Below are 72089 nucleotides of genomic sequence, written 5' to 3' on the forward strand. Positions count from 1 at the left end.
GTGCTTTTTTTAGCTTTTCCCACCCTGACAATATGCTTTCATATAAAAAATGTTATAAATTGTTATAAATGCACAGTAAGTTGTTTCTGTGGTGTTAAACATTAAAACATAGGTTGATTAGTACCCCCAAAAAAATTGTTGTCATGAAGATTTAATGAAATTATTTGATTTTTACCCCTCATCTCATTGCGGCATACCATGTATATGGCAGATAACATAGCCTGATATAAACACTGCATAAACTAACAAAAATCTCATTTATTATCTCAAATGAAAGTTTTATACCTTAAATTTTATTGACTGATAGTAAATAAAACAGTTAGATGGCCAAAACTGCACTTTTGATCAGTTTATAGTCACATTACTGACACCAGGTGTAAAAAAGGGGGGTCAATATTCCTTGATTCTTCAATACCTTTGATTTTTTACTAAACTCATTGTAAAAATTGTGGAAAGTCTTTAAAGCAGTAGAACAAACAAGGAACAATCAACAAAAACTGATCTTGACATTGAAAGTTTATGTACCTCTAGTCCAAAATGAGATTTTCAAGTATTTTCTATCAAAGGCTTACATTACAGTCAGTTTAAATTGAGCTGTGAAATTTGTAATATGAGTCGCATTATGCTCAGAAAGGATTTTTTTTACTACAAATTGACTGAGGATTAAGAAAAAACAAAACAAAAGATTTCTGATCAACTTTTTTTGCTCTTTAGGTGTCAGACCACCAATTACTCCGTCTAATTTAGAACGTATGTAAAAGTAGACCTACTCTGACACAAAATAGTGCTTTTGATGTCCTTGTTTACTTAAACTAACAAACAAATTTGCAGAAATGAAACTTTTGGTGAAAGATAAATATATCTAGATCATTTTGAGCCAAAATTTACTTGTCTATGAGTTTGCATTAAAAATTGAGGATTAATGCGCTCCATAGTATGCTAATTTTAGATTTCCAGAAAACCAGGTTTTTGTTTTGGAGTACTTCTATTTAAAGGTCAGTTATTTTGTTAGAAGGCTTTAAAGGTATGCTTAAAATTGGCATGTAGAAAGCTGAAACATGTACAATTCAGGATATACCTGGTTTCTATGAAGTTAAACTTAAGGTAAAAATTTGAGAAAGCTGTGAAAATTGCAAAATTTGGTTGAACAGATAAGGATTTATAATTGGTGGTCTGACACCTAAAGCCAAGGATATATTAATTCGGAATATCATAGTGTTTTCCTCTTCACAGTGAAACGAAACACGTTTCCTGCGTTCAAAGTAGAACGTACCATCTTGGTGTTTCCTGCGTTCAAAGTAGAACGTACCATCTTGGTGTTTCCTGCGTTCAAAGTAGAACGTACCATCTTGGTGTTTCCTGCGTTCAAAGTAGAACGTACCATCTTGGTGTTTCCTGCGTTCAAAGTAGAACGTACCATCTTGGTGTTTCCTGCGTTCATAGTGAAACATTCCGTCACTGTGTTCCCTGTGTTTAAAGTGGAACGTATACTGTCGTGACGTTTCCTGTGTTCAAAGTAAAACGTACCTGTGTTATGTTTCTTGCATTCAGAACTAGAGTGGAGCGAACTTCGGAGCGTCAGGATGTTCCCTGCGTTCAAAGTGGAATGTACAGTCACGATATTTTCTGCATTCAGAGTGACGTACCGTATTTCCTGCGTTTATTGCAAAAATACGGCGTTTCTTGCGTTCAAAAGGGGACTAACCGTGTTTCAGTTTGAATGCAGAATGGAACGTGCGTACCGTTATTCCTCTTTCAAGGTAGAGTAATACATTTTTCTGTATTTGATGCGAATTTCTAGATATGCTTTTATAAGAAAAGTTAAAATTCAGAAGTTGGGAACATTTGAAATCGGACAATTATATATTACATACATGTACATGCGGAGCTTTATAAAATATACGGTTTAAAAAAAATTGTCAAAAAACATCTTTCAAACAATAATAAGTTTTTTTTTTCTTTAAATTTATACGTTCAAAATACCAAATAGATAACTCGTAGAGGACATGATTCCAATATTTGATTCTGAAATCGTGCCTTTTTGCGCATACGCTACAAAAATAATAAGCTCTCAAACGATACTTGAAGTTTTTTGCTCGGACATTTTCAAAGCTAGTTTTGAAGTGTTAACTTTTAAAACTAAGAGGAAATTTGTTCATTTTAAAATATGAAATAAATATTTTCGTTACCTTTTAAATGTAAACATGTGCAGCAAGTGACAATCAACCATAGCATAAACATATCTTTCATTGTTAAAAACATCCTTGCATAAAATCAGTGCATTTGATACTATCCAAAACCCTCGATTGTATTCTTAAAAGTTAGAACAATTATACGATATAGGAAGCTTGTAAGCCGTCACATGAAGGTGTTAAAATTGACATGTAAGGATGTATATACCTGTAAAAATCACACCTTACGTTTAAGGTTACATTACTTGTTAAAAACACAATCTTGTGATGGGACCTAGGATATTGACGGATTTCTATTTTACGCAGTAATGTTAAGGAACATTATATGTTTGTTCTTGTATTAATATACCTACTGTACTATTTATATAAATAAAAACAGTATCTGTCAATGAAACAGAATCTCAACAAAACATTTACAGCTAATTTCCTAATGCATGTAAGGCAAAACTTTGGTTGGATTGCTTGCAATGTTTGTATAATTGTTAATTCAAGCTTTATAAACAAGATTGACATATTTAAACAATATATATAGGCATAGTTTAACCTGTTTATATAATATTGAATTTAATTGGGATTATCTTAATGATTGTACAATATAAAAACAAAGCAAGCAAGCTAACTAAAGTCTTGCTCCACATGCTGTAGAGAATTAGCTGTAACGCTTCATAATTTTATATTTTTTGTTGATTTACACTATTTTTGTGTTAATTTACGGTTAAACATTATGGGTATGAAAAACAAAAACCAAGAATGTGTCCAAAGTACACAGATACCCCACTCGCACTGTCATTTTCTATGTTTAGTGGACTGTGCGGGAAATGGGACAAAATTACTAATTTGGCGTTAAAATTAGAAAGATCATACTATCATAGGAAACAGTTAGCTAGGTTTCATGTTGATTGGACCTCAACTTCATCAAAAACTACCTCGACCAAAAACTTCAACCTAAAGCGGGACGAACGGACGAACAAACGAACAGACGGACGCACAGACCAGAAAACATAATGCCCATAAATTTGGCATACCAATCTCAGTACTGTAACTGTATTGTGTACATTACCCACATAATTGTGTTACAATAAATGCTCTAATTAATCCTGTGATTGGACGTAGTTAGGGGACTTGGGGAAGATATTGACCGATTTCTATTTTATACAGTAATTTAAGGGAACATACTATGCATTTCTTCTGATCTAATGTATTTGAAATAATAACAAATAAAAGGAGACAAGATGAATGGCAAGTAATAAAATTGGATGGTTTATTTTTCGGTATTTTTCGGCCATTTTTGTCCATTATTTTCCTATCTTTTTATTTATTTTATTTAAGAACCTTATTTTCTTTTTTTCTTATGCCCATTCTCTTTTTTGTAGGCCCATCTATATGTTTCGGTTAAATTACATGATATTACATTGCATGTTGAATTAATAGCCTTTGTTCCACTTCTCGATCGACGAAGTATTAGATTGGATCAGGATGCCAGGCTAGTGGAATAAACAACGTTCTGAACATGATAGGAAGCAGAGTGTACGACCTACAGTAGGACTGCAAAATTGCAATATTGTTTATAAAAGCTGAGAGTCTCAGATAAAAGTAAGGAGACAAGTTTTGAAAATTAACGAATCAACTATCTACCAAAGTTCAAATGGAGTGAATGTTATCAAGGCAATCAGGATGAACAGAAAAAATAGGATACCAGAAAATCTGACAAACCTACAACGTAATTGCTCAAAGATGAGGTGTGTTGGTATTTTTAATTAGTTATAATACAGGACTTTCAAGTCACCAATAATGTCAAAGATGGTTAAAATGTGTCCACTAGTTTCAGACCAGTGAAGATTGACAATTGATTTGTGTTTAACGTCAGTCCGCCAATATTATATGTTTATCAGGACAAGATCACGTTTATAATATATTTTATGAACCCTGCTCTGTCGAAATTTGACATAATAAGCCAGATTTTTATAATGCTAGTTTATAAGGTAGCAATCCACAGGACACACTATAATTTTAACCCTGAACCAACCAGTCTTTGCTACTAGTATTTCCCCTAAATGTTGTGTCATTGGCAGACAAGCAACAAATACCAATTATAATGCAACAACGTTTGTAAAGTTCCTTTTGATTAATAGATAACGTCACTAATTGTTATGGCATCAATTGACAGTTGATGCCATGGAACTTACGCACAAGCAGAGACGATATATGACAGATTTTAAATACAAGTTTTAACGTTGTTTTTAGTCAGTTTCATTAGAATGGAGATAACAATATTGTATTCTAAGCTCCAACGGCATCAATTGGTGATTTGATGGTCGCAAATACCCGTTTACTGTCTCCCCATACGCGTCGCCAGTAAACTTAATTTGCGACCATCAAATAACCAATTGATGCCATCAGAGCTTAAAATACAATACAGTTATCTCCTAATAAACAAGTCTTCAGTTTGGTCTGAGTGGGGATCTTACAGACCAGCCTCTATACACAAGATAAGCACATAACAACATTCAAGACCATGCTGGGTGTTCATCAGATAACAAGATTAAAATATGGTTATCCTATCAGGTTTCAATGTGACTACCTACCACCAATACAGCCATCTTAACCAACTGCTCAATCAACTTTACAGCAAAATGCATTAAGTGTGTAGGTAAAGGTAATATCTTTGGATAGCTTCCTTGTTAGCTGAACCATGAAGGCAATATTAAGTTAGGTATACTACCCTCCTAAGACAATGTAGTTTAGTCTTACAACATTGTTTTTGAAAATTGGCCCATCATTACTAGCATTACCTCGAAAAATGCATTCTTAAATTTGTCTTAGAGGAGAATTGAGATTGGTTGAAAAAAACATACTACATACATGAAAACTAGTAAAAAATTCCCATAAATGAAGATTTTAAGTTGACTAATTTTATTGTTTTTGTCTATTATTTCAAATAGATATAAGATGTGGTATGACTAAGTCACAATTTGTAAAAGTAAACCATTATATGTCAGTTATGGTCTTCAACATGGAACCCAATAGCTATTAAAGGGGAATAATCCAATAGACAACTTTCGAGTTTGATGTATTTCTATTAAAAACTGCTTTTAGTGAACATCATTTGTGCGTTAAACGGCGTCATCATTTCCGTTCCAATGTTGAGCGTGTGGTTGGAAAACTTTAATGCTATATTGCACGAATTATTAGGCAAATTGAATTGTTATAATTGTCTTCAAGCACTGCTGTAATAAGGGGATTGTGATAAAGTACATACAGAACTAATATTTCTAGTTTATCCTGAACTATGACTACCACTTACTAGACGCTTGATGAACGTTTATAGTGCAAGAATACAGGCGATCCCCTCTATCTGGTAAATGATGTCATGAAGGAGCGAAAAATTGACAAGTTTTTTTCGGTGACAGACAAACTTGAAAGTGGTCTATTTTATTGGTTGCTTTTTTCACCTTTGTTGGTTTTGTACTGCTGATCCTTTTGCTGTTGATAGTTTCTCGGATAAACTGATATCCCCTTTCCCCTCCCGCCCAACATCACCCTTATTTAAGCTTGTTTTGGACTTGATTCAACTCACTTAAAAATGAAAGGAATTCAAAGCAGAATAATGTTCAGTTTCTGTATATATATATATGATAACAAGAATGTGTCCACAGTACACGAATGTCCAACTCACACTATCATTTTTAATGTTCAGTAGGACTTTAAAATAGGAGAAAAACTCTTATTTGGTTTAAAATTAGAAATCACATAAAAGAGAACATGCGTACTAAGTTTCAAGTTGTTAGGACTTCAACTTCATCAAAAACTACCTTGACCAAAAACTTTAACCTGAAGCGGGACAGACAAACCGACGGACAAATGAACATACGGTACGATGAGCAGACACACAGACCAGAAAACATAATGCCCATAAATGGGCATAATACATGGGGCATAAAAAACAAACCCAAACAAATTGTATTTAAAGTTTCATTCCAATTTTAATCAACAACACAATTTCAATGGTGGCTCCATTGTTATCACAATAACCAAATGTAAATATTGATGTAATAGTACGAGACAATATCAAATAGAGTAGGGTCAAGATAGTCCTTATCAGCCCTTAAATACAATAGATTTAATGTCAGTATTAATAATTCATTTTTAATGAAAAATATGTGACAAATACAAAATTGATCAGCTCTGACACATGTGTTTAATCAGGATAAAATAACAAATAAAATTGTTGTTTTTTCTACTTTTAAAGCGGTATTTACTTTTGAAAACAAAAAATGAAGAGTGCAAATATGTTTAGTTCATCTAAATTTGTTAATTCTATATAAGTAAAGATATTTCAAATTCAAGTTTAAGGGGTTAACTGCAAACCTTCCTTCCCCTACTCCTTTCCATTGGTATGATACAATATTTTGAGACAATATCAAAATTTAACATGGTTCCATTACACTGATTTCTTAATATGGAATATGACTTTGTGAATCGAATTGTTGTCAAAATGATAATTTTTATCACTGGCAACAATATTTTCTTGTGTGATGCAATTTTTTACCAGGATAAGCTCATTATAACCAGATATTCCAGGAAAATCAGAAATTTGCGTGTTAGATTAAAAATTTTATATTTCCTAAAATACCTCCATTTTGAATGGTTGAAAAGGTATTTAAAAAAGAATATGATAATTGCATGAATAACGATATGGATGAAAGCACAACTACTAAATTTTAAAAACTTTGAATATTTTATATATTTCACAAAGGAATATATAGGGGCAGAAAATATAAAAATCCAGAAATTTGACAAACTCTTGAAAACTTTCATACATGTTACAATAATGAAATAATGTACTACAAATCATTATTTAAATATTAAATAAATAACTAAGAAAACAAAAGATCATACTATGATCATTGATTCTACTGACAAAATCAGAAAAATGATGATGAAAATATTAAGTTATCTCCCTTATTGAGTAAATCAGGGGAGACAATTTACACTTCAGAAAAATGATGATGAAAATATAAGGATATAAAGAACCAAATGGTGGCCCCGTTGCCGGCAATGCTTTTTTTAGCAATTATCTCCTAATAAGGCGTTTTCATTAAACTAATTATGGGAAATCTGTTGTTGTCTAATTGAAGCTCTATATCTATTTGTGATTTTACCGCACTCAAATATATATGGTCCCATGGCTTTTCTTGGTGAATTTTGGGGTTTTTCACGATACCTGACGATTTCGCAGAAAATTTTCCCTAATTTTGAGCAACATAAAAAAATTATTTTCGGCATTTCATACTATACATTTTAGGACAAATTTGTGCTTGCATGAAACTTCATTCATAATGCTTTCCAGAAGAAAAAATTATAAAAGATATAACAACCAATCACAGAGAGCCATCTATTTTTATCTCTATGTCATGTTCCCTTCATAAAATGGCTGCGCCCATGTAATTTTATTTGGTACATTGTAACCTATACGGTAATAAACAATTTTTGAAATTTGATTTTTTTTGCCGCATTAGTTACTTGAACATGGCTTGACTTCATTCTACTATGCAAAATATTTCATTGTTAACTGTATAATACACAGGAATTAATTTCTGGAGCCTACCCCTGTTTAAAAATTGGTAAAAAATTACACTGATTTTTATAGACATTACGGTACTGTTTGTTGCAGGTGTAATATTTTGCCTCTTTGTTAGTATTGCCTTTTCGAAGTAATCATGTGCTTCTGATATTGATCAACAGAAAATTTAATTTGAGTGACACTGTACTGAAAAACAAATAAAAAATTCGGACCAGTTCAATATGAAATAAATTCACTATTTTGAAACGGACTATAGCTTTATAAATCGGATACATGTGCACATTTTAGCTTCTTTTCGTGAAAAACATCTTCTGGTGGTCTATATTAGCTATACAAGTAGTATGGTAAATGTTTTGAATGATGCGAAATCGTTAAGCGTATGCAAATACCCTTGGAGCCGTTTTTACCAAAAAAAAGGGAGGGTTAAATCCGAAGATTTCTGTGTCATGTGATGTGACAAGATCAAACAAGTATCGCCAAAAGTTAGGCCTATGTATGGCTATCAAGCCTGTAAGACAAATTTTGGATAAAAACAGAAAAGACACACCAAGGCGATGAAATCCTGTACCTACCCGTATTTTGAAAGCAAATAAGAAACAGACTATAGCATGAAAACGGAATTATTCACACAAATCACAACACTAGTAAAGCGTTTTTGATGTCTAAATCTTTCTGTAAATACAATTTTTGACATATTTTGAGACCATTATAGGATATAAAGAACCAAATGGTGGCCCCGTTGCCGGCAATGCTTTTTTTAGCAATTATCTCCTAATAAGGCGTTTTCATTAAACTAATTATGGGAAATCTGTTGTTGTCTAATTGAAGCTCTATATCTATTTGTGATTTTACCGCACTCAAATATATATGGTCCCATGGCTTTTCTTGGTGAATTTTGGGGTTTTTCACGATACCTGACGATTTCGCAGAAAATTTTCCCTAATTTTGAGCAACATAAAAAAATTATTTTCGGCATTTCATACTATACATTTTAGGACAAATTTGTGCTTGCATGAAACTTCATTCATAATGCTTTCCAGAAGAAAAAATTATAAAAGATATAACAACCAATCACAGAGAGCCATCTATTTTTATCTCTATGTCATGTTCCCTTCATAAAATGGCTGCGCCCATGTAATTTTATTTGGTACATTGTAACCATAAGTAATTTTCCTTGTTTAAGTAAAGTTACCTCCCTTACTGATTAAATCAGGGGAGATAATTTACACTTGGTATCTGTTCCCCTTGTTTAAGTAAAGTTATCTGCCTTATAAAGTAAATCAGGGGAGATAATTTACACTTAGCGTCTGTTCCTTGTGTTCATGTTTGTAAGATAAACAGCAGTGTGAAATGTAAGTCAAAATAATCATGATGTCTTTGAAGGTTATTTTTAATTTTTGAATTGACGAGATATAATGCATAAAAGAAAAAAAAATATAATAGCAATTCATCGCGTCAAAGCAAAAATTTAAAAATAACAATCCAAGACGTCATAATTATTTGGACTAAGATTTGAAGACGTCATAATTATTTTGACTATATGAAATCTGTGTATCTAGGAATATTGCAAAAAGTTCAATTGATATTTTCAACACACAACATAAATGACTTTTTTTGTGGTGATCCTTAAGATGAATGACTCCCTCTCTAATCAAGCTAATATCGGACTGTAAGTTCAGAAATTAATTTCGATGTTTTTATTATTGTGAAAAAATACGACAGGGTTATAATCGCAATAATTTAAACTCGCATATTGAATTTTTTTATATGAATTAACAGGATTTTTCTCAATATCACAAATATTTAAATGGCATTTAAGTCCAAAACGACAAAATCACAATAATAAATACACGGAATAATTTATGAATTTACAGTATATTAAAGCATCAACAGAATGGGTATATAACCTTATCATTGACCTCATGTTCATATTCTCTAAACAAAATTAAATTGTTACCAATATTCAATAACTATTTAATGACAAAAATACATTTAAATCTATTTATCATATTAACGACAACATATTTAATTTTTAGACTACATGTACCAGTGAGTCTTTTTGTAGCATCAAATACACAATATCTAACAATTAATAACCAAAATATTGCACAAATGGAACTTAAAAAAAAAATAACATTTATGTAACTGGCCACATTTAAACAAATAAACAAATGCTTGTTTATGAAGATTCAGTCCACTACAATCTCTCAATATTTTACAATTATTGTCATTTAAACACTACGATAAACCTGTGAAAATCCATATCATGGGTTAACAAATCACAAAAACCCTGTTTTGCCTTATGAAGATTACTCAAAATAAAAATCTGTGTAATAAATTATATACTGCAGCTGTTTTACTTGAGCAGTAAAATTGCATTGACAGTATATTCATTTGTGATATATACAGTCACTGACCATATTATTTCACTTCTAGAACATTAAGAATAGGGATATAATTATAGATTATCGTTGATCAACGAGATTGTTTTTCTCGCTTGAGCTGGTAGGGCGTAAGAAAGAAAGCAATAATAATCTGTTTGTTGCTATTTTACCTATGACAACGATGCCAATTTCATGTCAATTTCATTAGCAACACCACATACCTCCTTAGTTTCTAGCTATAATTTTCCATCTCATGTGTGTAGCATGATACGAAAAATTATCACAAAAAAAAAATTAATTGAAAAAAGCACAAAACAGCGATAATATGATCACATTACTAAATAACAAAGGTACATTTACTGAGGGAATATCAATCTAATGAGGTCTTCACTCTTTTAGGAAAGTTTATTTATTAAATTATCATGTGTTTTCTGCATCGCAAAACGATCTTTGAAACTCTATTTCCTATTAAGGTATTAATCTTAAGGATGTACTTAGGTGAGGTTAGGTGAAAGTTAATAAATTCAGAAGTTAAAATTGATATTATAACCTGGTAGAGCATCAATTAAGGAAAAAACTAAGCTTAAAATATTGATGTCATGGACCTCCTTTTCGAGACATTTGAGATTTAAAATATGGCAGGAAAAGGCTGACTCTGACTTTTACCTTATATTTGCATTGGTACTATTAGGTCTCAAAACAAAAGAAAGAAAATTAAGAATCTTCTTAAACTTTGGTAAATGACCTTTTATGAGCTTTTAAGTCTTATATGCAAAAATAAATGGGTGTTATGGGGCAAAATATTTTACATTTTATTGTATGGAAAAACACCAAGGAGTCCGAACATCTGACACAAATTCCCAAACCTCACCTAAGTACATCCTTAACATACAAATCAAATGAAGAAAAGTTATAAATAAACAATAAGTTAACACTGCTTTCTCAGATCTGTTTATAATGCTTACTATAGTTCATGTAGTTATGATATTTTTACAATATGAAATTATAAGACGAAAAAAAAAAATAAGGGAAAAAAACTCTGCATTGCAGTACCAAAGCATCAAAATTGGTTCTCAAATTGCCTTCTGAGTACCCTGCAACTTTAATGGAACAGTCCGCAGTCATTGCACTCACCTTGTAAAAAAATACAAGAATATCTTTACACAAATCTGAAATAAATATTACCAAATAAATGTAACTTGGATTTCTTCCTTTCAACGGTATTCTCTGGATTAAATATTCTAAATGCCCTCTGGAATTCTGATAGCTTTACTCATAAAACAGCATAGAGGAATCTGGCATTTTTGTGTTGTTTTAAATGTTATAAAAATGTACAATTATAAATTCAAAATCCAGCCCCCAGCAAAAATGAAAGAATTATCTAGCTTTAACAGAATTTAAAGAAAATTATCACAAAAGCACCTTTGAATCATCTTGACGATTCATTTCAATCCTTTGGTTCAATTTTGGGTTCATGTAATGGTTTTTCAAACCTCTGTATAATTATGTACAAGCACAGGCAAACATAATCTTCCCTGAAGATACAATAACGAACAATATAACTGAACAATATAACAACAATAAACTCTGATGCCAAAAACACAACACAATATTGGCATATCTTTTTAAAACAAAATGTACATCTTTTTAGAAAATACAACATATTTAATACTGTGAATTCATTATTACGGTATTCATTGGATACCAATTTTCATGGATAAAGGTAAACCACAAATTTTAATGTTCAACGAATTGCAAAATTGACATATGATTAATTTAAGGTGGTACCCAACACTTTAACTAAAATTAATTTGGCTCGTTTAATTTTCATAAAATTTTGTCAAAGTATTTACTTTAACCCTTTGACAAAAATATGAAAATTTCAAAAAATTTGAACCAACCGTTTTATCAGAAAAATTACACTGGTTATATAGCAGTTTGACAAACACTTATTTTGATCATTGAAAAGTTTAATATTCCCTTCACAACACAATGTAATTAAAACATTTAGCTGATTTTACAGAGTTATCTCCCTCTAGTGTTAGGTACCACCTTAAAGCTAAAACTTTTGGAAAATCACGGATTCAAATATCCATGATCATGCATGTTTTCCCCAATCCAGGAAAATTGGTACTCTTGAAAAAAAAATGTAACAATAACCTTCCACATGTTACAAGACACTCACGAGTCAACTTTATACTAAAAGGTGAATGACTTTTCAAAAGTCAGCATTCATGTTCTCTCTCAAAAAATGATTTTAATATTTAATATTAATACAATGTTGATATATGTGGATGACATTTAAAATATTACATGAACAAGGATTTAAAGCATTTAGGCCAAATTAAAAATATGTTTGCTTCCTATTTCACTACCTATCCTATACATTAAGTTAGAAATAGCCCACCTTAAAGTTTGTTTTGGTCCTTTTTTAAATAAGAACTGTTAATTATGTCAACATTTCTTTCCCATAGTCTCAATGTGAAAAATTGTTAAAAAAAATAAAAATCTATACATACCTACCTAACTTACATTTTTTTAAAGATGTAATAGGAAACACACTTATTATTTTATTTTACCATAGAAGCGGGGGGATAGGACCTTTATCGGGACTCGAGTATCGGGTGTTTTTTAGCTTGGGATTTCAGGATTGACCCTTTCGGGATCCGGGATATCTATTTTTCGAATTTCGGGTCCTCAGGATTCCGTGTTTTTAAGCCCAGGATTTCGGGATTTCTTGTTCTTAGGCCTGGGATTTCGGGATCAGGACCCCTCCTATCCCCCAGAAGTATATCAGTATTGTCTTTCAAATCAATCTTTGGTTTATAGACATAAACATCATAGTGCATACTGCATAGCTGAATGTAGAGTAGCATATTTTTAATTTGAAAGGTTGTTCCTACTACTTTCGGAACCATTCTGGATTTTTCCTAAACAATCTGTCAAATATTTTTATCATCAGAAAGCAACATGTGTTCAAATATCAATATTTCAAAAAGAAGCTTTATAATTCATATACCCAAATTAAAATTTCAGGGGAAAAAATTAGACCAGGGATAAGTATGATTTCCTTTGGTCATGTAAATAGAACAGGTACCAACTTAGTTTCACAATGTTGGGGAGATGAAAAGAGGGTGCGTAATAGACATTATAACTGCGTACTATACACTGCCTAATACAGTAGTATATTTACTGTAATATCAGGATTTCTTTTGGAGGGATCAAACATGTTCATATAAGTATTTACAACTCCCTTTATCATTACTATACATAATTTATCATCTACAAAATAATATATCATAAAATATATGATAAACATAAATGTATATGACTCATAAAAATAATGAATCAGTGAATAAGAAAATCAAAAAGTATTCAAATACTATCAATGGAAAAGTAAGTGTAAAATATTGCAATTAAAAAAACTACACATGGGACTTTGAAGTCAGTTTAATATGAATCCTTAGGTGTATAAGTTCTACTCATTGGACAATTTACTATATTGAAAAATATTCAAATGGAAAGTTGCCCTGTGGAGAAACTGTTATTTCTTTACCAACAATTCATGAAGAAAAATGAATTTTTACAGCTAAAATGTGCATTTTATGCAAGTGCAGGCTATATATTAATTAACTTATCATAAAATTTTAAAGGGAGATTATTTTCTATTGCTCTAAAAGGGTTATATAGCCAGATTGAGCCATTTTAGTTCAATTAACAAATAAACAGATAATGTTAGAATTATTAATATAAAGTGGAAGATGCACATCATTACTTTTTTTAATGCACATATACAGAACCTGCTTGTCATCTATTGAAATTCAGTTTTTGAAAAAAACATAAAAGAGATGCAACAAATTCTTACTAGTGTATAAACTATGTCTTAAGATGATTAATGATTCACAATAGAACTAACACAATATTGAACTATATTTGTATGACTCTTGAGATCTTTCCAGATAACAGAAAGTGTGTATTGTATACAATATATATATATATATTTTGCAAATGTTTAAATATTAAACTACATGTATTACTAATTTACTGATTCCTTTCACGGATTTGGCTATACTTTTTGGACCTTTTGGATTATAGCTCTTCATCTTTTATTTAAGCTTTGGATTTCAAATATTTTGTCCACGAGCATCACTGAAGAGACATGTGTTGTCAAAATGCGCATCTAGTGCAAGAAAATTGGTACCATTAATTTTTTTAAGTCAAATAGTCAATGTTGTATTTTTAGCATATATTCTCTAGTGTGAACAATGATTAAATGAAGTTTAATTTGCTTGTTTACTATACAAGAAGCATACAAATGGCTGGAGATACCAGAAAGTTATTCAAAACTTACTAAAAGGTAGAAAAAACCTATGGCAAACAGTATGAATAAAGACCAAATACCAACAAGACCACATTACACTACATAAAAAAATATATAGATTGAGTAACAAGAACCTCACCAAAATCCATGTTTGTTATCAATATAAATACCCATTAAAAGAATAATACTATGCTATTCATACTGGCCTAACAAATCATTGGGCATTTAACAAAAGGATGACCAAAAAAAACAGGTTGACTAGTTAGATTATATATACAGTTACTTTGGAATTTTTATTTTCATAGATACATTTTTTTGTGGATTTAGGAAATAATCATTAAATGAAATTTTGCAGATAATTGATTTGGTGGTTTTGGCAATTTTAAAGTCTGTATATGAGCCTAAAGAAAATTTATCATTCTCTGAATATTAAAATTGTGGTTCTCATGTACCAATGAAATTTACTTAAATTGGTTGAACTCATATAATAATTAATATATAATGAACCCCAAGAAATATTATATCAAGGTTCAAAAAACCAAAGCAACCTTTACTTTTATGCACACTCAAATAATTGAAATCTAATAGACTGAAAAAAATAGTTACATGTATATTAAGATTCTGTAAATTCAGAGATTATTTAGAATAATGGGACTGGGTGAGTATCTCAATAATAAGAAGTTTCATTCTGATATATGATGCAGAATTTGAGGAAATTGCAATTATTAATCTCCTATTTTTGTCCTTTCTTACAAAATTGCAACAATAAATACACTCTATGATTTCTGAATTTACAGTATAGCTAGACAAAATGAACTTACTGACTAAGATGATGATTACTAGTGAGCCCTTCAAAATAAGGGTCAAAATAAAATTTATATCAAGTAAATTTTAACATGTTTTGACTCAATCAACTGTTTGATTAAGTCAATGAAAACCTAACAATGAAAATACTACAACCTTTATAAGGAACATGACCTCATTTTATAGAATTTTGAGCTTAAAGCCAGGCGTCTGAAGAACTTAATTCTATTCCACCATTATAAAACTTAATATAAATCTCTTTAGCACTAGTTTTATAGATGACTGTATGGCTGGCTGCCTTTTCTTTACAATGACTGAAGTTTGACCCAGTTGAATATGTTTGTGTAGTGCCTATGTCGAAGCTTTTGTACTCCACTTGATTCTGTAAAACTTGATCTAACTCCCTGAAACTGTGTGAGGGACTGTTAGATGAAACATGTGTCTTCATTAAGCTTTGAGTTTAATTTTATAGAGCTTGAGCTTAAATCCAAGAAGTTCGGTAAGAACAGCAGAAAATGCTGACAGCACCACAACTCTGGTTATATTATAAATCACTGGGTTAGCTGTTATCCCTGATACTTTAAACGGACTTTCAAGTTCCTGAAAATAGATCAATATCATGATTTCTCAATGTTATAAAGAATAATTAATATACTATGGAGTCATTTATTTTCGTGGGTACCAATTTTTGTGGACAGAGGAAAATTTGAATATTCATGGGTATTTAAATTCATGGTTTTGACAAGGTTCACATTCATTCCTTTTGAAAACTTGCATTTTATTGAATATTAATATTCGTTGTTTCCCTGTACCCACGAAATTTGGTATCCAATGAATATAAATGAATCCACTGTACTCTTTGTTTTCTTTTCTTAAAGTAGGCTTATTGCTGATTGGTGTCAAATGCTACTATCAGAAGGATTGTTCTATTTCATGGTGGTCAGTATATATTGGTGGAAGAAGCTGATGTGAAAAAAACTGGCTGACATTATGGAGCTTAGTGTACTGTTTAAACAAAATTAATCTATTTTTTTGTGTAAAATGAATCTAATTGCCAGATTGCCATGTTCCAGAAAAATTGATGTAGAATGTTCACAATGTAGTTGTAATTAAATAAAGGAGGAAAAGTATTTTTTCTTAAATATCCAACATCTACCTATAAACAATTTTTACTCAATCAGCCAGTATTGGTACCCAGGAAAATAAATGAATCAGTATTAAGGTGGTACCTAACACTACAGGGAGATAACTCTGTAAAGACAGCTAAAGGTTTTAATAACATTGTGTTGTAAAAGGAATATTTAGCTTCTCAAAGATCAAAATTGGTGTTTGTCAAACTGCTATATAACCAAAGTAATTTTTGTGACAAAACAGTTGGTTCAACATTTTTGAAATTTTTATATTTTTGTTCAGGGATTTACTTTGGCAAAAATTTATGAAAAATAAACGAGGCCAAACTAATTTTAGTGAAAGTGTTGGGTACCACCATAAAGGTGAAGTAATAAAACAATAATTCTTGCAGTGGTTATAACTCTCCCCCTGTGTAGTTTTATTTGTCTGTTTGTCTTTTTTAGCAATGGTGTTGCCTCTTTGTTTTCAATCTATGAGCTTGAATGTTCCTCTGGTATCATTCACCAATCTCTTAATACTTGTAAAAAGTGTGTACAACTTCAAGATGTATTTAATGCGTATGAGTTGAAAACTGTAGAACGAGTTGATTATTTTGTACCCTGTTTTGTTAATTTTGCTGACAAAAATACCTGTATTCCCAAGTCTGGGAAAATGTGAAAAGATTCTTCAAAGAATTTTATATTTAAGGAATAACAGTACAGAAGTTGAAGAGTTGCCACCGTTAATTGTCAATTTGACAGTCGCAAATGCAGTTTTACTGGCGACGCGTAGTGGAGACAGTAAAACGGAAATTTGCGATCAGCAACTTTTCAACTAAAGTACTGTTATTTTGATTCTAATGCATTACAAAAAGAAAAAATATGTTAGAGCTTGAAAAAAATGAATAAATTTGACATTAAAAAAAAGTGTGTGAAACCTCATGAAGGATTTTGCCTCAAAGATTTCATGGCTAAACGTGACTTCATACAAATGAAAACTTACAAACTGTAATGTTACCTGTACGATTGAAAATCGGATAAAATCACAATAAAACGACAAATTAGAGACAGATGTTGTTTAATTTTCAATAATATTGTAGTAATCAAATATTTGAATTCAAAATGGCGGGTCCTTCCTTAGTTACACCTGTTGATTTGACAGTAACTTTTACCAAATGAAAAAACATAAAAATTGCATTAAAATAGCAGGTGCACAGTATATGTTCAATTTTATTAAGTTTCAATGATGAATATGAATTCTGTAGGAGTTGATAACACAAATAGTGTAGGAATATCACACTTTAATCTTATTGTACAAGAAGTGTGTAATACAAGAAGCCACATGAAAACAAACCTTGAGTAGATCCTCGGCTAGTTTGAGTACATTGTTAGCTACCATTAGTTCCTCTTTCTTGTGAGGTTTCTGTTCCATCTGCAGATACAAGTTAATCTGTTCCGTGATGAGTACAGATAGGTTACGATACTTTTTGTTGATTTTCAGACCAAGGGTGAGAAATCTGAAGAGATAGACACCTAGTGTCATACTCCAGAATAGTAACTCCCAGTTACACAGGAAATCTAAATATGTGTCTGCATCTTTTAATAACTGGAAAAATAATTTTCAGATAACAGCAAATAATTTAATTTTGGATGTAACGCGTCTTCTGATTAGCTGACATTATTTTGTTATCAGCCCATAGACATAATTTAGTCATGTGACTGTGACGTCATCAACGTTTTTTCATGGTTTTCTACGATTTAAAATGGAATTTAGAATTAAATTATAAGAAATGATTGTAATATTTTTTCTGTCTATGAAGAAATAACATAAAAAATGTGGTGCACACTGTTTTTCAGTGTGCACCAATTTTTTTATGTTATTTCTTCATAGACAGAAAAAATATTACAATCATTTCTTAACTAGAGTACATACTCAGGATAAATGTCATAGTGAAGAGACTATTTTGAAATTGAGGCAATTGCAAGAGCTCTCAGATCTGTATTTAGTTTTTTGTTGTTGTTGGGATGTATAAGTACCCTGCCTAGTCCAGTCTGTGATTTTGTTCCTTGTTATTGTGCTTTGTATATATCTTATGAGTTAAGTCCTTTTCAACTTATTTATATAGTTTGTTCATATGTTATTCTGTTAAACCACTGTCCACTAGAAAGGATTAGGTGCCCCTAAATATTAACACCAGTACAATCTGTATGTGTCTGTCTAAAGTCATGATCCTGTAATTCAGTGGTAACTTTGTATATCATATTGGTTTTTCCTTTTGTTGTTTTTGTACATTCATGTAAATCAGGCCGTTGATTTTCTCATTTAAAAATTTGTAAATTCTGTGTCTTTTATAGTTGATAATGGGGTTTGGATACTACATGTATTAATTGTTGAAGGCCATACAGTGATCTAAAGTTGTTTATTTTTTTTGTGTCATTTGGTCTCTTGTGGAGAGTTGTGTCATTTTTAGATTTTGTATTTTGTCATCTTTTCAAATGGAATATGACTTTTCTGTATGAATGAGATTAAAGAATTTGTTTTTGATGGTTGTGGTATTTAAAAATTTCATTGCAGATATATTAAATATGTTAGAGAATGGAGTTCTGAGCATACTTCTCACCTTGTTTCTATATAAACAAATTATATATGTAGCAACAAACATTTTACACCATTCGTAACTATTGTAAACAGGTGTTTCATCCTGCTCAATACACCTTATCGCTATTTGTCCGCCATTGCTGGATATCACACAGGTTCCCGTAAAATTTTGACGTTATAAAAGAAAATATCTGACCCCACAATGGAAAAGCGATCGTTGTATGCGTCAAAAGTTTAAGTGAACAGGTCAGCCGGGATTAGCGATAAAGTGTATAAAGGCCGTACTTTATCCTATAATGGTTTACTTTTTAAATTGTTACTTGGATCGAGAGATGTCTCATTGGCACTCACACCACATCTTCCTATATCTATATAAGGACCTACCTGTAAACACATCAATGTTATGAGCACTATGGTGATTAGGAATGACGCTGATACAATCACATCTACAGATCGCTGGGGACCTCGTTTCTAAAAAAAAAAGGCAACAGATCAAATTTTCAAAAAGCAAGGATAAAATTCTTTTTTGTTTCATCTTTTCATTCTTATCAATCAAACAGTCTATACATTATTGCTTGAAGGTTGATATCTAATAAAACGTTTAAACCTGCTGCTTTCGTTTACATCTGTCCAAAATCAGTAATTAGATGTTCAGTAGTTGTCATTTGTTAAAGTGGTTCATTAGTGTTTCTTGTTTGTTGTTTTTTTTATAAATGTAGATTCAATTAGACAGTTGATTTTCCCATTTAAATGGTTTTACACATGTCATTTTTGGGGCCCTTTATAGCCTGCTGTTGAATCTAAGCCAAGCACTATGTTGAAGATCGTACTTTGACCCAAAATTGTTTACCTTTACAAATTGTGACTTGGATGAGATAGATTGCCTCATTGGCACTCATACCACATCTTCTTATATTTATATAAATTACAGCAGACCAGTTTAACACTTCGTTTAGATATTGACCAGGACTAATCTTTAGCCTTAATACCACGTGTATGTGCTGAATGTGTATCAAACACCACGATGCAATCAATCAATCTTTCACCCAATAATATATATATATAGAATCTACCACTGCATCTAGTGTAATACAATATTTATTCACTCGAGACAGTTAAATTTTCAAATTTAAAATGCGAGGCTTTTCTGAGCGTTTTAAATATTTAAAATTTAACTGTCGAGAGTGAATAAATATCGTTATACACAAGATTTGGTGGTGGAATCTGTTTCTCTAATGATTTTCAAACAATACGCAGGCAAACTTACTGAGATCAAACGAACCACACGTTGATTAATTTTTTTTTAATACAATGGGTGCAGAAAGGGATAAATTGACGAAGAATTAGAGAAAATGTTTTTATACTACATTGTTATTTTTATCTACCTTTAAATAAGACCTGATAGACAACCATGTTTTAATATTTCTGACTTTGTTTAACCTGAAGTGTGGCATATCAAATTTCTTTGCCCTCCTTGATGATGTTAAGTAGCAGAAATGTTTGGCATACAGTAACCTCTGGAAAAAAAAGTTAACTATTGATAGGTTTTGCACAGTTACTATATATATATATACTGTGGATTCATTTATTTTCGTGGGTACCAATTTTCGTGGATAAGGGAAAACTTGCATGTTCGTTGATGTTTAATTTTGTGGTTTTGATGCAGTTTACATACAAGCCTATAGAAAATTTTACATTCGTGGAATATTTAATTTCGTGGTTCACCTGTAACCACGAAATCCACGAAAATTGATATCCAACGAAAATTAATGAATCCACAGTATATCTTTTTATTTATTACTGCTCAGTTTAAAGTTTTAAAAACACTGACTATTGACAAGTAACTCAATAATCTCTGATCAAATACCAGTTGAAATGTAATAGAACATGCATGGTAATGTTATATTGAGAGAATTTCTGTGGTGGTATATATCTGTAGTGAAACCCATTGCTCTGTCTCAAATTCCAATTTTACGGAGATTTAAAGAAATAATTTGCCAGGCTTATTACTGTCACCTACATTGAAGTACATGTATATATATTTGCCAAGTTGCATATGTTTTTTTTAATTTCTTTTCACATCTTAGTCTTTCTAAATCTGAAACAGTGTATAATTCGGAGTTTAGTATGACGTCCATTATCACTGTACTATTATGCATATTTTTAAAGGGCCAGCTGAAGGACACCTACGGGTGCTGGAATTCTCGCTACATTGAAGACACATTGGTTGCCTTCGGCTGTTATCTGTTCTATGGTCGGGTGGTTGTCGCTTTGACATATTCACCATTTCCATTTGATTTCCTTTCTCAATTTTATCACTCAAATTTGTTCTTTTTAATTATAAACTATCTGACATCTTTGGATAAATATTGTGTTTGACTGGTAGACAGCTATATTACATTTGTTTCTGATAACTGTTTTTTACAGGTTATTTCATATATTTTAGTTTACTTGTATAGACTATTAAATGTTAATTTACATTTTTTGATGAATTAAGCCTTCCAATTGATATTTTATCATGTGTTTTTCTATGTTGTGATGTTATACTATTGTTTCAGAAAAAGGGAGAAGGTTTGGTAGCATTTAAACGTTTAATCCAGCTGCAAATGTTTGCACCTGTCCTCAGTCAGGAATCTGATGTACAGTAGTTGTTGTTTGTTTATGTAATTCATATGTGTTTCTCGTTTCTGTTTTTTTTATACAGATGGTTTTACACTAGTAATTTTGGGGCCCTTTATAGCTTGCTGTTCGGTGTGAGCCAAGGCTCCGTGTTGAAGGCCGTACATTGACCTATAATGGTTTACTTTTATAAATTGTTATTTGGATGGAGAGTTGTCTCCTTGGCACTCATACCACATCTTCCTATATCTATGTAAAAATTAATTCATTTATTCTAGTTAACCTGTTTAAATGTTCTGTCAGCCACAGACAGAAGGAAAAAGAAGACAGAACTCAGCCAGAATCTCTGGATAATACCATTCATCATGATAAGATTCAACCTACAAAATACACACATTTCTAAATAAGATATCATCCTAAAAACGCACATATCTTTTCATTCATACTGATATAACTTAACTAACTATTGACAAATTATAGGTGTCAGACCATCAATTAAATGTCTCTATCTGTTCAACCAAATTTTTCAATTTTCTAATTTTCACAGCTTTTTAAATACTTTACCTTATGGTGGTACCTAACACTACAGGGAGATAACTCTGTAAAATCAGCTAAACGTTTTAATTACGTTGTGTTGTAAAGGGAATATTAAGCTTCTCAATGATCAAAATAAGCGTTTGTCAAACTGCTATATGACCAGTGTATTTTTTCTGATAAAACGGTTGGTTAAATTTTTTTAAAGTTTTTATACTTTTTGTCAAAGGGTCAAAATAAATACTTTGTCAAAATTTTATGAAAAGTAAACGAGCCAAATTAATTTTAGTTAAAGTGTTGGGTACCACTTTAAGTTTAATTTCATTCCTATGGTCAGCCGTGTTCTACAACAAGAAAAACCTTAAAATATTCATTATCTATAACAGAAACCAGGCATATCCTGAATTATACATGTATCAGCTTTCTACATGCCAATTTTCAACATACGTTTAAAATCATACAAGAAAGAAGAGGTCTCCCAATAGAGATACCACTAAAAAATAACTTCTGGTTTTCGGGGTATCTTAAATTAGTATACAATGGAGTGCATTAATCCTCAATGTTGAATGCAAACTCATAGACAATTAAATTTTGGCTCAAAATAGTCTTAATATATTTCTCTTTCACCAAAAGTTTCATTTCTGCCAATTTGTTGGTTAGTTTATAATTAAGTAAACAATAACATCAAATGCACTTTTTTTTGTCAGAGTAGTCCTACTTTCACATACATTCTAAATAGGAGGGACTAATTGGTGGTCTAACACCTATACATAGAAATTTCCTCAGCTGGAAGAAAATAATTTTTTTTTCTCCTTTTCAGAAAGTTTAAATTTTGACTTATTTGATGATACCCCATCAAAATATTTTTGTTAACAGAATTTATATAACAGAAAGTTGTTGCGTGGTGAATCTGAAAACTCTTCACAGGGTATAACTGACTTATGTAAACCCTGAAATCAAATTTCAGAAATCCTTGTATTGTAGTTCCTGGCTATCATGCGTAAAATGATACAAGTGTTCGTTATACAGGAAGTTGTTGATTGATGAATCTGAAAACACATCACATGGTATAGCTGACTTATATAAACCCTTAACCCAAATTTCAAAAATCCTTATGATGTAGTTCCTGAGAAAGATGAGACGAAAAATATCCATGGGAAGGACGGATGACAGACAAAGGTAAAATAGTTAACCCCCACTATTTCAATTTGGGGTATAATTACTGAAGTAGGAAATTCTACACGATATGTTTCTATTTTTGCATAGATCATTTATTTGTCACTTAAGTTAAAATTCGATGCAGACAAAACTAAACAATGTCAATTTAAAAAAAAAAATTCATTATGAAAGTCATCAACTTTGATTACTGTGGATTCATTTATTTTCGTGGGTATCAATTTTCGTGGATGGTTGAAAACTTGCATATTCGTGGATATTTGATTTCGTGGTTTTGGCATTCTCTGTATACAAACTCTATTAAAAATATGCTTTTCGTTGAACATTTGATTTCGTAGTTCACCTGTACCCCCCAAACCCATGAAAATTGGTATCCAACGAATAATAATGAATGCACAGTATTGAATTTCGCCAAGTTAAATCTGTGAAAGTATTTTGACTAACCTCCATGAATTATGCATCAAACAGCACCAAACTTTGGATAAAAAAGTGATGATTTCCAGACTCATTAAGCTAGGAAATTCTTTGACATGATAAAGACGGAATACTAGCGGTACAAGACACAATAAGACAGAGAATGTAAATCCTATGAGTATGTAGTCTGAACTCTCTGGAATATCGTCTACTTTCTCTATGATGGTCCAGCCTAACTCTAAGGCAGTTAAATCTAATTTCTGACATTCTCCCTTCTCCCAGATGACACAGCTTACTGAAAAAGTAATTATATCTATATGCTGTAAATTCAGAAAAAATTGCATGCTTAAATATATTACATGTATTATTATTGCCATTTAAGGTGGTACCTAACACTAAAGGGAGATAACTCTGTAAAGTCAGCAAAACGTTTTAATTACATTGTGTTGTAAAGGGAATATCAAGTTTCTCAGTGATCAAAATTGGTGCTTGTCAAACTGCTATATTATAAACCAGTGTAATTTTTCTGACAAAATAATTGGTGCAAAATTTTTAAAATTTTTATATTTTTGTTAAAGGTTCAAAGTCAATACAGTGTCAAAATTTTATGAAAATTAAACAAGCCAAATTAAGTTTAGTGAAAGTGTTGGATACCACCTTAAGAAGTACAGGGCTCACGCTACCAGGCGACTTGGGCGAAGAAGTCGCTTTCCCGACCGTCACTTCGCTTTCCCCGACCCCCAAAAGCGAAGACAAGTCGCCCTGTTGTTTACGATACTCGCTTTCAGTCGCTTCCGTCATCGGAGATTTTCATTTTTTACCAAGTTGATGAAACATCATCTTTTTATTGATAATTAAAGAAATTTAGACATAAACGATTAATTATCTAATGAAATGAGTTTGAAGCATAGTTTTTGCAGCATGTAGCAAGTTATTTGATAAAAATACAACTTTTTATAACTTCGTGCACTTCCGAAAGTTCCGGTGCTTGTAACTCGAAAACGTACATCAACCTAACTTTCGGCTGCAAAATAAGTTTGTTACTTCATTTAAACTTGATAAAAGTTGCCTCCAGTAAATGTTCAATCCATTTATTGCATAAAAAACGTCATGATCCTTTCCAAATAACTTGTCAAACATCATTTATTTTTGTAAATTTTCTTGCAATCGTCCGCCATTATCTGATTTCTAAACTACGGATCGGAAACGGACCAACTATGACCAAAATCCATATTTTTACAAATATTACTACGGACGCACGGATGGAACAGCTGACAGAAGAATATTGATCCCAAAAGCAAAAATTACACATTCCACACGCATTAAAAGACTTTTGGTTACATCTAAAATCTTAAAATTTGATACACAAGATAGTTTTTAATTAAATTGTTATTGATATATATATATATATTATAAATTCTTTACCTTTTAAAAAAAAATAATTTAGTGCTAGAGATTTAGTTGGTAGTTTCTCACAAAAGGACCTTAGTAAAATTTAAACAACTTTTAGTTTGAACTGTTACTTAAATTAAATACTCAGATATGAATTGAACAATATAAAAAGAACATTATTTACAAATGACTGTTTATACTACAGTAAAATCCAAACATTGTAACGCACCGCGCGAATGAGCACTTCTTTTTCAAATCTCACCACTTCTCCCTATCAGTTTCAAAAAGAGAAGTCACTTCTCCCTATAATTCTGAAGTAGTGTGAGCCCTGAAGTATAGACATAAATGCAAAATAATGCAATACTGCTCAATGATCAAAATTGATGTTTGTCAAACTGCAATGTATACATCATAGTTAGGCCTGCCAATTGATGTTTTATCGTATGTTTTTCTATGTTGTGATGTTATGCTATTGTTTCAGAAAAAGGGAGAAGGTTTGGATCCGTTAAAACGTTTAATCCCGCTGCAAATGTTTGCACCTGTCCTAAGTCAGGAATCTGATGTTCAGTAGTTGTCGTTTGTTTATGTAATTTAAACGTTTTTCTCATTTCTCGTTTTTTATTTTTTTTTATATAGATTAGACTATTTTTCATGTTTGAATAGTTTTACACTAGTAATTTTGGGGCCCTTTATAGCTTGTTGTTCGGAATGAGCCAAGGCTCAGTGTTGAAGGCTGTACATTGACATATAATTGTTTACTTTTCTTTTTTTAAATTGTTATTTGGATGGAGAGTTGTCTCATTGCCACTAACACCACATCTTCCTATATCTACCATGTACATATATATGCAATGTATATTGCAATTATCATGCTTTTAGGGTTCAAATTTCTTATTTTTTACATTTTTGTCAACACATGAACAGGTCATATATTTAATATTGTGTAAATTTCTTATGTAAATCATTTTTGTGAATTAGCCAAGCAAAATCTATTTTGATCAAAGAGTTAGATACACCCTTAAAAGATTTATTTGAAATAATGAGTCTGATATTTCTAACTTACGTAACGCTAACACAGGTTTCTCCTATACAGTTCTATACAAACATGATTAGGGGCCAGCTGAAGGACGCCTCCGGGTGTGGGAATTTCTCGCTACATTGAAGACCTGTTGGTGACCTTCTGCTGTTGTTTTTTTATATGGACGGGTTGTTGTCTCTTTGACATATTCCCCATTTCCATTCTCAATTTTATGAAAATATTTGAGGAGAATTGTAGAACATGTAAAATCAGGTGTTTTAACACCCTTGCTGCTTTTACATACACCAAAAATAAATCCGTATTCATTGTTTTTGTTTGAAATTTCTCTTGTTATTAGTGTTGGTGTTTCAGAGAGTTTTCCTTAAACTGACCAGTTGTAAAAATACTTATATTTAATATAACTGACCTTTATCCGGTGGTACATAATGGTGACCTAAAGCTGAACTACTTGTAGGCTGTAACAAAAGTCAATATTATCAATAATAAATAATACTTATTAATCATGTTAATTGTGATATAACTTATAAATATCATGTAATATATGATTATACTAATAAAGTAAAATCTGCAATTTATTTAAATTCCTATATATAATTGATTTTACATCACGTCTATACAATTATCATCATATATATATATCTTTTATAAATAATGAGATGTCAGTAAAAAAATAAGGGACAACATCAAAAGATAGATGTAGGATAAAAAAAAACATGAATCAAATAGTTTGGGGTGGGAAGTGGGGTCAACATGCATGGCTGCAAGTTTTGTTAATCCAAAATCAATTTTACAGAGGTTACAATCTATATAGGTAAATCAATTTTTCCCAAATTAAGTTAAGAGGGGGGTGGGGGTCAGTGCAAAAACTATGTGAATTAAGTTTTTATCCTACATTGAACTTTGATGTGGTCCCTAAAGTAATACATATTGTAACAGATCTAGAGTTCTTTGTATTTCAACACTAAGAAAATAAATGTGTTTCAAAACACCTATAAATAAACTAAAGGGTAAAATAATTTTGATTGTACTCTTTGTTTTAAAATTTAGAAACTTGCCTAACAATAGAAGTCTTAGATACTTCATTTTATTTTTATAAATTAGTTGTTCATGTTGTTACCATGGTTATTGACTTAGTTTTCAGACACTGTGAGTACTCTCAGATCTGTACCTTGTGTCTCGTTTGTGAGTACTCTCAGATCTGTACCTTGTGTCTCGTTTGTGAGTACTCTCAGATCTGTACCTTGTGTCTCGTTTGTGAGTACTCTCAGATCTGTACCTTGTGTCTCGTTTGTAAGTACTCTCAGATCTGTACCTTGTGTCTCGTTTGTGAGTACTCTCAGATCTGTACCTTGTGTCTCGTTTGTGAGTACTCTCAGATCTCTACCTTGTGTCTCGTTTGTGAGTACTCTCAGATCTCTACCTTGTGTGTCGTTTTTTTGCTAGTTTGTATTTTTGAATTGCATCAATCTGATTAGTAAAGTTCTATTCAACTGATTCTTTTAGTTTTTATGTGTACTGTTACATCAATGTTCCAAGGTCGGGAAATGGTGGGACACCAGCAAACATGTTTAACCCCTACATTCTGAATGGGGCTGTCCCAAGTCAGGAGCCTGTAATTAATTGCTGCATATCAAATTTGTTTTTCTCATTTGTTGTTTTGTACACAAGGTGTTGGTTTTCTTAATTGAAAAATTGATACCCATGAATTAAAGTACTTTCACAGTAAAATAATATGTATAACTTATAAAATGATTTTCATATATTTTTCAAACAGAAATAAGGGATTATCTTATATATATTGCAGGCTATGCCTGGGGTTACCTTGGGTCTTTATACTGTCTTCAAATCATTACTACTTTAACATGTATATAATCAAGCAATAGTTTATTATCACTCATCATATAAGCTTGTGATTTAGTAAAAATATTAAAACTATTTTCAAACTGTGCATTAATGCATTAGCACACACCATTATATTAAGCCTTCTCAAAGTTAATACACAATTCAACATCAAATTGAGGTGTCAAATGCTCATCAACCATTGAAAACAAAATGTTTGTTGATGAAAAGATGTAACAAGAATGTGTCCCTTAGTACACGAATGCCCTATCCGCATTATCATTTTCTATGTTCAGTGGACTGTGAAAATGGAGTAAAAACTCTAATTTGGCATTATAATTAGAAAGATCATATCATAGGGAACATGTTTACTAAGTTTCAAGTTGATTGGACTTACTTCATCAAAAACTACCTCGACCAAAAACTTTAACCAAAACTTTAACCTAAAGCGGGATGAACAGACGAATGAACAGATGCACAAACCAGAAAACATAATGCCCATAAATGAGGTATAAAAAACGGCGATAAAAAACTACCGGTAGTATTGTTACTATACATGGAAGTTTCTATCATAAAAATTCTTGAAGTCAAGCCAAAATCGTTTTTTAGCTGATGGCTCACTATATACTGATATTTGAGTCTGGATATTTTACTACCTGTTTTTTATTCATATTTGTTTTATTACACCATGCAATACTCTAACCTATCATATAAAGTTTAGCCCAAGTATCTTATTTCATATGTACTATTACATCTTTTTCAGTTTATTGCTTTGTAAATGAAAATACAATAAAATTGAGAATGGGAAATGGGGAAAACATATAACATGTATAAAAAAGAAGATGTGGTATGATTACCAATGAGACAACTATCCACAAAAGACAAAAATGACACAGACATTATCAACTTTAGGTCAACGTACGGCCTCCAACAATGAGCAAAGCCCATACCGCATAGTCAGCTATAAAAGGCCCTGATAAGACAATGTAAAACAATTCAAACTAGAAAACTAACAGCCTTATTTATGTAAAAAAAATGAATGTAAAAACAAATATGTAACACATAAACAAACAACAACCACTGAATTACAGGCTCCTGACTTAGGACAGGCACATACATAAATAACATGGCGGGGAAAACATGTATGTCAAGAAACAACAACCAGACCAAAGAGTAGGCAACAGCAGAAGGCCACCAATTGGTCTTCCATTTGACAAATAGTATTTAATAGATTGGTTGATTGGAAGGACTGCTAAGGACATTCAACCTAAACATCATAAATATGACTTTGTAATCTTTGGTTATAAAGGCAGGGTTCTCGCTAAGGAATTTTGAAGGCAAGTCCAGGGTCTCGTCATTTTTAGCCATAATGAGTCCAACAGCAAAGAGAAAATATTTTATGGCAATATAATGTAATATTTTAGTCTCCATTTCCTTACAGAGCAATGAAATGACTTTAAATTCAGATCATTTTTAAACTTTTGCTATAAAATGATGATATCTGTGCTCAGTTTATACAAAACATTTCAATCTTGATGCATCTGTGGACTCAACAGTTTAGAAAATGGTCCAGACAGATTTCGATGAGTCCAGGACTCATGGTCTCACCTTAGTGAGAACCCTGATAAAGGGAGAATGTTTTAAATTCTCTACATAAATGAATGAATAAATAATTTATTAAAGTACAACCTGAATTGTCATAATATAATATATATACATATTTTATGATCATTGATATTTTCAGCCAGCCTCATAGGCTTGAGAAGAACATATCAACAACAAAGATAAACAATAAAGTAATTGAAAATGAGGAGAAACTTTGCTGTGAGAACACTAAAAACTTATCTGTTGAAAAATAAAATATGGAGGTTTAAAAACTGAACATGGTGCAAGACTATTCTGTCAAAAAACATACATTTCCCCTTTTGACTTTATTGCACAAGGCCCCCCAAAATAGAGTTCTGTTTCCTGTATTCATTGGTTAAGCACTGTTTTAGAGTCCAGATCATTCCCTTATATCATGTATATTATCTATGTAAAATATCAATAAATATAAAATCATTTTACCTACCTAAAACATTTTCTAGGATTTAGGAAACAAAGGGACTTTTATCATGTTTATAGATTTTACTCATTGGGCAAGGCTGTTCCATAACTAATCATGATTATAGAACAGCTATGTTATTTGAACTCATGTGGTTAGAGGTCTCATTGGCAATCATATTACATCTCCATAATTCAAGATTTTTGTTTTCCATAATAATTTAATTTTGGATGTAACACATCTTCTGATTGGCTGACATCGTTTTTGTTTATCAGCTCATAGACACAATTTAGTAATGTGACTGTGGCTTCATCAATGTTTTTTCATGATTAACTCCTGTTTAGAATGGAATTTAGAATTCAATTATGAGAAATAACTGTTATACTTTATCTGTCTATTTCAAAATAACATAAACCAGATGCTCCGCAGGGCGTAGCTTTATACGACCGCAGAGGTTGAACCCTGAACGGTTGGGGCAAGTATGGACACAACATTCAAGCTGGATTCCACTCTAAATTTGGATTGTGATTAAATAGTTGACACAGCATAGGTTTCTGACACAGAATGAATGTATTCAAATGAACTTAAAATTTTTGTTTTCTCTTAGAGCAATTCACTATGCTGTTGAATATTAATCCTCTCAAAAAAATGTTTGAAGAAATTTTCTTTTTATTTATGAAATTTCAAATGAGAAAAATTGAACCCAATTTTTTATTCACATCCCCCTTTCCCTTATTCCAAAACTAATTTCAATTAAAATATTCTAATGGAGTTTGCAACAATTACTACTCATTTAAATACATCATAAAATATTAAGATGTAAAAAAAACTGCTTGTTATCACTGAATGGTAAAGATTATTTAAATTTACCAGTTGGTAGTAAAAAGTGAATATACATTGTATATTGTATATAACAAAGATTTAAGTTGATTCTGGACAAAGAAAGATAACTCCAATTAAAAAAAATTCTTGCAGATATTTCTTTCTTACTATACTGGACAAAGAAAAATAACTCTTAATTAAAAAAAAAATTGCTATTTCACAATATTGTGAAATTAGATATTTCTTGCCATTGCACAATACTGTGCAATTGAAATGACTTGCTATTGCACAATACTTAATATAATAATTTTAGATCCTGATTTGGACCAACTTGAAAACTGGGCCTATAATCAAAAATCTAAGTACATGTTTAGATTCAGCATATCAAAGAGGCCCAAGAATTTAATTTTTGTTAAAATCAAACTTAGTTTAATTTTGGACCCTTTGCACTTTAATTTAGACCAATTTTAAAACTGGGCCAAAAATTAAGAATCTACATACACAGTTAGATTTGGCATATCAAAGAACCCCAATTATTCAATTTTTGATGAAATCAAACAATGTTTAATTTTGGACCTCGATTTGGGCCAACTTGAAAACTGGGCCAATAATCAAAAATCTAAGTACATTTTTAGATTCAGCATATCAAAGAACCCCAAGGTTTCAATTTTTGTTAAAATCAAACTAAGTTTAATTTTGGACCCTTTGGACCTTAATGTAGACCAATTTGAAAACAGGACCAAAAATTAAGAATCTACATCCACAGTTAGATTCGGCATATTAAAGAACCCCAATTATTCAATTTTGATGAAATCAAACAAAGTTTAATTTTGGACCCTTTGGGCCCCTTTTTCCTTAACTGTTGGGACCAAAACTCCCAAAATCAATACCAACCTTCCTTTTATAGTCATAAACCTTATGTTTAAATTTCATAGATTTCTATTTACTTATACTAACGCTATGGTTCGAAAACCAAGAAAAATGCTTATTTGGGTCCCTTTTTGGCCCCTAATTCCTAAACTGTTGGGACAGAAACTCCCAAAATCAATACCAACCTTCCTTTTGTGGTCATAAACATTGTGTTTAAATTTCATTGATTTCTATTCACTTTAACTAAAGTTATTGTGCGAAAACCAAGAATAATGCTTATTTGGGCCCTTTTTTGGCCCCTAATTCCTAAACTGTTGAAACCAAAACTCCCAAAATCAATCCCAACCTTTCTTTTGTGGTCATAAACCTTGTGTCAAAATTTCATAGATTTCTATTAACTTAAACTAAAGTTATAGTGCGAAAACCAAGAAAATGCTTATTTGGGCCCTTTTTGGCCCCTAATTCCTAAAATGTTGGGACCAAAACTCCCAAAATCAATACCAGCCTTCCTTTTATGGTCATAAACCTTGTGTTAAAATTTCATAGTTTTCTATTCACTTTTACTAAAGTTAGAGTGCGAAAACTAAAAGTATTCGGACGACGACGACGACGACGACGACGACGACGACGCCAACGTGATAGCAATATACGACGAAAATTTTTTCAAAATTTGCGGTCGTATAAAAATGCTTAGCGGGATATTCAGTGTGCACTACATATTTATGTTATCATGGTTATTTCTTTATCATTGTTCATAGAGAGAAAAACTATTACAGTCATTCCTTAAATAATTTAATATCTTATTCATACAGAGCTTTTTAACATGTTAACTAACGCATGCATAATCTAAAGCACACATTAAATGACTTTTATACTAACTATAAATAGTCACTCAATCTATTTTTAAAATACAATAATTAGTATTTCAGGAAAGATTTCAAGAAGAATAAAAGTCATCCTGGTTAAATATTGTATTACAGAAGAAGGCCAAATGAAAAATATTTTGTTGTTCCAGTTATTTGCTTACTGCCTAACTTTACAGCAACAAAATACAGTCAGGGGTCCTACTTGTACAAGTGTATTTTATTTACTTGAAGAGGTTAAAAAAAAATATACACATATAAGTAAATTTGTAGGATACTTATACAAGTGAATTTTATTTACTGGTATAGGTAAAAAAAAAAATGGCTAAGTTATGTCCCTTTGGCATTTAGAATTTTTTACTTGTATAAGTAAAAAAATCATCCTTTCTTCTTTTCTTGAATTCTTAAGATTTCTTTGCTCTAATAGAATTTTGAATTGTGTACCCTTTGCAGATGTCTTTACTAATCATTTAAGTGTAATTTCATGGACTATGAAAGTCCCATTTGTCTGTTATCTTCTTAACACTGCTTATTTACAAGACCCAAAGGAGCAATTTTTGAATGCCTTGCGCAAATATACAAGATCTTTGCTCAATCAGTTTCTTCGATGAATTAATAAGATGAAACATTGAACTTTAATGAAAAAATTTGAGCAAACCTGGGAAAAATCATTAAAGGCATGATTTTACATCTCAAAACTTGAGGATTTTTGTGAGATTGTAAGAAAAATTTACTTATACAAGTAAATTTTTCCAAAAATTAAGGGGAGATTATTCAAACATTATTTATTTACTTATATGTGTATATTTTTTTTCACTTCTTCAAGTAAATAAAATACACTTGTACAAGTAGTACCCCTGTCTGAAATATGATGGAGTGGAAAAAATATGATTTTAATTTATAATAGTGTAAAAACATAATTTATTGTACACTGAAGTTACACATTTGAAATCAAAATTATACATGTCCTCAGTTAATCATGAGTGGTAAACAAATATAATAAAAGATAGCTCTCAGACATGTCAAAAGACAGAATATTAATAGGATTTTCTAATTAATCAACATTCATGACATTTATCAAACATTAAATAATTTTTTTTCGAACATCTTAAATTCCTATCACACTTATCATGCTAATATAAAAGGTCTGATATTTTTTTTTTTAAACTTTCTACTGTTTAATTTAAATCTAAACCTAAAACTGATTTTTCCATTCCAGTACATAGTGCTCTGAACAAACTGTAACAAAGTATATTTTTTGCTTGGCCAATATATAGATACATTGCCCTATGCCAGATGCTAATTTCTGATAAACATCTCTTACCTCTGCGCTTCCCTGAGGAAAATGATAATCATATAAAGTTTTGATCAAGAAGAAAATAATATTTTTTAAAGACTAGCAGCTATAAATAGATCTTACAATAAAAGCCATGCAAGCATTTCATTGGATGATCATTTTTCTTTTCTCAATATTTATATGATATCTGTAAGTTTGCTGTTTCCTTTGTAAAAATTATCAAAAATTTACTTACACATAATACAGTTTATTATGAAAAACACTAACATACTTAATTTGCTTATAACATTCAAGATTGGTATGAAACTAAAATTCTCTTAAATAGTCCAATTTTTTTCTTCTAAAAAGCCAATTTGAAATTTGTAAATTAACCAAAATAATAATAAACCAGTAAAAAGAGTATTCTTAATAAAATTGTTCATCCACTTAAAATTTTATTATGTTTATATAGTACAAGTTTATAAGGTACTTAGAACAGTAGAATTCTACGTACAAGCTTGACATTAATGCCATACGATATTCAATATATGTATGTTTAACAAATGTACCTGAAGCTGTCTTTTGTATGGAAATAAGACTTATTATGCTCATCATTATTTATTGAAGTTTTTCTTGTGAATTCATCATTGAAAATATTTTTCAATTTACCAATACAAAAATGATGTGATGTTACTTTTGATGTTAAGGGAAAAAAATTCAATGTCAAGTCATATATTGTTACCATGCTAGAAAAGGCCAGAAAAGATAAATTCTTAGATTCTCATTTCGCTTTAATTCAATCTCCCCTATTAACGCAAACACATAGAACGTTGTTTACTCTATATTTTTGACACATACACATATATTTCAACAGGTCATTTCAACTGTGACAATAGTCATGAGAGTTCATTGCTGTCTTAAATATTTTTTAGAGAATTTAGTCTACTTTCCCAATCTCCCCAAAAAATTACAGGAGAATCTAGGAATTATTTTTCATGGCTTAAAAGAAAGAGTTGGCTATACATACAGGTTGAAGGAGATTTATTACGTGTATGTTGTTCTCTCCTGCCGTTTGATTGGCTGATGAAGAGTTCAACACTGTCGTTGATGTTTCTTGCCCCGCCTCATTTCCAAGTTCAACATCTGATCCACAACTACTGGAATATGTGGAAGTGGTATCATCAGATTGTACCCTATCTTCCCAATCAGAGCTGGTCATCTAAAATAAAGAATAATAAAACATTTATTATAGTTATGTTAAAATTCTATATTTACTGTTTACAAAATTTGCATTTCATGCATTTTCTGCACTACAATGTACTAACTTAAGGACTTTCTTCCCAAGGAATATATAATCAGATAATGGGGGTCTCATTAAGGGGTTCTGATCCTGGATCCCACTTACTGTTCATCTTTTCTGTCAGATTCCTGTATCCTGTTTACACTATGTACGTAAGCATTTCTCATTTTTTTGGTAATTTCCCATGTCTGGCTAGACTTCATTTCCCGTTTTCATGGACAATAATTTGACTTTCACATGTCACGCTTACAAAATAACAGCAATCCTGTGTCATGCTTAGGCCCCAATGAGACCAACTTTAACCAAAGTTGTATTTAGCAGAACCTTTTGCAATTTTGGGTCCTCAACCATATCAATAATTTAAGAAAGTTCTTTCATTGTCTTTATTTGGCTGTTGTAACTTTTTTTTTTCAAGCGTTATTGAACATGTTGAAGAGTTTTTTGAAGATGAAACATGCATCTATCATTCACAAATTTAATCCTGATGTAAATGGCTAGTTCATTATGCAGAGATATGTTGAATAATTTTATATAGGAATCTTACTCATGAAAAAACTTTTAAATCACTTTCTGTCAAAATTTATAGGAAGCATGCAAAAACATCAAATTACCAAATGTGGTGAATAAACTCGATTCAAAAGTAGAAGACATGGTAGAAGTGGAATGTGTTTCTTCAAGATTTTGTTTTCCAACATGTTTTCGTGCTAAAAAATATTTTTAATCCACAGTGCCCATAATTTTAGCCATGTCAGTAAAACAAATGTTTGTGATTGTCAAATCCAAATGACGATAGTATCTTGGCAACTACACTACTGTTATTCCTATTCTAATGCATTAAAATAGAAATTGAACATCACATACATTTACCTTATGGACACTAGCATGACTGGCTTGGCTTGTTTCACCATCTGAGGAGCTGATATCTTTCTTTAAACTTTCCTTATTTCTAGTTATTGTTCTCTTAGTTCTATAAAATGGTCCAGACTCACTGCTTTCATCTCCAACAGTATGGCTTCGTCTTCTCAAGCCCTGAAGAAGGACAGTTTTAGCCTTTAATTGAGTTTCTTTGTCTGATTCAGAACCAGAGTTATTCCTTTCTGGATCAGTATCTGACATCACTTCCTTTTTAGGTTTCGGTATTGACAAAGGCAGGGGAACAGATTCTGACCTGAACAATAGAGTTTTGTTTGTAAAATCAATTCCACTATCCTCACTTTGAGTCTCTCCATGTCTTAAAATATTCAACTGTTCCCTTGGATTTCTATAAGAACTGGATCCTGGTTTGTTGTCTTTGGCTTGCACTTTATCTGACTGTTTATAATCTGTTACCCCACTGCCTCCTACAGCAAAGGTATCAAAATCACTGGTACCTTCATACTCTAATGTATTGGACTCGGGAGCAGAACTGGAGCTTGTTATAGAGCTCAAACTATCTGTAGATGGGTTCATAAAATCCACAGCTTCCTCTGCAGTTAAATTTTCCACTTTACGAATGGTACCATCAGTAAAATTGGGAATTTTTAGTCCTTCAATAATATTGTCACATTTTTCTGCCAAATGCATATCACTGGACAACACATCTATACCTGTGTGGCTATGGCAATTGTTATGTTTATGTTTTTTAGCACCATTCTCTTGATTTGATATACCACCTGGGGAAAGTTTTAATTCTAATTGACTTTTTTCTTTTTTATCTGTATCAATTTTACAATTTCCGGTGATTTCTTCTGGTTTCCCACACAAGGGAGGAGTCAAGTTTTCAAGATTATCTCTAGTTATCTCCCCTTTTGAATCATTTGTAGTTTTTTCTATTTCTGAATCAAAACTCTCGGCTCTTTTGAGAGAACCATTATTCTCCTCATCAGTTGTGTATGTTTCACTATCTTGACTTTCCTGTTTTTTAATTCGATCATCCGGAACAATTCTCAACGCTTCTTCTTGATATGCATCGCTCCAACTTACAGATTTACTTTCAATTCCGCCATTTTTCTTTGTTTTCACAACAAACTCCTTATTTTTCACAACTCTCTTGGGACGTCTGTCGACACTAGGAGGTGACTTTCTGTCAACATCCTGTGGTAGTGTTGACGAATTTCTTGATGGTTTATCACAACCATGATTCGGTGATGAAGATGATAATGTCCTTTTTCTCCTGATCTGATATTCTCTACAAAAAATTAAAGAGTGTCTAATTATAATTATGGTATCATCTTTTCATTTTGTTTATTTATCTTTGGGTTTTTTTAAACATGCATACACAGAAACTTTAAATATTGTAAAGAAACAACAAATTCAAAACAGAGAGTAACACATACATATATAGTATTTCACCAAGTAGAGGTCAAAATAAACAGCATTATCAGCAACAATTATGTTTTAAACAGTTTTCAAAGCAACAGTTTGATTCTTTCTTTTGTTCAATGCAATCATTGCATAAATCTAATTTTACTACACAAAAATAATTCAATAATCTTTATGACAGAAGCTTTAAATAATGTTTATAAATCAGATTTATACAAAATTTCTTTTTTTTTTACAAAATCATAGTGTATTGTTTTGTGCGTGTAAATAACATTATATCTTTTGGAGTAAGAATCTTACAATCTGATTGGTTGATAACAATGTTGTAACTAAGAACCCATCCCAGTTCACCTCAGATATTATGTAATATGGGTGATTGAGATCTGATATTTATAGATTATTGTTGATTATCTCAACGAGATTGATTTTCTCGCTTGAGCTGGTACAGCAAAAGCGAGAAAAGCAAGCTAGTTGAGATGACCAATGATAATCTGTTTATCGCTATTTTACCTATGACGAAGTTGTCAATTTCAATGTCAATTTCGTTAGCAACGCCACGTGACCTCCTCAGTTTCTAACGATAATTTTTCCATATCAAGCCAGAAGCATGATATGAAAATTATCACAAAAAAAGATCAAAGGAAAAATGCACCAAATAGCGATAATTATAGATTATTGTTGATCATCTCAATGAGATAGTTTTTCTCGCTTGAGCATGTATGACGAAAGTGAGAAAAGCAATTGAGTTAAGATGACCAATGATAATCTGTTTATTGCTTTTCTACCTATGACGACATTGTTAATTTCATGACAACAGGCACATATGTCCTTAGTTAATGTTTCTAGCAATAATTTTCATATCATTCAATTCCGCTGAGAAAGAAAATTATCAGTCAGCAAGATCAAAGGAAAATTTTGTAAACTAGGGATATTTTACCTTATAGATAGATTTGATATCCCTTTGAGATCTGTGTGTGATATATGAGACTGGGTTCACAACTGTTGTATTCTTTTGAGATTTGAGATCCTTTAATTTTGAGATCTGTGTGAGACATGAGTCTGGAATACAACTCTTGTTATATATTGAGATATGATAACCCTTTGAGATCCGTGTGAGATTTGAGACTTGGATCACAACTGGTGTATTCCATTGAGATTTGATAACCTTTAATTTGAGATCTGTGTGAGACATGAGTCTGGAATACAACTATTGCTTTATAATATATCCATTTAAGATCTGTGTGAGACATGAGTCTGGAAAACAACTCTTGTTTTATATTGAGATTTGATATCCTTTTGAAATCTGTGTGAGACATAAGGACTTGGACACAACTGTTGCACTATAGTGAGATCTAACATTTTACCTTATAGATTTGATAACCCTTTGAGATCTGTGTGAGATATGAGACTGGGATCACAACTGGTGTATTCTTTTGAGATTTAAGACCCTTTAATTTTGATATCTGTGTGAGACATGAGTCTGGAATACAACTCTTGTTTTATATTTAGATTTGATATCCCTTTTAGTTCTGTGTGAGACATGAGATTTGGATACAACTGTTGCACTTTATTGAGATCTGATATTTTACCTTATAGATATGATATCCTTTTGAGATTTGTGTGTGATATATGAGACTGGGTTAACACATGTTGTATTCTTTTGAGATTTGAGATTTGATACCCTTTAATTTTGAGATCTGTGTGAGACATGAGTCTGGAATACAACTCTTGTTTTATATTGAGATTTGATATCCGTTTGAGATCTGTGTGAGACCTGAGACTGGGATACAACTGTTGTTTTATATTGAGATTTGATATCCATTTGAGATCTGTGTGAGACATGAGTCTGGAATACAACTCTTGTTTTATATTGAGATTTGATATCCGTTTGAGATCTGTGTGAGACATGAGACTGGGATACAACTGTTGTTTTATATTGAGATTTGATATCCCTTTGAGATCTGTGTGAGACATGAGACTTTGATACAACTGTTGCACTATAGTGAGATCTGATATTTTACCTTATAGATTTTATAACCCTTTGATGTCTGTGTGAGATATGAGACTGAGATCACAACTGGTGTATTCTTTTGAGATTTGAGATCCTTTAATTTTGAGATCTGTGTGAGACATGAGTCTGGAATACAACTCTTGTTTTATATTGAGATTTGATATCCCTTTGAGATCTGTGTGAGACATGATACTTGGATACAACTGTTGCACTATATTGAGATCTGATATTTTACCTTAGAGATATGATAACTCTTTGAGATCTGTGTGAGATATGAGACTGGGATCACAACTGGTGTATTCTTTTGAGATTTGAGATTTAATACCCATTAATTTTGATAACTGTGTGAGATATGAGTCTGGAATACAACTCTTGTATTATATTGAGATTTGATATCCGTTTGAGATCTGTGTGATACATGAGACTTGGATACAACTGTTGCACTATATTGAGATCTGATATTTTACCTTATAGATTTGATATCCCTTTGAGATCTGTATGAGACATGAGACTTTGATACAACTGTTGCACTATAGTGAGACCTGATATTTTACCTTATAGATTTGATAACCCTTTGATGTCTGTGTGAGATATGAGACTGAGATCACAACTGGTGTATTCTTTTAAGATTTGAGATCCTTTAATTTTGAGATCTGTGTGAGACATGAGTCTGGAATACAACTCTTGTTTTATATTGAGATTTGATATCCCTTTGAGATCTGTGTGAGACATGAGACGTGGATACAACTGTTGCACTATAGTGAGATCTGATATTTTACCTTATAGATTTGATAACCCTTTGAGATCTGTGTGAGATATGAGACTGGGATCACAACTGGTGTATTCTTTTGAGATTTGAGATTTAATACCCATTAATTTTGATAACTGTGTGAGATATGAGTCTGGAATACAACTCTTTGTTTTATATTGAGATTTTATATCCGTTTGAGATCTGTGTGGGACATGAGACTTGGATACAACTGTTGCACTATATTGAGATCTGATATTTTACTTTATAGATTTGATATCCCTTTGAGATCTGTGTGAGTTATGAGACTCGGATCACAACTGGTGTATTCCATTCAGATTTGATATTTTACATTGTAGATTTGATATTTCTTTGAGATCTGTGAGAGACATGAGACTGGGATAGAGATATCTATGAGATAAGAGACTGTATTACAACTATTTTAATCTATACAGATGTGATATTTTACTGTAAATATTTGATATTCTTTTGAGCTCTGTGTGAGACATGAGACTGGGATACAACTGTTGTTGAGTGATTGAGATCTGATATTTTACCTTATAGATTTGATATCCCTTTTCAGATCTGTGTGTCAGAGATAAATTGATATATTACCTAATAGATTTGATATCCCTTTGAGATCTATGTGAGACATGAGACTGGGATACAACTGTTGTGGAGTGAATATAACCAAGAAGTAACATCAATAAAATGGGGAAAAATACTTCACATAATGTCAGCTCCTACAAAAGATCACATATCAACATGTCAAACATCACTTAAATGCATTTATACTTAAAAACTACTTTTTATTGCATGGCCACACAATGTTCATGCTTGATATTTGTTTAAAACTAGACTAGATGGGTTGAAAGCCCACAACTGCAGCCTTGTTGAAAAGTCAGTAAACTCACACAAAGGAGTAGGTCCGGTAAGACCCCTTTTTGGCCCCAAAATATAACAGTTTTACCAAATTGTTAAAGTGTAAACTTTTAGTTATTGATTGGACAGTTGAATGCTTCTGCTACATTAATATGGGCTGTTTTTGACAATACAATGCACATATATCGGGTTGTAGCACCATTAATTCATGCTAATTAACTGAAATCTTCAAATTCTATCATTGTAGTTAAATTTTAAACGGTTTCCGTGTAAAACGAAAGTGGCCGCATTCGTGTTCATCCTTAATATTGAAATGTTAGTTGTATTTTATGATAATACATTACATATATAAAGGTTGTGGATGAACACGGATGCGGCCACTTTCATTTTTGAAAAAAAACCATTTGAAAAGTGACGTTTTTTGGCATATTTGAGAGACTTTTCATATTTGAGCTTGATTCGGATCGTTTTTAATGACTAAATCAGTTAAAATCTTTTACAAAAACTACTTGAATCAAATGAAATAGACACTCAAGTGTTTAAAAAGTGGTCAACATCTTTCGTCACATGAAACTGAAATTTGAGGCCAAAATGAGTCCTTACCGGACCTACTCCTTTGAACTTGACCTAAGTCTGTAGATCATCTTTTTACACACATATACCAAAAATCAGCTCTAGAACTTAGGTACAAAATGTGTGCTAGAAACACCATATCTAGTATTTTGATTGGTTGATTTTTGACTCTCAGTACAATAATCACGCTTTAAATATTTATGCCAATTATCAAATGATACATGACTATGCCCATAACAATAATAAGTTGAATTTTAAAAAGACTGATATATTTTTTTTAATTTCATACTTTTGTCTATTATATTAATGAGGATCAATCTTTAAATTGATATTCTAATATGACGTCCTTATTACGCTTTGTTAACAACGTCGTGTTCTAATGCGCATAAAAAATATGTTTGACACATGCGCACAAACTAAACGTTATTTCCATCGTTATTCTTTAAAATGATTACATTTAAGCAGCTAGCATAAACTTTAATTATATATTTCTATAAAACAACATATATTTACCCTGCTCGTAGTTTTTAAACTTATCAGATATGAAATGTAATGCACAGACTCCTCGGTGAGGAAACGGGAAAAGCCAAACAATTTTACGGTATTTTCGTACGCTTCGACCTATAAAAATACTATATTTGTCCTATTAGAATCGATGTAATTCCTTCATGTCATGTTCTATGCTCATTTAAACATGGGTAGGCATTATATTTGACTATATTTTACACCTCGCTAACGCTCAGTGTAAAATATCGACAAATATAATGCCTACCCATGTTAAAATGAGCATAGAGCACGACATGAAGGAATTATTTCTTAAACTGTATTGATCTGGTGAAAAATACTTATCCATGTGTACAAGCTTTGCCTACAAGGATCTGACAACACTTCCATTTTACTTTCTAACCAAAAGCCTAAATATTTTACTATCTACTGAAATTATGTGGTCTACAATAGGACAGATCTCATAAATCTATGTAAGTTTATACAAATTATAAACAAGTGAGTGTGTCATTCTGAATATTATTTTTTTGTTGTTGTTGTATATATATATTGTATATTGTATATTCATGTTATTGTATTTAATGTATTAGATTACACATGGTTTACATGTATTTGGTGATGAGAATAAAAATATAGATATAGGTAATTATCACATATTTGTTATGAATACCTTAGGTTTTGCATATGCAATAACCTCAAAATTGCCCGGGGCAAAAAAGAGATATTGATATTGTGCCCTGTTCCTAATGACATGACGTCATTGCATCCTTAAAGACATGTTCGTGAAAAATTGTTTAAGATTTTACCTTTTAGGTATCATTAAGATGTTAAAATTGACCTTTTTTTCTCTTTTCTGCAGAACTTAAATATGTGATAAAAAGATTATATCATGTCTTTTCCATATTGACCCGGGAATCATCCCTCGACCCATATCGGCCCTCAGCTTAAGCCTTGAGGCCAATATGGGAGTCTCAGGATGATACTAGGGCCAATATGGAATAGGGCATGTTATAATCTATACTTATTACATTAGCCATGAATGAAGTTGTGTAAGCAAAGCTTGAACACAGCATCTGTATTTTAATCAAGGTGATAACTGAATGCTAATGACTTACATCTTGTGCTAGCTTAGCACCCACGTTCTGGCAAAAAACAATAGTTGTCAATAATTGTAATGTATACAGGATCAAAAGGAAGGCAAAGAATCTCTTTGATGTCTGCTGTAACCACCTTAAGGAAGATAAAACATGATATGTGTCAATAATTGTAATGTATACAGGATCAAAAGGAAGGCAAAGAATCTCTTTGATGTCTGCTGTAACCACATAAAGGAAGATAAAACATAATAGTTGTCAATAATTGTAATGTATACAGGATTGTTATACATTATTGTTTTTAGACCCAAATTATAAAATATATTTTATATCTTAAAATGAACAAATCAATAATCAAAGGAAAAAATACATTGCTGTGAAATTTGTTGGAGAGGGCTATAGCAAGAAACAATCAACAAAAAAAATGTGGTTAAGTCTCAATATAAGTCTTTTACGGGATTCTCCTGTTTGAACTTGTTGCTTACCATTTATAATGAAAGGGAAAGAACAATACACGACTTATAGCTTTGTGTGCTATGTATGTCCATGATACCTGTGGCTTGGCTCTAGTAAATGTTGAACCTAAAATAAAAATTTATTTTATGTATCTATTGTAAAGTCATCAACATTCCTATTTCTTACCAATCATTTTATAAAATTTCTAATATAAACAAGAATGTGTCCCCAATACACAGATGCCCCACTCTCACTATCATTTTCTATGTTCTGTGGACTGTGAAATTGGGGTCAAACTCTAATTTGGCATTAAAATTAGAAAGATCATATCATAAGGAACATGTGTACTAAGTGTCAGGTTGATTGGACTTCAACTTCATCACAAACTACATTGACCAAAAACTTTAATCTGAAGCAGGACAGACGAACGAACTGACAGACGATCGGACGCACAGACCCGAAAACATAATGCCCCTCTACTATCGTAGGTGGGGCATAAAAATACATTATGATGTTAGATAGTCCATTCAAGTGCCATGTTACATGAAAAGTACATAGATCTGACAAAAACAAATTCACTAAATTTAATGCAATATTCTGTGTCACCAAAACTTTTTCATGCAAATGAGTTGTCTTTTTGAGTTATTGTCTATAAGGTTGCTGAAGGATGGACAAATAGAGAGACAGACAGACAGACAAGGGTATACCATACTTATATAATAGTTCTTGAAAAACTGGTCATTATCTTGATATATGGACTGCCCACAGGACAGTGGTATTGACTAAGATGGTGATAATGACTGAGCCGAAGGCGAGGTCATTATCGCTGTCGCAGTCAATACCAATGTCCTACGGGCATTTTTCTACCAGTTTTTCAAGAACAATTATGTTTATTTCATTGAGAAACCATGTTTTGGAAAATTCTAATAAATTCAAAACGCCTAAAGCAAACTCGAGTAGTTGAACGATTTCTATAGCAAAGAGTGATGACCAGTCGTAGTAATACTGCCATTCATTTTAGTGCAACTTTTCAGTATATACATTCTTAATTAAGTTCTCTTCAATTTTACAATTCACAAAGAAATATAATAAACAATTCAATAACTTAAATGTAATATTAAAAACAAGAACATGTTTTATAAAGGTACATCTTTTAAAACAGAGAAACCACACCCCACCGGTCATTAACAGAGAAACCACGCCTCAACAGTCATTATCAAACAGAAACAACGCCCCAACGGTCATTATCATGTAAAAGTTCGTTAACTACCGGTTTTCTGGTCTGTTTTGTTCTGTTAATGACCGATGGAATTTATTACTGAAGATTAATGAATGTCATGTGACCCCTTTTTATCCAATAAGAGAATCTTATTCTCAACCGATATGAAATAAAATATGTTCTGTAAATAGTTTATAAAAATGCATGAATATATACTAAACTAAGTCCTTTGAATGCATTTCTTATATTCATTTCAAAACCATAATCATATTATGGCCAAACATATTTCATTTAGTGATGGTTGATCAGAAACTTTTGCTGTTTTTTTCAGTTTTGAAAAAGTTTAGTTATTGTAAAATTGATAAACAATAATAATAATAATCTTTATTTCAAGAGGGTATGCTCAATTAGTACAAACACTATTCTCCCTTGAGGCCCTCACACTCCACTAACAATGCATCACACAATTTCGTCATAAAAAAGATAAACGAAAGAAAACATAATCAAAATTGATATATTATCATTTAAATAATTCCTGGATTTTCAAGTAAAAACTTAAAGCAGTTTGTTTTAAATGTATTTATGTTTGACATGTGTCTTAGTGCTTCTGGTAGTTTATTCCATAAAGTTGGGCCAGAATATGAAAAAGATCTTCTAAATGTGTTTGTTCTTGCCCTTGGTATATATTCAACAATATATTGTATATTGTGTAAGATGAGCACATATAAAATTGATATGATCGAGTAATGTTTATGTTTTTCATCTGTTCCAATTGTGATTTTAAGTGCAACTTGACCCTAGTACTATTACCTCTGATTAAATCAACATCTATGAACTCTGTTTTGGCTCTAACTGATCTTCTTGGTGCATTTCTGATACCCTAAGAAAGAAAGACAAAGAAAAAACAAATAAGAAAAAAAATCATTTGTTTAAACCCTGGATCCACACAAAAACTCTTTTGGCGACTGTAAGACATTTGTTTGTCATATTTTGTTTTTGTTCCTGATGATTAACATTATATGCCATTAAAATTGTCAATACAACTGTTTTGGTGTTTCGTAAAATAAATCACTATACAAAAAGAATTTCTTTCAAAAGAAAAAGCACACAACGCTCTGCCATTGTGACGATTGGTCAAGAAAAAAGAGGGTAAATATATATTGTAGAAAAGAGAAATGATTTTTAGATAATGTAGATAATTTATCCTATGTTATATATCTGTACATGTTTATAGATGTCAACAAAGCTTTAAGGTGGTACCCAACACCTTCACTTAAATTAATTTGGCTCGTTGAATTTTCATTAAATTTTGGCAAAGTACTTACCTCATGTACTTAATATTCCATTAAGGGCGCAACGTTATTAAAACGTTCAGCTGATTTTTCAGAGTTATCTCCCTGTAGTGTTAGGTACCACCTTAAAATAGTACTAACTGTCATATATGCTTAATGATTGTTTTCTTTTTTATGTCAATTTACATAATCCTCAAGACTTGCAATAGTTGCCACTGTAACAAATGAATTCCCAACTAAATGAAGAATGTGACATTTTTTTTTTACAGTTTTGCAATTAACAAAGGGACACAACACAAGAATGACAAAAGTGTTGCCTCCCATTTTCCAACCTGATCTGGGTTTTCTAGTAACAATTAATAAGCATTGTGTATGAGTTTGATAACACTTGGTTGTCAGATTTCAGTTTGCTGTTTTTTTCAGTTTTGACAAAGTTTAGTTATTGTGAAATTGATAAACAATAATAATAATAATCTTTATTTCAATAGGGTATGCTCAAGAGTTAACACAAATTAAATTTTGATCATAAGGATGGACAAGGGTAAAACTGAATCACTTTTATCTAAGAGGCAGTTTAATTCTCCTCTGCAGCATATGTATAACCTGTCTGTTTTTATTATTAAAAAATTCTATATTCTATACTTACCCTTAAAACTTTACGATCTACACTCTGTTCCCACAATTGTTTATCATGAAGACCAATCTGAAATGAAAACAGCATATATAACACTTAAATGGGTACTGTATCTGAACTCAATCAATGTAATTAAAGAAAAAAAGGAATATAATGCCGTTCACATGGACATTTGATTAAAATTGAATTCATATTGAATGCAAATCCAATTCACTGATCGCATTCACACACTCTTCTTTTATAATTTGAATTGACTAATTCGAATTAGTCAGTTCGCATTAGAAATACGTTTTAGTTAATACAAATTAAAAGTAAAGTCGTTTGGACAGTAAAGCGAATTTGACGCGCATTGCAATTCGAATGAGAATTGACATTAGGATGTAAAATGTTTCGAATGCGAATTAAACTAATTTGAATTCGTTAATGCAAATCGAATTTGAATTACGTGTGAACTCAGCATAAATGTCCAACAAGACATCATCTTTCTTAAAGTCTTATGGCAGACTTTAGAAATACCCAAAAATCATTCATCTAATAATTATTATTAATACAGCAACAATTCATGTATTTGAATCACAATGAAACAATACATTGATCTAAACATGTCAATTTTTTTTTTTGTATACAGTTTTGAACATTAATCGGGCCATAAGTTCTTATACTTGAACAAGTGTTGATTTGTTTAGCATTTGCCAATCAAGACTTTTTGTAGCTAATTATATATGCAGTATGGGTTTTGTCAGTTTTGCTGATTGTTTAAAGCTGTACCTACATATGTTACCTTGAGAAGGTTTTAAGTCATTTAGTGTCTGGTGGAGACTTGTCTCATTGGCAATCAAACCCCATCTCGTTATTATTATATTTTATACCTTTTTCTGATACCATGCTACAGAGTCATGAATTTGGTCCATTCCTTGATGGACCCCTTTTTAGAAAGTCTTCCTTGTAGTTTTCTAATCTAGAAGGTCTCTGAACTGATGCAGTGTATCTTCCTTTATTTCAAATACAGTTACGCAACGAAAAAGTATAGATTACATGATTTATATACACGGGTTGTTCTGTGAATTTTCTATGAGGACATCTATCAAGTCATCATGAATCTGAAAAAAATAAAAATAATTATTAAAATATTTTTTCCCTGATTTTTTTCTTCACCCGTATAGCCATGATAATGATCATAACAATTGTTATCCATTTGATTGATGTGTTTGAGCTTTCAATTTTTCTATTGCTTACAGATTTTCTGTTTCATCATTTCCTCTGAGCATGCTGAGTTGGTATTTTTTTCATTTTTTTTCATTTAACACGTATATTTAGGGACAACATCAAAAGTTCAATGAAGGATAAAAAACTTAATTCACATAGTTTTTTCACTGACCCCCACACACCCCCTCTTAACTTAATTTGGGAAACATTGATTGACCTATAGGGATATATGTAAAATTGATTTTAGATAAACAAAACTTGCAGCAATGTTGACCCCCCACCCCAAACTATTTGATTTAAGTTTTTTATCCTACATCGATCTTTTGATGTCGTCCCTTATCATATCTATATTGATAATTGTTCACCATAAAGTTTTTTGAGGGATTGAACAGTAAAGACACATTTACTCCTGAAATAAAAAAAAACAATTCTTATTAATAAGCAATTTTGTAAAGAAGCTTTTTTGTTTTGTCTAATGGAAGAGTTGCGGTTATTTTCAACACACAATTTTAAATATGAAACAATGTAAAGGCCTAAAAAAAAATTATGTTGTGCCTAGCCCAAGATATGAACAAATGCATGAAATGTGGAACGCTCAAAAATCATAAATCATAAAAAATTATATTTACTATATTTTAAATTAATCTAAATTTAAAGATTAATCTTAGTATACCACCAACTTACTTTTCAAAACAATACTTTTTCAACAACAACATATCATGCATAAATGTATAGTCATGAAACTTTCAAAAAATAAAAGGGGAATGCATCCATCATGTCCATGAGACATAGATGATGCCCCCGCTTGCATATCATATAAAGTTATAAAGGAACATAAGGAAGTACACCACTAATTCATGGTCCCATTGCTTTCTATGTTAAATTCCTCCGTTTCAAGCAGGCACACCTCTTTTATTTTAAGTTCAAATAAAGTGGCAATCATTGCATTTCAAAGCAACACTTTATGGTGTCTTGTACTGAAAAAATCAACATACCTTACATGGCATATAAGAAAGAACTGGTTCCGGGAACTTCAGATGTTCCAAAACAGGTACTTCAGATCTGACAAACAGACAAAATGTACCCTCTTTTTAAAATTTGGTGCAGTTTTTTTAATATTCAAAATTAAAATGATCACCAGTCCTTCAGCTTTCATTTGATACCAAAAATACGTAAATATTCTACATAATTTGAAAGTTACACTCATGCGTAGGAACTATTTTGTGTTAAATTATTTTAATGTACTATTTTCTGGTATGTGCTTTCTGGGGGGGCCTGAATTAGTGGTGTTATGACCTATCTATGATCTATTTCAAGCAATAAAAAAAATATAAAGCTTTAGTCCAAATACTATTTTATTTAGTTAAAGCTCAAATTGGACTGGTAGTAACATATGGGTTATTCAAAGAAAACTGCATATATGTATATTACCAATGGCCAATACAATTTTTTTATTCACAATATTATTGTTTTATTTATTAATTTCTATTAGGAAAGCTATGTGCTTACTAATGGTCATATTTTTATCAGAGGTTCTTCATTAAATAAAAATATATTAGTCCAAACTTAAGACATAAATGAGAAATTATCCCCCCTTTTTTCTTGAATTTGAAAAAGGCTTTTTTTTTGTATGAATTATAATTCTGTGGTAAAACATAGATTAATAAGAGCAATTTATATATCCCTCAGCTAGATAACTTGCTAAACTGGTCCAAAATTGCATGTACAGTGAGATTTTAGAATTCTTATATGAGTATATACCATGTATACCATTTGCCTAGATTGTAAAAGGCTACCATAAGAAAAACAAAAAAACTTGAAAAATCATGAGATTATTTTGACCAACATGACCAAGAGCTATTTTGTTCCATAAACAAGTCATAAAATACATGTTTTATAGATTTCAATCACAAAAAATGCAAAAATGAGAACTTGGAGTCAAGTCTTATCTGCATGCATGTTGTATGACCATAAAAGGCTAACATTCTTGAGTATGCCAATTTAAGAGCTTAAAGGAGTATGTTCGATAAGGTCCTAAAATGGCCCCCTTTTTAAGCCTAAATTTCAAACTCAGATTTATCGACCAATATCACGATAAATTATAGCTAATACATTGACTAGCTAGGATATAAACCATTTTGTTGAAAATTTTACGTTTCTGCATTTCATTATGACGTCACAAGTTGTACTCATGTTGATTTTACACGAAAAAAGCAATGAAAATGGGTAAAATTCCATAGATTACTGGACAGGAAACATAGAGCGCATTCGTCGACAACAAAGATCTTTTAATATAATGTTTGTGAAGACATTTCACATGTCTTATTTGAATCTTAAGCTTGTCGACGCCTGCGCTCTATGTTTCCTGGTCCTGTATTTGGTTGAAATCTGGCTGATTTTGTCAAATTTCACCAAAATCCCTTATTTTGACCTTTTATGGATGTAAAAATCAACGTGTTAGAATTAAACTTTGACAAAATCTGTCCTGTTTAACTTTCTAACATGTCTTTAAGGCAACTTAAAACATATATTGTCTTGTATCTATGAACTTTATAATTAGGGCCAAATATGGCTCTTACCGAACTTACTCCTTTCCCATTAGCAGGACGGTTGACCCCAAAAAGATGATTAGACATGATTACTAACATCATATTTGACTTATTTTCATTGGAATATGTACAACTTCTAAAAATTGGATTTCTGGTGATTCTCTGTAATAGGAAGTACACCACTAATTCATGGTCCCATTGCTTTCTATGTTAAATTCCTCCGTTTCAAGCAGGCACACCTCTTTTATTTTAAGTTCAAATAAAGTGGCAATCATTGCATTTCAAAGCAACACTTTATGGTGTCTTGTATTGAAAAAATCAACATACCTTACATGGCATATAAGAAAGAACTGGTTCCGGGAACTTCAGATGTACCAAAACAGGTACTTCAGATCTGACAAACAGACAAAATGTACCCTCTTTTTAAAATTTGGTGCAGTTTTTTTAATATTCAAAATTAAAAGTCCAAAAGTGTTCTACAATGATCACCAGTCCTTCAGCTTTCATTTGATACCAAAAATACATAAATATTCTACATAATTTGAAAGTTACACTCATGCGTAGGAACTATTTTGTGTTAAATATGTACTATTTTCTGGTATGTGCTTTCTGGCCGGGCCTGAATTAGTGGTATTACACCATAACTGAAGAACAGTAAAGGTGACGCTATCCAAATTTGTTATTGTAATTGATCTAAGTTTTGAAGTATTACATGTATTAAGTATTGTGAATAAGCTACATGTATAACATTTGGTTGAGGCAAACTTAATTAAAGAATGGAAACGAAATTCAGCAAAATTGTTCACTTCCAATTTGTAAAGGGGCATAACTCTGAGAACAGTAAAAGTGAGACCACCAAAATTCAAACTTGATTTGTATTTTGTCAGTGTTCTAGCTAGAACGTTTGAACAGGGCACAGCGCCCACCCTATTTTGTTGGATGCTCTTGCCTTTTTTTCTGTCATTTTCTCAGGCACCCTGCCATTTTTATGACGAAAATCTCGGCAATTTCTGCCTTTGAAAAACCAGCAAATTTCTAATTCTTTCATGAATGTTCAGGAAGTTCACCTAGCTGTGTCAACTGTCCAGTTAAGTAATCCATTAAGTGCATGGCTTCAGTTGACAGCTTTGGTGTCAAATAATTGCAATTGTTAATTAACACCAATTATCTTAGCTTAAGGTCATAAATAATTTATGTATTTGACTATCTCAAAAATGTTTCACTAAAACAAAATAGTTACTTCCCCTTTTTTGTCACCTTTCACAATATTCTTCTTAAATTAATGTTCTTTTTCAAACAAATATTTAATATATATTATAACAAATTAAACGATATGCATTTCAAAATATTACTTTCAATTAAATTCACTTTAAAACTATTTTTCACATCTTAACTTCCATCAATTGATTTATTAAACATGTGCATTCAAGAAATAATTTGAATAGGAAAAGCTGTTTCAATGCCCTACTTAGGCCTAAAAAAAAGAGATATGTGTTTCTGGTAACATCATTGTGAAAAATTGGGTCGGTCGGCATGGTAGGTTGGAATTCTTTTTTTTTTTACATCGTAAATAAAATGCGGAAAATTATCATGTTTTTTCCAAGTCCGGATGCGTAAATAGTTTCAAAAACCGGAAGTGTGCCATTTGCAATGGGGCTGCTTCATTTGTTCTAGGTCGGGCTATGCCCGGTTTGCCCTATCACGTGACCGGGTTAAATATGGCTGAAAATAAAACGAGTGGAACGGGCTGGTTTTAAAGATGGTGACAGAAGTTCAAATTTATACTTTTTTGCTTTCTAAGCTAGGGAATATAAAAGATAAACCTTTTAACAATAAATATATATTTTCAAAATGCAATCTTTTTTTTCTGAGGCCTTTTTCATCATAAAAACGTTTCTCGTGGATAATTTAAAAAATTTGAAAATAAAATATAGCATGGCAATTTAATATCGTCATAGTGGACCAATGCAGTATCATGTAATATACTAGTCTGATTGACAAAAATCAATCTTCACCTTTTAAAATCTGATAATTTATCTAAAATTGCGCTCCCCGCCATACTTGCATGACTTGTATGACCAGCTGATTGCTTGCCCATGAGTGAAGACAGGCGAGGGCGGCGTATGCCTATTTGCACCGGCGGCTGATTTTACAGCAAATGAAGTGACTGTACATGTGCCTATACCGGAAGGGTCGACCGGGCTAACCCGGGTTAAGCCATTGTTGCAAATGAAGTACTACCAATGTGTTTGAAGCACCTGCTGTGCAAATTTCTTGGATTTTAACCTATTTGGAATACCTTTTGACATAATAAAATGTTTTACTGGCTTTCTATGCAAGAGGAAGCAAGAAAGAAAAAATATTATGTCATCTATCAGAAGCCTGTGTCAAAAACAGGGTCGGTTGATAATTTTTTTTTTTTTTTTTTTGGAAGATCCGCATGGTATTTTGACCCCGGGTTCAATTTTTAGGGGGTTCAAAATACCATATGACACGGGGTTCAATTTTTAGGGGGTTCAAAATACCATATGACACCGGGTCATTCTTGCCATTTTGGGTCTGGTCAACCAGGACAGATTTCCAAATAGCTGAATAGTAATAACTTTAAAGGTACACATATGGACCATAATTTAGTATTCGGCCTTTGGTTTCTTTTTGTATCCTTTTTTAAAGTTCTAAAATTTTAACTTTTATTTTGTGGGTTGTGTTGGTGTTAGAATAGTATGAATGGAACAATTGAGTTTTTGGAGAAAAAATTAATACATTTTGATTCACCGTTTACGTGACATGAAACCAAACAGGAAACCAATCTTTATTTTCTTTATTTTGCACAATATAATTCAAAAGGCATAAATAAACACCATTACTAGTGTTACTTGCTTCATGTTAATATTTAAAATCTATTTTCAATGTTATATTAAAGTTTTTTTAAAACCTGACAGGAAAACATAAGAAACCGAAAGCATTTTTTTAGTTTTATTTTATTGCAAAATCTGCTTAAAATAATCTGAACAGTATACTTTTTCTTAAAATCCATCTTTAATGTAACAGTATTATAAAACTCCTAAATATGTGCTTGTTTTGAAACAATAAGTACAATTTATTCAGAATTTTCCATATTTTCTTCATTGATACAGGATACCATAATCGTTGTATCTTGATGTTTAAGCCAAAAAAATGTATTTATATTTGGTTTTGATATTCCAGTTATATACAATTTATTCCAAATCATTGGCAATGTAACATTCTTTAAATCCAGTAAAGAAAAAAACTTTTAACTTGGAATTAAAATCTTTAAAATAGGCACAATGTGATACTTGTGACCTGTACACCATCTACATGGTTTCCACATTTTAACCTACTTTAGTGGGCTAAAATCAATAAAGTACTTCCGTTCAAGTCCTGCATGGTAAAAGTTTACTTCTCCTTTGACAAGTTTATTGCGTTTCTGATAAGTGTTTGCAGAACATGAATAAAAAATATTAATTAAAAACTGTGACAAAGATTCCAACTTTGTACATTCCAAGTGTAATGGTATATTAACATGTATTTTTTATTAAATTATATTTATTCACCTAAAATATCCAGTAATATTTACTGCAGAAGTTAAATCAATCCAACGAGCATTGGTACAATGATAAGAGACGTAATTTCGATTGATTTTTCCAAGGACTCTTCACGTCATTATCGGGAAACGAAGTGTGTTCTAACGTCTGTCAAATATGAAATCGATTTTGTCAAGTCATTGGGCATTTATTTTCACACAGGATCGTATGTAACATTATGCACATAGGAAAAATAACAGACCACCAGCGCAATCTCTTTGACAATTGTATTTTCCTCTTTTAAACAAGACGAAACAAGTCTACAGATTATGTTTGCTAACATCCCGTTGGAAACAAAAACAATGTTTAGACCTAGTATTTCGTACATCCAGCCGTAATGGCGTGATCACATGTTAGTCACATGTTTCACGTATGACCGGAAATGAATAGACAAACAATTTTTATTAAAAAAAAGGAAATAACTGGCCTTCTGTTTCGTGTGAAATGTAACGCATAACGATAACGTAATTTTCTTACTTAATTATTACGAAGATCAAAACAAGAATGTAAATCATCTCGGATTTACCTGTTTGAACATCTCGCGAGAGTTCATACATTGTCATATATGCATATTGTTTTTAAGAATTCTATTACAACAAAGCAGATTACATCATCTAAAAATTGCGTTACGAAATCGGACACAAAAATCACGTCACTGTTCTTACATCTGCTACATAAATACTTATAATTCTCGGCATTTTCTTCAAACTATTCTTATTGTTCGATGTTCTTTGTTATTTGAAAGCAAAAGTTACAAATTTGCCGGTGACGAATACCTATAAATCAGTCAGCGTTATGCTCCTCGGAAGCAAAAAGTAACGCGAGAAACGACACAAAAATACGGTTGTAGAATCTTTGAAATTCGTATATTTTAATTTTTTTTCTAGGGAAGAGTAGCATACACTTGTATGTTGATAAAAATAATGGCATCTTTAGATGTAGTTGCAACTTTTCTTACAGTAATTCACATTTTATCACTTTACTATAGTCATGATAGCAGGAACATATATATTAGATATACTGTTCCCAGCTGATAGTTATAGGAAACGGAGCCCAATAGCAAATTATGGTCCATATTGTTTAGATGTGGTTGAATACTGATACACCAGAACAGAACTCAGATAAATTTTGATGTATAATTAACTTATTATAACAAAATAAAATACAACTTACAAGCAAAGCCAAATGTCCCTCACTGGCTCAGCCATGTTTGTAGATAGATGTTATTGAAATATGGAACAACTGGTGATTTTTGATCAGATTTTTTTTAAATATATTTAGCTCCATTAAGAGAATTGGTCAGTTGTATTTCAAACAGCTTTGAAGAAGTCATAAAATTACATAATGTGAACAAAAACAATGATTATGACCAGCTGATGATTTTAATGTACGTGTTTTAGTTTTACTGTTTGCAAGGTGTATATTCTCCAAATAATGAACAGTAATTTCTTATCTGAAGATATTTGTTTTAAATGTGTGAATGTTACCTGTATGGGAAATAGTGTCAGTTTAAATTGCAAAGAAATTTTCATGGAAAAACGAACACAACGGAGTCCTCAAATGAACTTGACATTTTGTTCGACTATTTTTACCTTTTCTCAGAAGAACTCCGAGAACATATTTTGGCGGGAGTTTTGAAATGCAATGAGAAACCTAATATTTATACCCAGCCGGCAAGGACGTGTAAATACTATTGACTGTAATATGTGACGTCCTTGGTATAGCATACTATCATTATATTTGAATATATTTGAAGGACTAAGAAGCCATGCTATTTGAATTACATGTGCCAAAATGAACTCCAAAATCATGATCGGATTGTAAATGAGTTCAGTCCCTGCTTTGTTTCAACCAAACTGTTCAAAGCGCTTTTTGATGATGATGTATCCGAAATAAAAAAAAAATGTTATAAATATTCACATTTTTAACTTCGAAATTAAAAAAAAACTGACACGATTCAGCCATTAAAAGGGGGGGGGGTGCCCAACCCGGGACAAAAAGGGGGTCCAACTATATGTCCCCATTTAAATGCAATGATCGGCCAAAAAAAGGGGGGTTGCAACCCCCGACCCTCCCCCCCCCTGGATCCGCCAATGCGATTTAAAAACCAGAGACATATATGACGACGAAACTTTGCGGCAAACATTGTCTGGTGACATATCAGGTAGGCCTACTTTTTAAGTAGAATATTTGTATTTCCTAAATTACAGAGCCCAAATAGGGCATAAAATCACATACAATTGATTTCTCTAATTCTTCGTCACATGATTTATCAGCCCTTTGTGCAACCATTGTATAAAACATACATGTACTACTTTGGAGATAATAATTGATCCAAGTTTCTCACCAGACTAACGTGGTATTCCCAGGAATCCTTGGTGGTTTATTATTTGAAAATCATTAGAGGAACAGATTCACCACCAACTCTCGTGTAATGCGAGCCTCGCGTTTTAAATTTGAAAATTCAACAGTCTCGAGTGCATAAATATCGTATTACACTCCGGATGCAGTGGAAGAATATCTTTATTTATCATGTATATGATTGGTAACAACAACAATAATAGCGGCATATGCATGTATATTTGGAATATAAGAATTGGTCAGAATCAAGCTAAAAACCCGCTATTTAAGCTTGTGATACATATATTTTGATTTTTGACAGTATTAGTCTCAATTTCTCCGGATATTCTGTGTTTTCTCTGTCTATAAGATTTAAGTACACAACACATCGTTGATCAAAGAGAATATTAACGTGAAACGATTTGTTGTTACATTGAGGGTAACATATGTTATGCAAGTTCAGAACGAGTATAACATAAAAAAAAAACACATATAAAAAAGGACTTCTCGCTAGGTTTTATTGTAGACCCATTGGTGGCCTTTGGCAGTTATCTGCTCTGTATATATAGTCGGGTTGTTGTCCCATATCATTTGTTCTAAAGTCAAGTTAGTTATTTACTATGGTACTTGTTCGACATCTTTCTTTCAACCATGCAAGAACTGGTAAATATCGCGAAATGTATAAGTCGATACCCTACAGTACAGACAAACTTTTCAAGAAGGATTCAGAGATTTGAAAAATATCAAATACTTTTTTGTGATGAAACAAGCACTTTTATATAACGATAAAAATTACTAGATTACACATTATAATATGATTAAACCATGTAAAATAAACACTAAAATATGTGATATGATTGCGACAACTCTTTATCAAAGACATCAACTGGAAGCTATTAATGCCCATTATGTTACAAAACTTAATCTAGTGTAAAACAAAGCAGACGGGGAAAATCAACTGCAAAAATAATGCAATCACATAACACTTTAAAACAACAAAAAGAAGTCCAGATAAGGCTTGTGTTAATATCATGCGTTATCCGATAATTCCCCTAACCGAACTAATAGTTCAGTTTGAAACTAAAACTAAGTATAGAAACTTAATAAATCCCGTCCCTGGTGATACTAAGGCAGAAGTTTAGGTTTTATAAGAGTGGACATATTCATGGATTACAAGACCTAAATAAAGGGAATAATACAGTTAAGAAGCTTTTAGATACGGAGATAGGATGGCTGGTGTTCGTTTAACTTGGATTTCAGTTGAAAACTATTCATTTGTTTTCTTTATAGTTTAATTTTTAGAATTGATTCATCCGTTTTCAGACTTTCACCTTTAAAGATGGCAATGCATGTATATATAGATATATATTGTTCATTATTCCATTTTCTGTAAACTCCAACTACAAATTTTGAATTTTTTGAAATACTAAGGTTTTTCTACCTCAGTAGGTTCTCAATTCTCTTCAACTTCGTTCTTTATTCGGCCTTTTTAAGTTTTTTGAATTCGAGCGTCACTGATGAGTCTTTTGTAGACGAAACGCGCGTCTGGTGTATTTACAAAATTTAGTCCTGGTATCGTTGATGAGTTTATCTACACTGTCGTATATTGTATAAGTGAAGCAAATAGGACGAAGTCATCGCCCTGATATGTAATTGATAAATGTATGGTTTTATTCTAAATATTATAGGATTATTTTTTATATTCTTTAAATCATTCTAATACCAGCTAAGCTCGAAATCGTGTTGTTTCCCATAGAAATTCAACATATCATTAATTTCACTTGAAATTCGTTTAAATGTTATTTTTAGGTGGGAGAGGTATGTCAAGCATGTTTGGTCAGACTTTATATGCCGCAGTATATGATTATTTGTGTGTGAGTGAATTGCACATACTCTGAATATCAAGGCTACATAATATTATCAAAAAAAAGACCGTGTGTCCGTATGTCCGCACGGTTTCGTGACTCACAACCGTCTAGAGAAAATAGTCTATAGAAATAAGAAGATGTGGTATATGTATATATATATATTTGAGTACCCATGAGACAAAAACCATCCAAATCACAATGCGTAAAAATTTAAAAAAAATCATGATAGGTCAAAGTTCGGCCTTCAACACGGAGCCTTGTCTGTTTTGATTTACCGTACTGAGCCATTGAGTAAACCAATTCTAGGTTACTAGATAAGTTAACTCTAGATACATACATAGCGGAATGTTTTTGCCGCTTTCTCTTTATATATAGTGACCTTTATATACGGTTGTTTATTTATGTGACATTTTAGTCAAATGATAGGGGAAAAGGGGGGGGGGTGTAAGTCTCATGCAAGAATACCACAACTTATTATCTTTATATAAACAATGAACATTGTAATTATTACAAAGAATTATGATAATATATTCATTTAATTGGTCCTAATTAAATTCGTCTGATTTTAATATAGTTGTTATTTTTTTTTTATTTTGAATTCACTGTTTTCTTTTTTCTCATTTAAGCGCTGTTATCTGTTATCATCCACTTCTATGTTAGCTATATTAACTATATATAGATACTTGGGGTTATACTTATAAGATAATAAAATAAATCCTCCATTTCTATGTTTAGTAACAAGATAAATATATAGAACAGGTGAACCGAACCAGACCACTGATTTGTGAGTTATACACTTGTTATATTATTACTTTATGTGCATGTTGATGCTAAGAAAATAATGCAGAACATTCATCGTTATTCCCTTAACGTGTTATGACATACACAGTAGGACTGATTCGCTTTATTTTTTCAAACTAGGCCCATTTTTCGGAAATTATCATTACGATGGTGTGTGTGTGTGTGTGTGTGTGTGTGTTTATCTTTGAATATCGTTATCATGGTCTATGTCTTAATCTGTAGCCAGCTTTGCATTGCATATTAAATATTGCAGTTTAAAAATTGTCGGCGAATTTTGAGTACGTATTAAAAAGAATGGTAAGGTCATTACTTCTTAAACCAAAAATATATCGCAGGTATGAGTTATCTACCGACAACAAAATAAATGTGTTTGGTTCACTGAGAACGTTCTCATCAGATAAACCTTATACAAAAACAAACTCGGTATATTCCCTTCAGTTCGACATTATCAACTCCCGACAAAAAATATATAAACAAACACATTTAAAGCTCAGTATAGGCCTCGCACTTTGAGAATTAAAATTAAACTGTTTAATGTAGAAAAATATTGTACTTTTAGACGCAACGATTTTATTCACTTGTTAAAACTGTTTATATATTGTCATGAACATAAAACAGCATGCATCGATGGTCCTTTGGAAGCGTTATCATCTTCGGATCCACTGCTGTAGAGTCATGAATATAAAACAGCATGCATCGATGGTCCTTTGGTAGCGGTATCATCTCCATTGCTGTATATTGTCATGAATATTAAACAGCATGCATCGATGGTCCGTTGAAAGCGTTCTCATCTCCGGATACACTGCTGTAGAGTCATGAATATAAAACAGCATGTATCGATGGTCCTTTGGTAGCGTTCTCATCTCCAGTGCTGTATATTGTCATGAATATAAAACAGCATGCATCGATGGTCCTTTGGTAGCGTTCTCATCTCCAGTGCTGTATATTGTCATGAATATAAAACAGCATGCATCGATGGTCCTTTGGTAGCGTCCTCATCTCCAGTGCTGTAGAGTCATGAATATAAAACAGCATGCATCGATGGTCCTTTGGTGGCGTTTTCTTCTCCAGTGCTGTTGAGTCATGAATATAAAACAGCATGTATCGATGGTCCTTTGGTAGCGTTCTCATCTCCAGTGCTGTATATTGTCATGAATATAAAACAGCATGCATCGATGGTCCTTTGGTAGCGTTTTGATCTCCAGTGCTGTAGAGTCATGAATTATAAAACAGCATGCATCGATGGTCCTTTGGTAGCGTTCTCATCTCCAGTGATGTATATTGTCATGAATATAAAACAGCATGCATCGATGGTCCTTTGGTAGCGTCCTCATCTCCAGTACTGTATATTGTCATGAATATAAAACAGCATGCGTCGATGGTCTTTTGGTAGCGTTCTCATCTCCAGTGCTGTAGAGTCATGAATATAAAATAGCATGCATCGATGGTCCTTTGGTAGCGTCCTCATCTCCAGTACTGTATATTGTCATGAATATAAAACAGCATGCATCGATGGTCCTTTGGTAGCGTCCTCATCTCCAGTGCTGTAGATTCATGAATATAAAACAGCATGCATCGATGGTCCTTTGGTAGCGTTCTCATCTCCAGTGCTGTATATTGTCATGAATATAAAACAGCATGTATCGATGGTCCTTTGGTAGCGTTCTCATCTCATCTCCAGTGCTCTATATTGTCATGAATATAAAACAGCATGCATCGATGGTCCTTTGGTAGCGTCCTCATCTCCAGTACTGTATATTGTCATGAATATAAAACAGCATGCATAGATGGTCCTTTGATAGCGTTCTCATCTCCAGTGTTGTAGATTCATGAATATAAAACAGCATGCATCGATGTTAATTTGGTAGCGTTCTCATCTCCAGTGCTGTATATTGTCATGAATATAAAACAGCATGCATCGATGGTCCTTTGGTAGCGTTCTTTTCTCCAGTGCTGTAGAGTCATGAATATAAAACAGCATGCATCGATGGACCTTTGGTAGCGTTCTCATCTCCAGTGCTGTATATTGTCATGAATATAAAACAGCATGCATCGATGGTCCTTTGGTAGCGTTCTCATCTCCAGTGCTGTATATTGTCATAAATATAAAACAGCATGCATCGATGGTCCTTTGGTAGCGTTCTCATCTCCAGTACTGTATATTGTCATGAATATAAAACAGCATGTATCGATGGTCCTTTGGTAGCGTTCTCATCTTCAGTGCTGTATATTGTCATGAATATAAAACAGAATGCATCGATGGTACTTTGGTAGCGTTCTCATCTCCAGTGCTGTATATTTTCATGAATATAAAACAGCATGCATCGATGGTCCTTTGGTAGCGTCCTCATCTCCAGTGCTGTAGAGTCATGCATATATACAGCATGCATCGATGGTCATTTGGTAGCGTTCTCATCTCCACCGCTGTAGAGTCATGAATATAAAACAGCATGCATCGATGGTAATTTGGTAGCGTTCTCATCTCCAGTGCTGTATATTGTAATGAATATAAAACAGCATGCATCGATGGTCCTTTGGTAGCGTCCTCATCTCCAGTGATGTATATTGTCATGAATATAAAACAGCATGCATCGATGGTCCTTTGGTAGCGTCCTCATCTCCAGTACTGTATATTGTCATGAATATAAAACAGCATGCGTCGATGGTCTTTTGGTAGCGTTCTCATCTCCAGTGCTGTAGAGTCATGAATATAAAATAGCATGCATCGATGGTCCTTTGGTAGCGTCCTCATCTCCAGTACTGTATATTGTCATGAATATAAAACAGCATGCATCGATGGTCCTTTGGTAGCGTCCTCATCTCCAGTGCTGTAGATTCATGAATATAAAACAGCATGCATCGATGGTCCTTTGGTAGCGTTCTCATCTCCAGTGCTGTATATTGTCATGAATATAAAACAGCATGTATCGATGGTCCTTTGCATGGTAGCGTTCTCATCTCATCTCCATTGCTGTATATTGTCATGAATATAAAACAGCATGCATCGATGGTCCTTTGGTAGCGTCCTCATCTCCAGTGCTGTAGATTCATGAATATAAAATAGCATGCATCGATGGTCCTTTGGTAGCGTCCTCATCTCCAGTACTGTATATTGTCATGAATATAAAACAGCATGCATCGATGGTCCTTTGGTAGCGTCCTCATCTCCAGTGCTGTAGAGTCATGAATATAAAATAGCATGCATCGATGGTCCTTTGGTAGCGTCCTCATCTCCAGTACTGTATATTGTCATGAATATAAAACAGCATGCATAGATGGTCCTTTGATAGCGTTCTCATCTCCAGTGTTGTAGATTCATGAATATAAAACAGCATGCATCGATGTTAATTTGGTAGCGTTCTCATCTCCAGTGCTGTATATTGTCATGAATATAAAACAGCATGCATCGATGGTCCTTTGGTAGCGTTCTCATCTCCAGTGCTGTAGAGTCATGAATATAAAACAGCATGCATCGATGGACCTTTGGTAGCGTTCTCATCTCCAGTGCTGTATATTGTCATGAATATAAAACAGCATGCATCGATGGTCCTTTGGTAGCGTCCTCATCTCCAGTGCTGTAGATTCATGAATATAAAACAGCATGCATCGATGGTCCTTTGGTAGCGTTCTCATCTCCAGTGCTGTATATTGTCATGAATATAAAACAGCATGTATCGATGGTCCTTTGCATGGTAGCGTTCTCATCTCATCTCCATTGCTGTATATTGTCATGAATATAAAACAGCATGCATCGATGGTCCTTTGGTAGCGTCCTCATCTCCAGTGCTGTAGATCCATGAATATAAAATAGCATGCATCGATGGTCCTTTGGTAGCGTCCTCATCTCCAGTACTGTATATTGTCATGAATATAAAACAGCATGCATCGATGGTCCTTTGGTAGCGTCCTCATCTCCAGTGCTGTAGAGTCATGAATATAAAATAGCATGCATCGATGGTCCTTTGGTAGCGTCCTCATCTCCAGTACTGTATATTGTCATGAATATAAAACAGCATGCATAGATGGTCCTTTGATAGCGTTCTCATCTCCAGTGTTGTAGATTCATGAATATAAAACAGCATGCATCGATGTTAATTTGGTAGCGTTCTCATCTCCAGTGCTGTATATTGTCATGAATATAAAACAGCATGCATCGATGGTCCTTTGGTAGCGTTCTCATCTCCAGTGCTGTAGAGTCATGAATATAAAACAGCATGCATCGATGGACCTTTGGTAGCGTTCTCATCTCCAGTGCTGTATATTGTCATGAATATAAAACAGCATGCATCGATGGTCCTTTGGTAGCGTTCTCATCTCCAGTGCTGTATATTGTCATAAATATAAAACAGCATGCATCGATGGTCCTTTGGAAACGTTCTCATCTCCAGTGCTGTATATTGTCATGAATATAAAACAGCATGTATCGATGGTCCTTTGTTAGCGTTCTCATCTTCAGTGCTGTATATTGTCATGAATATAAAACAGAATGCATCGATGGTATTTTGGTAGCGTTCTCATCTCCAGTGCTGTATATTGTCATGAATATAAAACAGCATGCATCGATGGTCCTTTGGTAGCGTCCTCATCTCCAGTGCTGTAGAGTCATGCATATATACAGCATGCATCGATTGTCATTTGGTAGCGTTCTCATCTCCACTGCTGTAGAGTCATGAATATAAAACAGCATGCATCGATGGTAATTTGGTAGCATTCTCATCTCCAGTGCTGTATATTGTAATGAATATAAAACAGCATGCATCGATGGACCTTTGGTAGCGTTCTCATCTCCAGGGCTGTAGAGTCATGAATATTAACAGCATGCATCGATGGTCATTTGGTAGCGTTCTCATCTCCAGTGCTGTAGAGTCGTGAATATAAAACAGCATGCATCGATGGTAATTTGGTAGCGTTCTCATCTCCAGTGCTGTATATTGTCATGAATATAAAACAGCATGCATCGATTGTCCTTTGGTAGCGTTCTTATCTCCAGTGCTGTAGAGTCATGAATATAAAATAGCGTGCATCGATGGTCCTTTGGTAGCGTCCTAATCTCCAGTGCTGTAGAGTCATGAATATAAAACAGCATGCATCGATGGTCCTTTGGTGGCGTTCTCTTCTCCAGTGCTGTTGAGTCATGAATATAAAACAGCATGTATCGATGGTCCTTTGGTAGCGTTCTCATCTCCAGTGCTGTATATTGTCATGAATATAAAACAGCATGCATCGATGGTCCTTTGGTAGCGTTTTGATCTCCAGTGCTGTAGAGTCATGAATATAAAACAGCATGCATCGATGGTCCCTTGGTAGCGTTCTCATATCCAGTGATGTATATTGTCATGAATATAAAACAGCATGCATCGATGGTCCTTTGGTAGCGTCCTCATCTCCAGTACTGTATATTGTCATGAATATAAAACAGCATGCGTCGATGGTCCTTTGGTAGCGTTCTCATCTCCAGTGCTGTATATTGTCATGAATATAAAACAGCATGCATCGATGGTCCTTTGGTAGCGTCCTTATCTCCAGTGCTGTATATTGTCATGAATATAAAACAGCATGCATCGATGGTCCTTTGGTAGCGTTCTCATCTCCAGTGCTGTATATTGTCATGAATATAAAACAGCATGTATCGATGGTCCTTTGGTAGCGTTCTGATCTCATCTCCAGTGCTGTATATTGTCATGAATATAAAACAGCATGCATCGATGGTCCTTTGGTAGCGTCCTCATCTCCAGTACTGTAGAGTCATGAATATAAAACAGCATGCATAGATGGTCCTTTCATAGCGTCCTCATCTCCAGTGTTGTAGATTCATGAATATAAAACAGCATGCATCGATGGTAGTTTGGTAGCGTTCTCATCTCCAGTGCTGTATATTGTCATGAATATAAAACAGCATGCATCGATGGTCCTTTGGTAGCGTTCTCATCTCCAGTGCTGTAGAGTCATGAATATGAAACAGCATGCATCGATGGACCTTTGGTAGCGTTCTCATCTCCAGTGCTGTATATTGGCATGAATATAAAACAGGATGCATCGATGGTCCTTTAGTAGCGTTCTCATCTCCAGTGCTGTATATTGTCATGAATATAAAACAGCATGCATCGATGGTCCTATGGTAGCGTTCTCATCTCCAGTGCTGTATATTGTCATGAATATAAAACAGCATGTATCGATGGTCCTTTGGTAGCGTTCTCATCTCCAGTGCTGTATATTGTCATGAATATAAAACAGAATGCATCGATAGTCCTTTGGTAGCGTTCTCATCTCCAGTGCTGTATATTGTCATGAATATAAAACAGCATGCATTGATGGTCCTTTGGTAGCGTCCTCATCTCCAGTGCTGTAGAGTCATGCATATATACAGCATGCATCGATGGTCATTTGGTAGCGTTCTCATCTCCAGTGCTGTGGAGTCATGAATATTAACAGCATGCATCGATGGTCATTTGGTAGCGTTCTCATCTCCAGTGCTGTAGAGTCATGAATATAAAACAGCATGCATCGATGGTAATTTGGTAGCTTTCTCATCTCCAGTGCTGTATATTGTAATGAATATAAAACAGCATGCAGCGATGGTCCTTTGGTAGCGTTCTCATCTCCAGTGCTGTAGAGTCATGAATATAAAACAGCATGCATCGATGGACCTTTGGTAGCGTTCTCGTCTCCAGGGCTGTAGAGTCATGAATATTAACAGCATGCATCGATGGTCATTTGGTAGCGTTCTCATCTCCAGTGCTGTAGAGTCATGAATATAAAACAGCATGCATCGATGGTCCTTTGGTAGCGTTCTCTTCTCCAGTGCTGTTGAGTCATGAATATAAAACAGCATGTATCGATGGTCCTTTGGTAGCGTTCTCATCTCCAGTGCTGTATATTGTCATGAATATAAAACAGCATGCATCGATGGTCCTTTGGTAGCGTTTTGATCTCCAGTGCTGTAGAGTCATGAATATAAAACAGCATGCATCGATGGTCCTTTGGTAGCGTTCTCATATCCAGTGATGTATATTGTCATGAATATAAAACAGCATGTATCGATGGTCCTTGCTAGCGTCCTCATCTCCAGTACTGTATATTGTCATGAATATAAAACAGCATGCGTCGATGGTCCTTTGGTAGCGTTCTCATCTCCAGTGCTGTATATTGTCATGAATATAAAACAGCATGCATCGATGGTCCTTTGGTAGCGATCTCATCTCCAGTGCTGTAGAGTCATGAATATGAAACAGCATGCATCGATGGTCCTTTGATAGCGTTCTCATCTCCAGTGCTGTATATTGTCATGAATATAAAACAGCTTATATCGATGGTCCTTTGGTAGCGTTCTCATCTCCAGTGCTGAATATTGTCATGAATATTAACAGCATGTATCGATGGTCCTTTGGTAGCGTTCTCATCTCAAGTTCTGTATATTGTCATGAATATAAAACAGCATGCATCGATGGTCCTTTGGTAGCGTCCTCATCTCCAGTCCTGTAGAGTCATGAATATAAAACAGCATGCATCGATGGTCCTTTATTTGGTAGCGTTCCCATCTCCAGTGCTGTAGAGTCATGAATATAAAACAGCATGCATCGATGGTCCTTTGGTAGCGTTCTCATCTCCTGTCATCGATGGTTCTTTGATAGCGTTCTTATTTCCAGTCATCGATGGTCCTTTGGTAGCGTTCTCATCTCCCGTCATCGATGGTCCTTTGGTAGCATTCTCATCTCCAGTCATCGTTGGTCCTTTGGTAGCGTTCTCATTTCCAGTCATCGATGGTCCTTTGGTAGCTTTCTCATCTCCAGTCATCGATGGTCCTTTGGTAGCGTTCTCATCTCTAGAGCTGTAAATTGTGGGTTCATATGCACCAGTGTCGATTCAACATGTTCAAATGTTTCCTATTCTGACATCGGACTCCTCGGACTTACATTGGCTATAGGTATAAGGGGGGGAGGTTGAGATATCAAAAGACATATTTAACCCGCGGCTTTTATGCGCCTGTCCCAAGTCATGAGCCTCTGGCCTTATATAATTTCTATTTTTATTTTTGTGTGTTTAATTTGGAGTTTAGTATGACCTCAATTAGCACTGAACTAGTATGCATATTTGTTTAGGGGCCTGCAGCTGAAGCACGCCTTCGGGTGCAGGAGTTTCTCGTTGAATTGAAGACCCATTGGTGGCCTTCGGATGTTGCCTGCTCTATGGTCGGGTTGTTGTCTCTTTGACACATTCCCCGTATCCAATCTCAATTTTATTCATTATTGATATTTGCTGCTTTCTGCTCAGCAAGCGGCATGAGGGTGTGAGAAAAAGACTTGTCGACTCTAAGTTAGAATTATATAAGAAGATGTGGTATGCGTTTCAATGAGACAGCTCTCCACCCAGGTCACAATTTGTAAAAAATTAACCATTATACAGGTCAAAAATGCTCATACTAAACAGCAAGCTATAACAGGCCCTAGAATAACTTGTGTAAATCCAATTAAACGGTCTAATTTATCTATAGAAATGAGAAACCAGAAACACTTATGAACTACATCAACAAACTACAACCACTTAACAACAGGTTCCAGACTTAAGACAGGTACACACAAATTCAGGGGGTTTAGTGTGTCATGATAGGGTGACATGTATAATTGTAAACTATCTCGGGGAAAAGTTCAACTCAGCGTGCCGATCTCAGTACAAGGTAAATAGATATAAGAAGATGTTGTGTGAGTGCCAATGAGACAACTCTCCATCCAAATAACAATTTATAAAAGAAAACCATTATAGATCAATGTACGGCCTTCAAAACGGAGCCTTGGAACGAAGCACATTTCATTTAATATCGAATACTAGTATCCTATTTATGCATTTTTTTTTGCCATCAATCAGCATCCTTGCATGTGAAGATAACCTTAAGCCTCTGTTTTATTCTTATTTCTATTTCTCCATCTGTGAACTTTGGTTTATTCTAGCCTCTAACATATAACATTACAAACATGTCGAAAGCCATCCGTTTATTTCAGAAGAAGGTAATGTATGTCTGATATTGCTCTGTAGATGTTTTCATGTTAATATATATAACAGCAATCAAAAGACTGAAACTGTGTACAAAGTGAAAGGCGGAAGATACCAAAAGGATATTCAAACTCATAAGTCGAAAACAATCTGTCATCTATACGTGAAGCAAAAGTGACACTCTTTCTGCATGTTAACTAGATTTGCATGCAGGGAAAATTCATTCTTTGCGCACTTGCCGTATTGTTGGTATTTAATTTCATAAAAACCAAAAAACTACAACTGGGTAACTAGAGAGACAGTTACACAGTTAATTTGAGTTCGTTTAAATAGCATCAGTAGCGGATTCAGGGGGAGGGTTCTGATTTGAATGGGGAAATATAGCTGGAACACCGCATTTATCCTGGATTAGGATCCCATTTTATAAATGGCTGGATCTGCCCCTGAGCATATACATCAAATGCATGATGCGGATGCTAAACGAGATACCATATATTACTAATGTCGATATTTTTTCGTGATATGTTACAGAAATAATTCAAAATGGCGCTAAAATGGGGAATATGCAGTACTGGAAAAATCTGCAGTGATTTCTGTTCAGCATTAAAAACCCTGCCATCAGAGAAACATCAGGTGAGACATATTACTGGTTTTTTTTACCAGCTTTATTGTTATCATTTCTCTAAGAAGATTTGCACTTGCAATCGGTTTTCATAAAAAAAAATGTATACTAATCCATTAAATGATATCTGACACTTGTTGAAACTGTAATACAATGAAGATTCACAAGTCTCTTTGTCTGTTGCGTTTTTTTTTTTTATCGCATCACCTTTTAACTTGGATACTCTGATCGGAGTTTGTAACTTCTACGTATTTTAGTAGTTTCCAATGCAGAACAACACATACATTAGTTCCCCTCTGGCAGCCATATTGATCGGCATCAACGCGGAAACTATATAATTTTAGATCGACTTTTCCAGTCACATAGTTTACATGGACTATTGTATTTAAGGTGGACAGGTACCCAACACTTTCACTAAAATTGATTTGGCTCGTTTAATTTTCATAAAGTTTTGTTAAAGTATTTATTTTGCAATTGACATTTGACAAACACCAATTCTAATCATTGATAAGCTGAATATTCCTTTTACAACACAACGTAATTAAAACGTTAAGCTGACTTTACATAGTTATCTCCCTGTAGTGTTAGGTACCACCTTAAAGTAACTAATATTTTTCGTATTTAGAAAGTGCTATTATAACAAACAATAAAACAAACGACATACCTATATATAGTATATGTACACCTGAATTTTTCGTTGTTTCCTTAGATAGTTGCTGTTGTTTCGCGATCACAAGAAACAGCAGAGAAGTTCGCCACTACATTTGACATTTCAAAAACGTACAGCTCATATGAAAAGTTTGCAGCAGACCCAGACATTGGTAATGCTATTGTTTGAATGATTCACTTATGTTGAAGGATTTGGTCAAGCGAGATTCTCTCTTTCGCATTGAAAAATTAATAAATTTCATTGTGTGAACCATTAGAAATTTCTTTACCGGCATTAGTTTTGAAATGTAGTGTAGTGTTTTGTTTTGTTTTATTTAATGTATAACATTTTTAACTTGTGATTTTTTCCGATATCCGACATCTTAAAAGCCTGTCACTCATCAAGTAAGATAATGAGAGGTACACAAATATGAAATTTTAAACACAAATAAACAGGTTGACCTATAATGATGGTTTATTTTTATAAATTGTGCACAACTTGGACGGAGAGTTGTCTCATTGACACTCGTACCACATCTTCCTGTATCTATTTTATACCGATTTTTCCAAATTCAAATGGTAATCAAAGTCACTAGTACAAGTATCAGTAAGACTTAGTTTCACAATATACCTTAGTATCAAAAATTTGTTTAAATGATATATTTAAAATCTGGAACAGTTTTTCCTTTACATATGACATTTACATATGGGGCAGAATCTGCTGACCTATCCGAAGTTCGTGTTCGTGTTGCTCAATATTTAGTTTTCCATGTTTTATTTTGGTAAACTGTTGTTTTTTCCATGGCGCTGTCTGTTTGGCATCGATTGATTTGGTATCTTCAGCCTCTCTTTGAAAGTGAATCATATGTTGAGCATATACACGTGTTTTGCTTCGGGTAAATTTAAATCGGTTCTTTCTATTTAATCCGCATGCGCAAAGTATGAGATGCTGTTGTTGTCGTTCCCTTTTTTTTTATATTGCTGAGCAAATCGAAACAGTCGCACAGCATAATGAAATAGAGCACTTCGTGGTTAGATCGGCTATATTGGATAGGGGGGGGGGGGGGGCAGAATTTTTAGAAAGAGGTGGAACTAGTATGAAAGTATGGGAAATACTATGCTCTGTTTAAATTATGTTTTCTCGTATTTTTTACACCATTTTTACCTCCATTATGAAAATCTGCCCCTATCACATATGGCCGAACTAACCGTGAAGAGCCCTATTGAACACAAATGCTTTCCCTTTTTAGAAGTAGTATACATCGGAAGTTCACACACAGAACACGTCAGGTTGAGTATTCTAATGCTAAAGGCAGGGAAACATGTTCTCTGTGAAAAACCATTGTCAGATACACTAGAAGATGTGAAACTGGTTCATAAAGTTGCTGAAGAGAAACAACTCTTTTTTATGGAGGTATGTAGAATATAATAATACACAATTTAGTCTCAATTAGTTTAGTGAATACTGCTGTGTACGGTTCTTTAAAATAAAAATAAGAAGATGCAGTATGTAAGCTGATGAGACAACACTTCATCATACAATAAATGTCGTAGAAGTGAGAAACTAAAAAGTATCAACACACGCGGCCTTCAACAATAAGAAAAATTCATTTCCACAAGCTATAAAAGTCCTCCAAACGACAAATGAAATGCAATTAAAACGAGAAAATTAAAAAAAGTTATATAGAGTCAATCAATATAGAAGAATTTAGTTTCAAAACACATGTTTTTTCTCTGCACCCAACCCTTTTAAAACAATCATAATACGTTATATGTATAAACGTTTCTTATGTTACACAAATAAATAACACCAGGCGGTATGGAGTCGCTGTTTTCCACTGTACCACAGAATCAAAGAGGAAATCACTTCCAAGAGCATAGGAGCACCACAGATGGTGTCGGCAAGGTTCTTCGTAAGTTTTGATTATATCGAACGCCTTAAAACACAAATAAGAGCAGGATTTTTACTGGATGCCGGTATTTACACTGTACAGTTGGCATGTTTGGTGTATGGGGAAGAACCAGTATCAATTAAAGCAGTAGGGGAAATAGCTGAAACTGGTAGGTAAAAAAAATAGATGCCGATATAGTGTTTGTATTTGTAATCTGTTTCACATAATGTCTGTTATGATTTTGTCAGTAAACCAAACACTATGAGACAAATTATTTTCAATTCAATTTTACTCCATTTTTGGATATGAGATTTATTCATTGTTACCTTGCACAAGTAACATTCAGTGTAAACATTGGGACAATAAAAGACAGTTAATAACAAGAGGAAGTTTGTAAATAAGTAAGAATAAAAAATCAGTATCAAACATTTCCTTTGTTTATAAAATTTTCGTCTCCGTCTCGCCTGCGACACATAAGCGAGAGGTTTTCACTGTCGTACGCAGCAACGGTGGCGTCAGCAATTTTTTAAGTAGTGATTATGTCAGTGTATTAGAACACTGATAATTGACAAACAATTAAGCATGCTAAAGTGATGCCATTTAGATTTGCATTAGAATAATAAAATGACATACTCAGATGTATACAAGATCAGACATTTCTTCGATTCATCTGTT

At 32.8% G+C, this 72089-nt stretch overlaps 2 protein-coding genes across 2 annotated transcripts in view; one reads left to right on the forward strand and one right to left on the reverse strand.

Moving 5' to 3' along the window:
- Window positions 1-13400: 13400 nt before the first annotated feature.
- On the reverse strand, window positions 13401-55839 carry LOC134689929 (protein PHTF2-like). Its single transcript, XM_063549895.1, has 16 exons — window positions 55743-55839; window positions 47765-47995; window positions 46908-46964; window positions 45780-45849; window positions 43780-43876; window positions 43316-43430; window positions 40857-40984; window positions 36049-37348; window positions 34909-35100; window positions 26574-26622; window positions 23767-24031; window positions 21896-21992; window positions 20379-20510; window positions 19378-19464; window positions 17749-18000; window positions 13401-15885 (listed from the first exon to the last, which is right to left on the reverse strand). Exons 2-16 carry the CDS (start codon window positions 47804-47806, stop codon window positions 15733-15735), a joined length of 3036 nt encoding a protein of 1011 aa, XP_063405965.1. The 5' UTR covers window positions 47807-47995; window positions 55743-55839; the 3' UTR covers window positions 13401-15732.
- Window positions 55840-59193: 3354 nt separating this feature from the next.
- Window positions 59194-72089, forward strand: part of LOC134689647 (trans-1,2-dihydrobenzene-1,2-diol dehydrogenase-like) — a 17095-nt gene continuing 4199 nt past the window's right edge. Inside the window, exons 1-5 of the mRNA XM_063549616.1 lie at window positions 59194-59247; window positions 68784-68885; window positions 69584-69695; window positions 70773-70936; window positions 71337-71583. Coding sequence (XP_063405686.1) covers window positions 68796-68885; window positions 69584-69695; window positions 70773-70936; window positions 71337-71583 — 613 coding nt within the window. The 5' untranslated portion in view covers window positions 59194-59247; window positions 68784-68795. The remainder of the gene's footprint in view (window positions 59248-68783; window positions 68886-69583; window positions 69696-70772; window positions 70937-71336; window positions 71584-72089) is intronic.

This window comes from Mytilus trossulus, chromosome 11, assembly GCF_036588685.1.
Source record: "Mytilus trossulus isolate FHL-02 chromosome 11, PNRI_Mtr1.1.1.hap1, whole genome shotgun sequence".
Classification (NCBI taxonomy): domain Eukaryota; kingdom Metazoa; phylum Mollusca; class Bivalvia; order Mytilida; family Mytilidae; genus Mytilus; species Mytilus trossulus.

Coding starts and splice junctions, on each gene's coding strand:
- LOC134689929 (XM_063549895.1), bottom strand. CDS start 47,806: ATGGACCAAATTCATGACTCTGTAGCATGGTATCAGAAAAAG. Junction 46,965..47,764: donor TAGCATGGTATCAGAAAAAG/GTATAAAATATA, acceptor TTTTCATTTCAG/ATTGGTCTTCATGATAAACA. Junction 45,850..46,907: donor TAGATCGTAAAGTTTTAAGG/GTAAGTATAGAA, acceptor TTTCTTTCTTAG/GGTATCAGAAATGCACCAAG.